The sequence below is a fragment of the Schistocerca piceifrons genome, chromosome X, assembly GCF_021461385.2.
Source record: "Schistocerca piceifrons isolate TAMUIC-IGC-003096 chromosome X, iqSchPice1.1, whole genome shotgun sequence".
Taxonomy (NCBI): domain Eukaryota; kingdom Metazoa; phylum Arthropoda; class Insecta; order Orthoptera; family Acrididae; genus Schistocerca; species Schistocerca piceifrons.
This window is the reverse complement of record NC_060149.1, coordinates 694,134,909-694,206,997: the sequence shown is the minus strand read 5'-3', so window position 1 is coordinate 694,206,997 and position 72,089 is coordinate 694,134,909. Positions and strand designations below refer to the sequence as shown.

At 41.8% G+C, this 72,089-nt stretch overlaps 1 non-coding gene across 1 annotated transcript; it reads left to right on the top strand.

Annotated features, from left to right (window-relative positions):
* The first annotated feature begins 38,624 nt into the window (after positions 1 to 38,624).
* On the top strand, positions 38,625 to 38,696 carry Trnae-cuc. Its single transcript has one exon. It is a non-coding gene; the product is annotated as a tRNA-Glu (tRNA).
* The last annotated feature ends 33,393 nt before the right edge of the window (positions 38,697 to 72,089 follow it).

Genomic DNA, 72,089 nt, shown 5'->3' with positions numbered 1-72,089 from the left:
CTACTCACAGGTAGTGTCGCCTTTCAAACTCTAGAATAACAAAGTCCGCAGCTTTAAAAGCGGACTGTGATAGTAGGGCCACACAACGTAACTCTATTAAAATCCCACCAGGCAGCTCACGGTATTCCAAAGATATCTAGCGGTAGTTCAGTTAAGTGTACTCGATGTGTAGCGGGTATAACATGAGGGCTTGCTAACTTGTGCCACAGTACTACCGTATAAAAATAAATTCAACGTTAAAACACATCGATAAAAATAAAATATCGAACCAGTGTACTGTAAATTCTAAATTTTTTAAAATCAACACGTTCTCACAAACTTGTGGCAAATATAATGTCAAGAAACCTAGCCAGTGTCATTTTATTCGTGCAGATCGCTTCCAAACGTTCCGAAGCACTCTTCTCGTTTGTGCTGTTAAAAATAACACCGGGCCGATCGAACACTCGCCGTCCTATATTTTCGTACAAGTTAATTTGTTTGCCAGCCATCTCGACGCAGGGACTATCAAAGATGCGCCGCCGGCCCGTGCTCCAAGCTCCACGCTCCGGTATACATTTGCTCAGTTATCCAGGCTTTTGTTTAACGGGGCACATTTGTAGTTTAAACAGAATCTCGTGAGGACTCCCGCGGCCTTCCGTAACCGATCCCTGTCCATTTAGTCCGCTTCTCCTCTTACATACGGAGACGGATTCCTGTTCGGCTAATTAGCTGCCCCGTGAAAGAAACCTGAATTTGTAATGGTGGCCACCGGTCAGGGCTGTTGACAGGAATGGTAGCTTCATTTCTGATTAGAATGTGATGGAGTGTACTCTGGAAACCATTCCGTGTGGACACAGTCCTCGACGACAAGGTAGTAACAGAACACCGAGCGGATATGTCTCATTCCCTCAAAATAAGAAAAAAAGGGACGAGGCAAGAAAGGGCCCTGGTGGATGTGAGCGCGTGTGTGTGTGGTTGGTGCAAACATTGGGGCAGGCTCCCCCCTCACTTAAATCTCTTTGCCTACTCCACGGTATTTGCTCTGCCCACCGGCCCTGAACATAGGAAGACGTCCGCAGCCTGGCTGGATGAAACCGAGATGTCACATACCTTACCCTGGACCACACTCACACAAAAGAGCCGTGCCCTCTCGCAGCGCTCTTTCCTTTGACAGCTGCGGGACTGCGCTGCATTTAAAAGTCGCCAGTCACTCCACACCAACTGCCCGTTTGATTGTGTGCGCTGCCGCGCTGCTGGACCTCGAATTGGCTAAAAATGTCACTGGCCACATCGGAAAGATGGCATCGGAGTCTGTCAGTTGCACCTGAACCTAAATAAATGGCACGTACTGCAGACAAATAAATGAAGAAATCCGTTACTGTTCTATTGCACAACTGGCGACAAACATTGGAAACAGTAACTACGGTAAAATGCCTAGAAGCAACCATCAGAAGCGATCTAAAGCGGACCGACCACATAAAACTATCTGAAGGATAATCGTATTTCCAGGCTCGTATACGTCGGAAGAGTCTGAAGAAAATTAAAATCTTCTACGAAAGAAGTGGCTTACACAGCATTTGTTTGACCGATTCTTGGATATTGCTTATTAGTCTGGGACCTTTTAACAGGTAGGATTAATAGAACAGAGAGAGAAGATCAAACGAAAGCGGAGCATTTCGTCTAGGGATTGTTTAGTCAAGACGAGAGCGCTGCGCAGATGGAAATTAAACAACAGTGGCAGACGCCACGAGAGAGGCGTTGTGCATCACACAGATGTTTACTTCCAGTCGCATCGTAATGGATAAATACAGGTCCTGTATGATTTTCGAGGGTATCTTTCACTACGCTTTACGTAAAATAGTGGAAAGTTCAGGTAATGATGATGGAGGTGGAGAGCCCTCCCCCACGTTCTCTCCAAAGTGGACCGCAAAGCCTCAATAGTATTGAGATCTGGTACCAGTGGCGACACGGGAAGATGTGAAAATGCATCCTCACAAAACCAGTTCCCTACGATGTGTGAACAGGACCCTTGTCGTCTCAGTACACAGCATCACCATTGAGGAAGTAACATTGTATCATAGGGCGGACCTGATCAGCAAAAATGTTCAGGTAATACTTGTCAGTAATACGATCTTGCGGAATAACTAAGGGGTCCAAGGAAAACCACAATATGGTTGCCCAAATCATCAAATAACCACCGCCATGTTTCATTCTTGGGACGTAAACTCTGCCAGAAGTTGGAAACAGAGTGAAACAAGACGCATCCGACCAAAATACTTTATTTCTTTGCTCCAAAATACAGGTTTCGTGCCTTCGGCACCAGGTTCTCATGTTATGAGTATTTGATACAAACATTGCAATAAATAGTAAATCAAATATAAATTTAGAAAGGGCTGCTAATCATATTTTTACTGACATTAATAAGTGGCTCATAGCCAATTCACTGTCATTAAACTTTGAAAGGACCCACTATATGCAGTTCAGAACTTTTAAGAGATTTCCTTCTGGTGTGTGTATAAAATATGATGACATGGAAATAGAAGAAGCTGAGAGTGCGAAATTCTTGGGATTACAACCTGATAATAAATTCAGTTGGGAGCAACATACTAACGAACTGCTAAAGCCCCTAAACAAATCTGTGTTTGCAATGCGAATGATGTCAGACATAGGAGATATAAATATAAAAAAACTGGCATATTTTGCTTATTTTCACTCCATTATGTCATATGGTATCATATTTTAGGGTAACTCCACAAATAGAGAAAAGATGTTTAGAATGCAGAAGCGTATAATAAGAGTAATGAGTAGTGTAAATCCAAGAACATCATGTCGAAACCTATTCAAAGAATTGGGCATATTAATCACAGCTTCTCAGTATATTTATTCCTCAATGAAGTTTGTGGGAAATAATACATCTCTTTTTCCAACTAACTGCTTAGTACACAGTATCAATACTAGGAATAAGAACAATATACATAAAGATTTAAAATCACTTACTCGTGCACAGAAAGGAGTCCAGTATTCAGCAACGCATATTTTCAGTATGTTACCAGCAACCATTAAGATTTTAGTTTCAGACAAGGCACAATTTATACATAATTTAAAAGAATTTTTGGTGGCCAACTCCTTCTATTCCATCCATGAGTTTCTCAACAAGTGCAGTAGACCATTTTAATGAAAATTTATTGTACTTTAATTTTTGACAATGTTTAGTTGTAACAGCCAAGTAACTACCTAACGCGTGAATGATGGATGTATGTAAAGCAGATGTAAGTTTTAAGTTTCTAAATAGTGGAAGTTTAATTTTAAATCTTGTGCATAATCTGACTGTTCTTAACTGAGAATCACTGAAATGAATAATTTACTTTAATTTTTGTCAATAATTGGTTGTAATAGACAAGAAACTAGCAAATATCTGAATGATGGATTTAATGAAAGCAGATGTAAGTATTAAACCTGTAAATATTAGAAGTTTAATTTTAATTCATGTACATAATTTTACTGTTTATTGACTGAGGATCATTAAAATTAATGAAACTCAAGTTTTTCTAATTACATTTTTGTAATGTGTTTATCTGACATGTTTCACACCCAGGAGGATTTCCTCTTTTATGGGTATATGGAATGAATAATTAATCTAATCTAATCTAATTACGAGTCGTTTTGGAATTCCAGCCCGCTCTGCACTTCCTGCACATGGAGCTCTGCTCTTGTTATTTTGTGTTGAGTGGTTCGCGAGTGCGACTTTCAGTTCTGCAGTGAATTTTCCAGCTGATGCCCTCTTATTTTTCATCACAATCCTATTCATTGACCGCCAGTCACGATCACGCAACACTCATTTTCGTTCGCGTTGTGACTTAACGGATCACGTTTTTTCCGCTTTCCCTGTACGCGGTATAGATCTTCAACTCGGTGCCTCTTGAAACACCAAGCACTTCGTCTCACATGGTTATGGAAGCACACACCAAACGAGCACCAACAATTTGCCGATGTTCGGATTCGCTTAGCTCCGACATACTGTACTCACATCTACACACAACACGGTTCCATCCACAACTGACATTTTCAAAGTATTGAGGACATTGCACAGGCACAGTTCGTGGCGAAATATAACACCGCAATCTGCAGGCTTGGCTAGCATCTGCACTTACGTTCGAGCATTTATTTCTCACGATGTTGCATATTTTTGTCCAGTCCCTGTATGTTTCGGGGAATGACCATAATGAGTACTTCAGAGGCTTTAGAGCGGGGATTGACCGACACTCATTGCTCCCAAGTGTCAGTCACGAAAGGAACAAGGAAGCGGAAAATGTTAGTGACAGCGGAAGTACACTCCGAAACACACCGTGTGGTAGATGGAGGAGTGTACATGCTGATATAGATATTCTCATAACAACCTTCGTTCAGATTCAAAGTCGGAATAAGACACATGTTACGTAAATTTTAATTCTTATCAGAATGTAGCTGATACTTCTCCTATATACCTTCTACGGTTGCACTGAAATGCTAAACATTTGCATATCGAAACGTGTAATACACCCCATGCCGGTTTGATGGTAAATGCCGCTCTCGTCGCCTAGCAATTTTAAAGGCCAGCAGTGTATTTTTAGTCTTGTTCGGCACTCAAAAGGCGTAGTATTGGAATACGACATACCCTGAACAGTTTTTCCCACTGCATTATATTCGATCAAACAAAGAATCTTCTGGTCTTCGGTTACCTGAGAGCACGGTGACTTGGTCTCATTGGATGCCACTTTGCGGTATAGATACGCAAGGCAAATCACCGTCCGCATAGTAACAAACTGCATTGTGACTCTTATTCAAACACCACATTCATAAGACTTCTCCCTCTGTGGTTATCATAGCTTGGGATCCTAAAAAACACAGTGAAGTGAAATAGATTTCGTTGTGCAAAGGGCCAATTTGCAGAAAAGTTAACAAACAAATATTTTGTTGATGTAGGAATTCACACACTTCTTCATAAATCCTGGAAGAGTTGCAAAATAATAGACTTCGTTATCACGTTTTGTACAATAAAAAGCTGAAAGTTCCGTACAAAGGATTACAACATTTGGCACACAAATATCTAGTTGTTGTGTAAAAGAGAATTTTTATTCTTGAGCAAATGTTGGCGGGGAATATGGGAGATGATGTATATTACTTAATAAATTACTGAGCGAGGTAGAGCAGTTGTGAAACACTTGACTCGCATTCTGTAGGACTGTAGTTAAAATCCATATCGAATCATCCACATTTAAATTTTTGCCCTAAATCGGATAAAGCAAAAGCCGCGTTGTTCCTTTCAAAACGGCACAGCCGATTTCCTTCACCATTTTTTTCTGAGTCTGGGCTTCGAAAATATATTTGGGAACACCAACGCGCGATGACGGCAGATGTACCTTTTTCTCGAGTATGTCTGGGTTTTAATGGACAGTTCCTTCGATAGTGCGTGGTTACCAGTAGGTTTCTATTCTTTGCTCAGAAGAGATTTTCTCATAATTATGACCCAAAACGTGTATCGTCTTGTCTATTAGCGTTGTCCCCTCCGGATTTTGTAAGACTGTACGTTAACCCGCCAGAAAATAGTTGAATTCAATACCCTACATTCAATGTTCTACATAGAACTGCTGCAAATATTTTTCTACGCACTGCTCAGAATTTCGAAAGTTTTACGAGAAGATCTTAAAGACACATAAAAGTCAAACATTTCTTGTTACTTCTCTTATCTTAATAAACTTTCCACTTGAGTAAACGGTCATTTCAAAGATAAAACACGTCAATCACTGTGTAAACGGTCTTAAATAATGCTTGCGCAGACCCCGTAAGAACACCGCACTTTCTATCTTCCAACCTAGTGATGCTTAGGTTCATAGTTTTGCTTGATGATACGAAATACACACAGTTTTGAAACAGTAGTCCAGAAAGTTATTGCTGCTGTAAATATTGTTAATCATCTTTGGAATCCCTGTATTTACAGCACTTAATCTTTCAGCTTGCCTAGCTCTCACACATATTATGAAAAGTACACACATCCTGTGCGAAATTTCTCACACTTTAACCTACTGAAAGAAAATAACCTAAATTCAGATCAGAATTACAGCATCTAAACGTTCTACATAGAACTGCTGCAAATATTTTTCTACGCACTGCTCAGAATTTCGAAAGTTTTACGAGAAGATGTTAAAGACACATAAAAGTCAAACATTTCTTGTTACTTCTCTTATCTTAATAAACTTTCCACTTGAGTAAACGGTCATTTCAAAGATAAAACACGTCAATCACTGTGTAAACGGTCTTAAACTAAGTTTGTTAAAGGAGTAAACCAGCAAAGATTTGTAAACCGATGACACCGTATAGTAATTCTGTTTGCAGACAACCTGAGAATCTGTCGTAATATTTTACGTTATTTGTTCGAATATGGTTGTGAACGAACGCATTGTTCAAGAAATAAACCGAAAGGAAAATTCTGAGGAAAAAGACGGAGATCTGATAACTGGAGAGCATAGTTTTTTCATAAATTCAATAGACTTTCAGTAATTGTAGCAATGCCTTCATCGAGCACTAACCACGAATGTCCATCATAACCAAAGGTTTCTGTTGAAGTCGCCATTTTGCTTGCTGCTATTTCTTCACTGCGATATCCGGAGTGGATCAACAGCAATGTCTGTTACTTTCAGTGACAGTTTCTAGTGTGGCGAAAAAAATGCGTACATAGACAACCTATGATGGTAAAATGAGGTGAGAGACCTATTGCATTTTACTTACGTGGTTTAACGTCAAATAACCAAAGTCAATCGGGAAAATATCGACGCAGAGTTAAATTTGTCTCAGAATTCGAAGCAGAGTCCCTCCGACAAACTCTTTGGACAAGACTGGAAGTTCCAGAGTTTAGTAGCGCAATGCACAAGTACTTTAGTCAGACAGTCAAGAGATATGGACAGTAGCACTAGGAAGTTCCAAGAGTTCGGATTACAAACTAGACCTGTTGCTGTACGTTAATTAAGCCGCTTTGGTATGTCGATCAGATAATACTAACAGTCGAAAATTGCAAAATAATAAAAATTGTCAAGTTATTCTTATGTTTAAGAAGCAAGGGCGCAAAATCAAGTAGAACATAAGACTTTTTAATTTTATCCATATTTTGCAGCTAAGACGTTTCATGTCGCAGATGAGAATCTGATGACCTTGAAGATTGATAATAGAGTAAGGAAGATGGGCTCATTAAGTAATATATCTATGGAATACTACATATACGAGAGTTTTTGGACAGTACACAGATGTCTTGATGCAGGTGCAATTTAAAATCTCAACAGAAGTAAATCTGCCACGAATCGTCAGTTCTAGATTTTCGTTATGGTTGTCGGACAAAGAAAATTTTCGTAATATGCCAGCACAGCAGACCAATACCGGATTCGACTGCGCAGCACAATCTGACTGCATCTACAAGACAATGATCTATAGACCTAACAGCAGAAACAGTAGCAGATTATTGACAGTGTCAGAGCACCAGGTCTCTATGTCTGACAACAGGCAATATGTGTTGCTATCACAAAAGTACGATGACAGGCCCTCTTATCATGAAGTCACTCTTCTAACATCATTTTTGTATATTGTCAGTATTCCTTACGATCTTGAAAGCCAAGTTATAAATCAAATTTTTGCTATAAAATTGTTTTAGAAAAATCATTTTTAGAGCATTAGCATCTAAAATTATTGCCATGCAAGTTCTATGTTGCTTGTGTCGGCAATACACGTGGCGGTACACATGGTTTTGAATATCATTTTTAAGCTTACCATTTTAATTTAGCTTTGCTGCAGCGCTGCTCCACTTCCGAGAGAAAATTTTTACTGTACCGAGGTAAGTGCAAGATTGTTCAGGGCCATAGTTATACAGTTACGCTATACACACAGAAAAATGTCATTTTATGCAGTTAATCAGTGATTACGTCAGAGAGCTTATATTCAATTCGGATGTTATTTACTTGTTATGCAAAGTATTTTTCTCTGAAGTGAAATATTCGTGCGTGAAATATTTTTTTTTTTTTTTTTTTTTTTGTATTCTGAGTTTTGTGTCGCAAGTTAGCTACGTATATTAGTAGTGGACTTTTACTGAAGTAGTTTGAATAATTTACGAGATTCAGACAAAATTTTGTAGTTCATTTCATGTTTAATTTTTATTGGTTTATTTGGGCGTGTTTTTGAGACGTTGAAAATTGTCCACTGTCACGTAAGGTAACACACCACTGTTCACTCGACTGTGACAATATAAGGCTTAAGTAGTCACATTTTTAAGTAATGTTATATACATATTTCATGTACAGCATGAGTCAACTACTTATTCTACTTAAACACTTCGTTATAATACGTGTCAGCACATAGTTTACCGAATGCTAACTAAGAAGTTTACAGAGAAAGAATTAAATAATTATAAATGCATGAAGATGGGAGTATTTAAATGGACCTGAATACTTGAAGTTTAACATTCAATATTTTCTGTTCTCCTAGAAGCATTTGTAAACGAAACCTGCTAAATAGTCTACATCTTTCTTTAAAATGCTTAATGAAGTGTGAGCCAAATGTATATCAGGTTTCCGTCTAGTCTTCATTGAATGAAGGTAGTTTGTCTCGTGAAACAGATACTGTTATCAGTGACGTATCCCATGATGGACTATATGTACAGGGACGGCTGGGCTGAGTTTGGATCTGAGACAAACTGACATGCAGCCTACATGAAGTTCGCAAACTAACATCGCATATCTGTCTGATCTTCAGTTTCTGGTCTAACAATATTCTTGGTGATTGCACAGAGTTGCCCCAATGTCCTTAGGTTAGTTAGGTTTAAGTAGTTCTAAGTTCTAGGGGACTGATGACCACAGATGTTAAGTCCCATAGTGCTCAGAGCCCTTTGAACCATTTGAACCTAAAGTCCAACTGAGAATCAGAGAGCAAATAATGTATAGTAAGCTGTACCATTGCTCTCTATAAATTCCTTCCTTAAAATCTTTTAAAAGCTCTTATAGTGTAGAAATTGGCCTATGTTTACTCCTTCACTCTTTTTATAAAGTAGTTTGTCTAACAACCATTACAGTCTGCTAGAAAATTGAACGCACATGAAAGAATCGTTGTACGGGTCACTATATTCAGAACTAATGTATGGTTCACTGACCTTCATAATTCTATTTGAAATTTCATCACATCCGTCGAAATCTTTATACTTTATACTTTAATTATGTAATAATCGATTCATTTTCGTCAATGCTTGTTTCCTGTGGCTGTAGGTAATCTATTCGTCTCAGAACGCCAGCATACAAGAGTTTTTCATATTTACTTGTAACAATAAATTTGATTTTAACTTGCAATCTGTTAACAAGAAGTGAGTATTAAATTTTTCGCTAAATTGTGGTGTATCACTGACAGTTTCATTCGGATTCAAGGCGTAGTCAATATAAGAATACAACGGCAAATGCACGACATTCACATTTAAAATATTGTGTTGTTAAGTTACAAGTTTTTTGTTAGGAATGAGGTCGACTGCCAGAATATATTCTATTACCACGTCGCAGATAACACGCCACGTTGCTACTAAACACATGTGGTGAGCTTTACCTAGTTTTGTAATCCTGTTGACATCAGTTTTACCAACTATGCTCTATTTACATGATCGGGCTTAACTTCGCGCATTCTTTCTATCAGCGCAAAATATCACATCTAGAATAAAAGCCAAAATTGATCTGATACGTGGAATAAGTGCAGGTATGTAAGATAATCAGGATTACGTTTTCCGAGTTTGCATTGATCTGACCTACTACAATTCCTTCTTTGCGCTACATAAACGCAAAAATTGCATATCATTCTTGCAAAACTACATATTCCAAATATACCTTCCTATCTGGAATGACATTTATAACTGTCGTGGAGAAATTTCCAAAGGTATTCATGTTACACTTGTTCTCAGCTGAACCAGCTTATGCAGAAAATTCCTCTGTTTAAAAATTGTAGAAACAAACAAATAACGTATCTGGTTTTCGTGACTCACAGTAGTGAGTATTTCTGTTTCAGTCAGCAGTTCCTGTTTTGCCCCCATGACCGGCAAAATAATATAAATACCTAGTGCCTGAGGAAATTGGGTTTCCTGTGTTCCATCTACAAAGCAAGACTCTTAGCCTCTTGCTCGTAGAAATTACCTTTCTTCTGCGAGCGTGCTCTTGAACTATCAGTAAATACATCACCCGCATATCCTTCGTGTTGAACTTAGTGGTATTTGTAGCACAGATAAGTAACTGTGCTTGCGGGAAGAAAGGCCAACGGAATTTAGTAAAAGAAACTCATAGGTGGCTTATTTATTTTTCTGTAAAAATCTGCAAACCGGAGATCATATTCCACTAGTCTCTTCACCGTGGCAGATTATCAGAAAACGCAACATATCTTTGTGCATCTTCCTCTTTTTCTTTTGTTGCGTCAGTATCAGTGTTCGTTTCTAGGTTCTCACGATTAAGATACCACAATGATTGAATATTTTACACCGTTGATATCAGTATTCGTCGGAAGACAAAAGACGGAACTTCGTTTTTTATAAGATTGTTGAATATCTTCACAATATTTTGATCGCATCTATTGGTTTTAGTTTATTACTGGAGTCGCCGACGAGTAACGAATTACACACAAATATTTCGAATCGATCCCGGATGAGAGATTGTTTACATAATGCCATTGAGAAACATGGAGAGTTCTTCCTAAGCATGTTGGCGAGGGAAGACGTGTTGTGAGAACTAGGAATTTTGAAGCTGCCGTGATAGAGAAGTATGTTAATGTAGCAACTTGTACTACAGAGGTTGTGGCTCATCACAGAAGTGGTGACGCGAAAAACACTCTACCACTCTGTCTACTTTAGGATCAAAGAGATTCCTAAAACTTAAAAAAAAACCTGGCCACGAATACATTATACATTGCGATTACTTAAGATTACTGTCATGGTAGTCAGCGCTCCTTCACATCTTTTATTTTAGTAACATATAACTTTCTTATTATTTTCTTTTCTAGCCATTTTTCCATTTTATCTCCTGTCTCTCTTTTCATAACTAAAAGTTATTTTTGTTATTAATTATTAGAGTTTCCCTTTCCTAACATTAGATGGAGAGTGGTGTTGATGAGTAAAGTGGTTGCAGTTAATCAAATATCATAGATCATAGATTTCTTAGAAAGTAAAGTAAAGTCATATGCCGCGAATGGCTGGGAGATCCCAAAGGGCATGTTCAGCTGCCTAATTGGAATGGTTTTTCCTCTGCTCCGCGCTTGCAGGCAACTGTCCTTCGTGAAGTATGAGAGTTTTCTGTATTTGTAGCCGTTGTGTGTAGTTGACTCTAATGATAATGGTGGTGGTGGTGGTGGTGGTGTGTGTGTGTGTGTGTGTGTGTGTGTGTGTGTGTGTGTAGTGTCGTGTTAGTGGTGAATATGATTACAGAAAGGAGGGGGTGAAACCTGGTGCCGGCACATAGCATACTCCACTCGAAGAGCACCAAAGGATATGTCAAGCTTAACGTCCCCACCCAACGGACAGATCACCAACAGTCTTTACTTCATGACAGACTACGGAAAGGTTCGGAATGCAACCCAGAACATTGGCACAAATGCTGGTGATCGGAGACTTCACGCCACCACTCTCCCTGTCCCCTCTGCCATAAAAGGCAAACGGAAAATTTTCAACAGTGTGCGGCGTATCCGGACGGTCACCAGTGCAAGTAGTGGCCACACACGACGGTGCTTTATTTCGTTGATGTGATAAAAACCGATGTATATGGCCGTTATTATTAGAACATATAAGTTTAAAGCGAAACACTCTGACGGAACGCTCGTTCGTAACATTAAAAATGAAAATGAATTTTGCAGATATTTTTTTCAAAGAAAAAGCAATGTAGAAAGTGTAATACATACAATTAACCTAGGAGATAGACCATTAATAGAAATAAATAAACTATGATGCGGTTGGCACGAAACATATAATAAGTCTAAGGAGGACAGTGTGAATAGCTATCGAATTTTTCTTTCAAACATGTTTTCAGTAAGACGCAGTCCGTATACAATTGTTGCTTTCCGTTCTCATTCCCTGCGGAAATTTCATATGCATAACTCATAGCAGTCTCGAAGGAATATATAATCGTTTAAAAAAACTACGAACCTCTGATTTCCACTTATCATTCAGTTATGTTTTACAGGTAAGTCTTAAATACCTTGTATGTTGGTTGGATTCTAGTCTAGGTGAACAGATTTGTGTATCAAAATTTACATCGTCTCCTCTAGTGCACTCTGGGACAAAAAGAACGACGCACCAAGAAAGAATCATCCGAATGGAAGGGAAATCAGCAGACTTGATTTACATGTACGACAAACAAATAATTACAATTTCAGGAAAACTGAATGATTTATTCAAGAGAAAGAGCTTCACAAATTGAGGAAGTCAACAACACGTTGATCCCCCTCTGGAAATTATGCAAGCTCAAAAATGGCTCAAATGGTTCTGAGCACTATGGGACTTAACATCTATGGTCATCAGTCCCCTAGAACTACTTAAACCTAACTAACCTAAGGACAGCACACAACACCCAGTCATCACGAGGCAGAGAAAATCCCTGACCCCGCCGAGAATCGAACCCGGGAACCCGGGCGCGGGAAGCGAGAACGCTACCGCACGACCACGAGCTGCGGACAATTATGCAAGCAGTTATTTGGCTTGGTACAGAGTGACAGAGTTGTTAGATGTCCTGAGGGATATCGTGCCAAATTCTGTCCAATTGACGCGTTAGATCATCAAAACCCCGAGCTGGTTGGAAGGCCATGCCCATAATGCTCCAAACATTCTCAGTTGCGCTGAGATCTGGCGACCTTGCTGGCCAAGATACAAGGTATGGTTTGGCAGGCACGAGAACAGGCAGTAGAAATTCTCGCCGTGAGCGGGCGCGCATTATCTTGCTGAAATGTAATCCCGGGATGACTTGCCGTGAAGGGCAACAAAACGGGGCGTAGACTATCGTTGACTGACCGCTGCGCTGTAAGGGTACCGCGGATGACAACCAAAGGAGACCTGCTATGAAAATAGCATCCCACACCATCACTCCTTGTTGTCAGGTTGGTTGGCTGGCGACACCCACCACTGGCTGGGGCGTCTCCAGAAACGTCTTCGGCCTGGAATGGCATTGACTGGAGTAGAACTGTCTTCAGTAATGAGTCCCGCTTCGGACTCAGCCCCATGACCAGCGAAGACGTGTCTAGTCACGACCCGGACAGCAGTGGGATACCAACCTGACTTTCGCCCACCATACGGTTCCACAAGATGGAATGATGGCCTGCGATGTCATTTCATTTCGTAGCAGGACTCCTTTGGTTGTCATCAGCGGCACCATAACAGCACAGCAATAGTTCGACAATATTCTACGCTCCGTTTTGTTGCTCTTAATGGTAATTCGTCCTGGGCTTAGATTGCAGCAAGATAATGCGTGCCCGCACACGAAGAGAGATTCCTCAGCTTTCTTTCGTGCTGCCCAAACCCTACGTTGGTTAGAATGGTCGCCAGATATCTCCCCAATGAGAACTTTTGGAGCATTATGGGCAGTATACTCCAATCATTTCGAGATTTTGACAAACTAACACACCAGTCGGACAGAATTTCTAACAATATCCCTCTGGAGGACATCCAAAATCTCTGTCACTCAATGCCAAGCCGAGCAACTTCTAGCATAAGGACCAGAGGTTGCCCGATGCGTTATTGACTTGCACAGTTTGTGAATCTCTTTCTGTTGTATAAATCATCAAATTTTTCTGAAATTGAAATCATTAGTTTGTATATGTACATCACATCTATCGATTTTCGCTGCATTCGTGTAATTTTTTCTTGATGACTGTTTTTTAGAACGTATTTATCTATTCTCTAATTAGCGTCACTGCGAATCCAGAGAAAGTGTTGCCCCTACTGTAGTGATCTCATTTGGAACACTCCATAAATAAGAGAAATGGTTGGGGTTTAACGTCAGCTGTTGACGAGTACATAATAAATCGTAAGTGATTGAGGAAAATATACATCTGGATTGTCTGGTGGAGATTCGAACCAAGATCCTCCAAAATTTGATGCCGATGTACTAACCACAGTCCCACCTGTTTTAAGATGCTCGATGAATTTTATTTATATTTTTTAGTTATCTTTTTTAAAAACCAGAAATGTCACATTTTGCTGACACTGATTTTATTCGACTGAGCTACTTTTTTTTAAATTTTTGTTTCTAAGGTCTATTTAGCTTCCATCCATTTTATCTTAGAGTGCATTTATTATAGTCGAACAACTTTTACTAAATTTCTAATTTTCTCTGTTTTACATTAAGGACATAAACGTTGAAAGTGAAGTGCAACTAACAAGTCGACAGAAAACTGTCTTTATCATCTTTATGAAATACAGTGCCTCTATGTAGCCTCACCATTCCCACTCCTTAAAACTTTAATATTTCAGTGTCTGTTTACAGACCAAGTAAATGAACCAAAACTACGCTGTGCCTGACACAGAGGACGACAGAGAAGAAAATAAATCGGGTAAGTGTATAACAATGTATTAAACATCTGGGATGTTTTGATGTCCTTAGGGAACAACTTATATTGAGCATACAAATGGTGTTACAAAGACTCGTTACAAAAAGCTGTCAATGAATTCTTTAGAAGAAAAGTAAGTTAGGACCTAACATCTAGCTTAAAGCGACGACATTCGAGACCAGTGACTAGTCCATTTGTTGAAGAAAGGATTACGATCCTCTCCGAAGAACCAACCTGAATTTTCGACTCACGTGGTTCGTGGAAACTTGGGGAAGCCTAAATCAGGGTGGTCGGACTGGGTAGTGAACTCGGCTCCTCTCGAATATGGGTGCAGTGTAATTACCCACTGTAGCAACTAGCTCCGCTTTGTTAATCACATTTCGCTATCATACATTGTGTTCAAGAGAACATATCGTAGAGAGAATAAGATATTTCGTTATCTGAAGAGACTCCCATATTCAGACCACACGAGTCTCCATTGCGGGTTAACGTATCGAGCCTAGGAAGTTAACTGTTCTTAGGACTTAGGTATTAGAAAATTGGAAGTATTGGGAGAAAATGTGTCCTGTTTACGAGTCTTTATTAGATAGGTCTGAAGTGAAACTTGACATCGAGAGGTAAAAACACAGGTACTAGAAATGTAATACAGAAAACCTGAAGTAAAAGTACGGCTAGATAGGGAGAAAGAGGTTCTTCTTTTATTCTGACTTTTGTGACAACCCTTTCAGAGGCCCCTAGTGATAGGCAATCGCTCAACTACAAACGGAATATTTTATTTACCTCCAATATTTTTTATTGCAGTCTATTGTCGAATTTATTTAGTTCAAATTTCGAACACCTTCAGATCTGTTAAAATAAATAAACCACGGGATATATTTTATTTTACACAACTGAAATGTATACTTCACAGATCTGACGACTGCGACAGGTCGATCGAAGAAGTACGTCAGAGTTTATCGATTTAAAAGTTGAGAACAACAACAGCAACAAAAATCGAAAAAACCCCTGCTACTAGTCGGTACACGCCCTTCTTTTAATTATGTACTGGCTCGGATTACATCATGTATGGATAGTATGTTATGTTGCCAGGTCTTTTGAACTCTGACCGAAAACGGTGCATTCTGCCGTGGATTATAAACTCGCTCATTAGCCAGTTGGAAGGAATAATGAACAGCGGTGAGTCACAGCCAAGCGGCGAGCAACGCTATCGGGGAAATTTCGGCTATCTTCTAACGACATTTCGTGTTTCCGACAGAGGTAAACAAAAGATTTCTACAAATTGTTTGCACTGAGGTGAGTAAATGGAAAGTGTGAATGTTGACATGTTTCGTCACCGTTTCCTCTGGAGATTCTGTAGGCCACGAGTGAGCGTGCGTCCAGGTACGAGAACGAGGCGACTCATCCAAATCGCCCAGTCGTCACCCGACGTCACACTCGCAGGGGAGTACCCGATGAAACGCACTGCTTTTCTATATGGCAGACAAAGACACTTTCTAACATTTCCTGTGATTAGCTTTTCTACATAGCACACCGAGCATATTTAAGTCTTCGTTTATAAGTCTCTCAGTGTCAGCTAGGCAAATTAAACGACCTGTCGACATCCAATAAGCTACCCAGCCACGAATTACGACCCTACGCCCCCCCCCCCCCCACTCTCCCCACGCCCTTCCTCTCACCATCCCAGTTCTACTTCCTGCGAAAGGCAAAGATCCCATGTTCGAACTCCGGCCTGGCACACAGTTTTACTCAGAAAGGAAGTTTCAAATCAGCGCATTTCTCCGCTGCAGAGTGAAAATTCAGTCTGGAAATCACAAGTAGGAGAACATAAACATAGCGTGTCTGTAAAATAGAAGGTATTTTCCACCAGTTATTTATTTACGAAATGTTTCCTTTTATTTGCTGATTACTTATATCTATAGTCCTGGCACAGTATTTTAGAAATGACACAACAGTCTAAATCGCGATCATAAATAAGTATGTACTTTTAATAACAGACTAGGCGGAAAATGGTGTCATTTAAAACATTTAATTTTATTGTGTAAATTTTAAAGTGGTCGTGGCGTCTTTCGCTTTTATTCACAATTACACTGCGGCTTTATGATTAGGAATGTGTAACAATATTTTATTCTGCAACCAACAGTTTATTTAATAACATGAATAATACATGGTTTTTCATTAAAACTTACGTCTAATAATTGCGGAAAAGAAGTCTTCTGCAATCAGAGCTGTTTACCTGTGAAACTGGGTACACAAAACTTTAAATATACAAAATACTCTTCTGCTGAAAATTATGTGGACAGATCGAGTAACTAAGGAAGAGATACCGAATCGAATTGTGGATAAAAGCCAGTTATGACACAATTTTATCAAAAGGACACTCATGAAGTGTCAGGGGATAATTAATTTTATTAGTGCAGGGAGAGTTGGAGGGAGAGTGGAAACTGCAGGAAGCGACAAATGTCTGTATAGTGAAGCTGGTTCATATGGATGTTGAGTGCAGTGTCTATATAGATATGAAGGTATGAAAAAAACTTGCACATGAGAGATTCGCGTGGAGAGTCGGATTTAACCACTCTTGGACACCTCTACAACATTTGTTAAATGCTTAAGAGTCTCGTAGTTATTAAATATTCCGATAGTGAGGAAGTACTGAGCGTTTCTTGAAGAATATCTTGAGGTAGCGTTCCTTCCGAAAATATTTTAGTTCTCCTTTGGAAGATATCCGTAAGGAAGAGTACCCACAACTTACTGCTAATTAAGCCCGCCTGGCTAGCCGCTTGGTCTAACCCGCTGCTTCCCGAACAGGAAGGCATGCCGGTCCCCGGTACGAATCCGCCCGGCGTATTACTGTCGAGGTCCGGTGTGCCGGCCAGTCTGTGGATGGTTTTTAAGGCGGTTTTCCATCTACTTCGGCGAATGCGGGCTGGTTCCCCTTATTCCGCCTCAGTTACATTGTGTCGGCGATTGCTGTGCAAACACCGTTTCCACGTACGCGTACACCATTATTATTCTATCACACAAACATTTGCCGGCCGAAGTGGCCGAGCGGTTAAAGGCGCTACAGTCTGGAACCGCACGACCGCTACGGCCGCAGGTTCGAATCCTGCCTCGGGCATGGATGTGTGTGATGTCCTTAGCTTAGTTAGGTTTAAGTAGTTCTAAGTTCTAGGTGACTTATGACCACAGCAGTTGAGTCCCATAGTGCTCAGAGCCATTTGAACCATTTGAACACAAACATTTGGGGTTACATTCGGGACGTTCCCGAAAGGGGGGGAGAGGTCCACTGGGGGCTGAACTGCACAATAACCCTGGGTTCGGTGTGGGGTGGTGGTGGGGTGGGTGGACTTCTGTGGCCTATTGTGGGGTTGTGAACCACTGAGAGTTACGGTAGGACGAAGCTTCTAGGTCCTCGGTTTAATACATACATACAGACTGCTAATTAAGTTTCTCCTTAGCTAATACAAATATGAATTATTATATTATGGAATTTCAGGTTCGCCTATTATGTAAACAAATGGGGATCAAACATGTTTCACCTTTGTGCTCTCATCAGTGAGTAATTTCATTCGATTATTATTTTCCTACATTGCCGAGCGGTGTACCACTCTCCCAATATCACTATATACAGGCTGTTATCTGTAAAGTTACTTTCGAAGCATTCGGCCTCATCTGCATGCTCGTCTGTGGGAAAAATTCACAACAGAAACGCAATACATATCTTTCAGAAAATCCACTCGGGAGTTACATTTTTTCGCTCCACAAAACTATGTATCGTGATTTTTTGTGCATTTCCACAACAGATGAGCTTACATATGAGGACGGAGGAATATTCCTCCAGCTTCAAGTATCTGACGGAGAACAGTTATAGTCACGTGGTATAGGATGTGATATTTATTTATTTGTTTGCCATCAAATGTAAGGTTTGTCATCCAGTGGCTATGACAATCCTCGCTAACTACTGCAGAAAACGAAAGGTTTTCGATAATTTCGTGATACAGTCTCTGTTGGTATATAACTTTCAAAATAATGTATTACTAACCTACTTATAGACAGGCACTATAAGTTGCTCACATAAAATTAAGGTAAAATTATTTCTAGTTTCTAATTGCAGTTAGTATTTTTAATGCGTCCTAGTGTTATTAGACTCAGATGCATATTTCCATAGCAGCCAAAGTTAAACTGCTCCATTTAACCGTATCGTCTGTCACTGCTTGCCTGACGCGCAAAAATTGCTAAACTACATTAGTTAATAATCTAACAGTCTCATAAAATTTGTCTCGCAATTTCATCTCTGCCTTTGTCCCCCATTTATGAAAGTAGCACTGCAACAGTAAATCACTTCTGTATCATGATCGTTAAAACAGGAAAACTTCTATCAAAATAATTTTACGTATCTTTACGTAACGTCTGAGTATCAGTGTAAGAAACGAGTAAACCTAGAGCAATCAAACTTGCACAGGCACTCCGTTCTCCACATTTCCTACCCGCTGCTTCCACGATTTGATGCATGATGCTCCCTAAAATTACCTTTCAACTTACGTAAACAATTTCCAGGACATAATATTGTTACATAAGTTAGTTTCTGTTGGTGTAAATGGGGTGTCAGAGTTCTGAAACACATTCTGTTTGCCGGCGGGAGTGATCGGGCGGTTCTAGGCGCTACAGTCTGGAACCGCGTGACCGCTATGGTCGCAGGTTCGAATCCTGCCTCGGGCATGGATGTGTGTGATGTCCTTAGGTTAGCTAGGTTTAAGTAATTCTAAGTTCTAGGGGACAGATGACCACAGCAGATAAGTCCCATAGTGCTAAGAGCCATTTGAACCATTCTGTTTATCCATATCCTTGACACGCCTCAAGACATTTCAATTAATCAGAAACACTTTTTAATAAACCAATGTAATATGGTCTTTTCTACGGTGGTCAAATTACATATCAGTAACTACCTAGACACGCCTCAAGAGATTTCAATTAATCACAAACATTTTTTATTAAACCATTGTAATAAGGTCTTTCTTACGGCGGTCAAATTACATATCGGTAACTGCTCTTACGGGACGGCACCCTATTCTATAATCTGTTCTATTCGTGTGGCATATACACTCACACAATCCTTCGAGGGCTGTTGTTGTGTTCTGTCGTCTGCTCCTCGTTTCTTTCAACTTCAGCTATAATTCCGTACCACCTTTTCGTATCCTGTCTTCTTTCCTCTAGCCTCTCTTCCTGCGACGTGCTCTGGTTCTGTCTCTTAAATCTCCATGTCTTCCTGACTGATATAATTCTTCAATGGTCGTTCAATATGTAATGGAACAAATTTCTTTTCTCAGCCAAATTCGTTTGAAAAAATTTTGCATTTACTGTGAAACATCGCGGAATGTATCCGCGACGGACCCAATAGTTTTATTAAGTTCCAAAAGGGGGCGGTGCTGTACGTAGCCTCGAAAGTGGCGTCTATAACGGATGTGTGTTTAAGATGAGAGATGTCATTGAGTTTCCTTTTCCAGTAAACAAGACAATCGTGGATATTCCTAGGTGCTTGCAGAATGTTTACGGAGACCTCGCAGTGAACGAAAGCTGGGTGAGTCTTTGGGGTGAGCCGTAAACCTGTCAGTTGTCTCGTCTGTCGCCCGGTGGCACACAGTTGTGCCTCCTGCAATGTTGGAACGTGCGGACACTCTTATTCGAGGTGATTGACGGATCACATTCATACGCAAGACCTCACACACGGCTGTGCACCCGAGAGGAGCTTACAAAACTTCATTACAGTGTTCAAATGGTTCAAATGGCTCTGAGCACTATGGGACTTAACATCTGTGGTCATCAGTCCCCTAGAACTTAGAACTACTTAGACCTAACTAACCTAAGGACATCACACACATCCATGCCCGAGGCAGGATTCGAACCTGCGACCGTAGCAGTCGCGCGGTTCCGGACTGAGCGCCTGAACCGCTAGACCACCGCGGCCGGCTTGCAGTGTTCTTTTACATCCACCCTACATGCCGCATGTCGCGCCTTCCGACTTGCATCTGTCTCACCCAACGAAGCATGCACTCTGTGGGAAGCAGTACGTATATGATGGGGAGGATCTTGATGTAGCAAAACGTTGACTCTGACGTCGACGAGTAGAGTGGTACCATAAGAGCATACAAGCCCTCCCAGTAAGGTGGCGTAAGACCGTCACACTGAACGTAGATTAAGTTGAAAAATAAGGTTTGTAGTCAAAAGAATGGGGAATAATATAGTGCACTGGAATCAGAAATAAAACCAATACGGTTTCAGAAAAAAGGTGTAGCATTACTTACTGGACATCCCTCGTAACTCGTGTGATGACACCTTCTGACTTCTCCAGTTTAACACATCAGACATTTTTGTATCCCTGATTATGTCTAGTATGCTTCATCCCTCAAAACTTCACCTTTCTTTCTCTGTTACACATCTGTGCATCGCACACTCCTTGATGGAAAGATCTGGCCATACAATTTTTCCACATTGACATACAGCACTGTTTCGTTTTTTTAATCCATTGTAGGCATGATGTTTACGGTCCGTGAGCGGATATAAAGTGGAACAACCTCCGAGTAAGCTTTCCTCGATCTCAGAAAATACTTCGTTAACACGTCTACTAATAGTGCCGATACAACAAGATTCTGTCACTCATCAAATAGTTTGTTATTTGTAATTTTCTGTCAGTATTGTCCCCACAGTGTCACGTACAACCTTTCTGCGCGGTCTCCGAAGCGAATAAATTGTCTTTCTACATCATACGATGTGGTCAGTGGGCTATAGCTCTAAAAATATCTATGCGGGTATATCCTGGCGTTCTACGGTAGGCCCCTGCAGATAATAGCAAACACCGCTCTGTGTCCATGGTAGTATCTTAGCTAGCGTTGCCATTCTCACTTTATAAGACCTATCACCACTTCCGTATGTCACTATGCCAGCGAGAACTTACTCGAGTTGCGTTCTGATTAGCTGAAAGACACCCTCGAATTATATGGCCCAAGGAATCCATTAGATTGTGATACAAGACTTTGTTGCAGAGGCGAATGTTGTTTACTACATTGAAAAACTTCCTTGAACAGCTAATGAATGTATAAACTCTCGAGTTTGTCAAACATCGTCAGGATCCACACGTATAAACACATTTACACTGTATCACAAAATATTTCCTTATATTTACACATCCACAGTGAATCTGAATTTTATTTTAAAGTAATATATGTCACATAACTCGTAACTGTTTTGACTTGTGCAGGTGAACTGTGTGTTTCACTATCTTCATGATATTCTGCTGACACATAGTAAGACACGGATCACAAGAACCAAAGTTTCGATGGAATTCAACATTTCTTCGGGGAATGAAACTATTGCGCAAGCCGTAGAAGACTGACAAATTCTCCTTGTACGAATCATGACTCTGAAGCCCACTCACTTGCTGTCACTTGACAGACGAGGAAACATAACTTCAGAGCTTATGCTGCGGAGGGGAAATAAAAAGGTCTATCAGATTATACGTTCTGCAGATGATGTCAAAGGAAGCTCAGAGAAATATTGCTATGTGTGGAGCGTGACGAATGACGCTCTGTTGCCGAACACGTCACGGCTGGTAAACAAATCCATCATAAGAGGGCAGAAGGAGCACAGGCAGCGGGCAGCGCACACGCCAGCCCGCGGGAACAATTACGGAAGAAACACCGGGAGCTGCTCCGTTCATATCAACTCTGTCTGAGAGACCGACGAATAAACGAAACAGGTAGTTTAGAAAAACATTACCAGCATATTTTCGGAAATTTTTAAACTAGAAAGAAGACGTTACTCTCTACAATGTGTACAAGAACAATTGTTACTCGTCTTTTCTAAGTAAATTTTATTTTTGCCATTGAGCAAATATGTTTTCTCATAGTTGTTTTAGACACCTTCAGTGGTGTATAAAGGTAATCGTTATTATAGCAATTACTTGCTTATAAATAAATATTTCGTTTTGAGTAGTTTGCATTGAGATATGTGATACACTCCTGGAAATTGAAATAAGAACACCGTGAATTCATTGTCCCAGGAAGGGGAAACTTTATTGACACATTCCTGGGGTCAGATACATCACATGATCACACTGACAGAACCACAGGCACATAGACACAGGCAACAGAGCATGCACAATGTCGGCACTAGTACAGTGTATATCCACCTTTCGCAGCAATGCAGGCTGCTATTCTCCCATGGAGACGATCGTAGAGATGCTGGATGTAGTCCTGTGGAACGGCTTGCCATGCCATTTCCACCTGGCGCCTCAGTTGGACCAGCGTTCGTGCTGGACGTGCAGACCGCGTGAGACGACGCTTCATCCAGTCCCAAACATGCTCAATGGGGGACAGATCCGGAGATCTTGCTTGCCAGGGTAGTTGACTTACACCTTCTAGAGCCCGTTGGGTGGCACGGGATACATGCGGACGTGCATTGTCCTGTTGGAACAGCAAGTTCCCTTGCCGGTCTAGGAATGGTAGAACGATGGGTTCGATGACGGTTTGGATGTACCGTGCACTATTCAGTGTCCCCTCGACGATCACCAGTGGTGTACGGCCAGTGTAGGAGATCGCTCCCCACACCATGATGCCGGGTGTTGGCCCTGTGTGCCTCGGTCGTATGCAGTCCTGATTGTGGTGCTCACCTGCACGGCGCCAAACACGCATACGACCATCATTGGCACCAAGGCAGAAGCGACTCTCATCGCTGAAGACGACACGTCTCCATTCGTCCCTCCATTCACGCCTGTCGCGACACCACTGGAGGCGGGCTGCACGATGTTGGGGCGTGAGCGGAAGACGGCCTAACGGTGTGCGGGACCGTAGCCCAGCTTCATGGAGACGGTTGCGAATGGTCCTCGCCGATACCCCAGGAGCAACAGTGTCCCTAATTTGCTGGGAAGTGGCGGTGCGGTCCCCTACGGCACTGCGTAGGATCCTACGGTCTTGGCGTGCATCCGTGCGTCGCTGCGGTCCGGTCCCAGGTCGACGGGCACGTGCACCTTCCGCCGACCACTGGCGACAACATCGATGTACTGTGGAGACCTCACGCCCCACGTGTTGAGCAATTCGGCGGTACGTCCACCCGGCCTCCCGCATGCCCACTATACGCCCTCGCTCAAAGTCCGTCAACTGCACATACGGTTCACGTCCACGCTGTCGCGGCATGCTACCAGTGTTAAAGACTGCGATGGAGCTCCGTATGCCACGGCAAACTGGCTGACACTGACGGCGGAGGTGCACAAATGCTGCGCAGCTAGCGCCATTCGACGGCCAACACCGCGGTTCCTGGTGTGTCCGCTGTGCCGTGCGTGTGATCATTGCTTGTACAGCCCTCTCGCAGTGTCCGGAGCAAGTATGGTGGGTCTGACACACCGGTGTCAATGTGTTCTTTTTTCCATTTCCAGGAGTGTAGTTCTCAGCAACACTTTCACGTTAACTTAACCTTGCAGACTGTATCTATAGGCTCTACCTGTAAACACTAAACTGGGAACAGCACACTCCATGTATCAAAATAATTAAAATTGCTATTCCAGTGGTGGAAATTCATAATTTATTGCTATGAAAGTATTGTTAATAATACAGTGAATAGCAACAGCAGTTTTCACATAATTACAATCAGAGCATAAAAACACTTCACGTGCGTTGCAAATAAATGTCTTATATTTCTCACATTTGGCTGTTGTCTTCCTATTTTTCTTCATGAAACAAACACAATGACGACCTGCCTCTGTTTTGGGATGGTTTGTAAGGTTTTAACTTGAGGTTCTTTTCACCAGATATCACTTCATAATCGACTACCACATCATTCTCAACAGGATCATTACATTGCACCATTGCATTTATCTTCATTTATTTTATTGCCTCCATATTCGTCGCCTCTTTTAGCTTCACTTTCATTTTCACTGTAAAGTACTCAAGATTTCATAGTTCGACAATTATTTTCTCTCCATTTTCAGCAAATGTGAATATTAATACAGAAAAATATCTGTTACATCTTGGGCCGGTACAGTTTGTAATTATTAATCCTTTCTCACTATTATTACTGTCATTACCATGACAGAAGAACACTTTTATATATCCTATAAAAAGAAGCACAATAACGGAAATGTGGAAAGAAAAACTTATAGTAAAACTATACAGGGTTACGTGGTGTTCCAGCAATGCTGTTGGTGAGAAACACAACCAGTTCAAACGAGTTTGCTGCTGGATTGGTCTCTACCAGCCCAAATATTAAATGGGATCTTGAGTAAAAGTCCTTCTGCCTCTTAGAAAAATTTACAAGAAAAGCGACTCGGGGAATATGGTACCCCCACCATAGAATTCGTGAGTTAATATTCTCTTAGCTATAAGTAGAGGATTTAAACTGAGTTCTAATTTTTATGTCTATTATGTTTTATGTGAGCCGCTTCCGTATCCGAATTTGCTAACACAGGCCTGTGGTTGTGTCGTCGATAGTACAAAATCCACCATATCTGATCAAAAGCATCTGGAGACCTATTAGCGGACATTAATGAGGAGTGTGTGCACGATTTGTCTATATAACGGCTATGACTCTGATGGGGCACTTTCAATGTCAAACCATTCTTGTTCAAGAACCGAAGCCAGAGAAGGTATTCATGTGGACGCTGTGTTTTGGGCCGAAGTCGACGCTATAACTCATCCAAAAGGTGTTCTGTTGGGTTTAGATCGGGACTAGAGGCACGACGATTCATTTTAGGATAGTTACTGCCCACAGACGATTGCCTCACACATTCTGCTTTTTGACAGGGTTCGTTGTGATGCTGATACAAACAATCATCGTCTCTAAACTATTAGTCTAGTGTACACAGTTTTATAAGACGTTTTTATATCCTTCCACGTTTAGTGTTTTCTTAAACACAATAACGGAAACATACCCTAGCTACGAGAAACAGTACCATACCGCAAAATCATCTGCTCCGTACTTAACTGTTCACTCTGCACATTATGGTTGGTAACATTCTCCAGGTCTTCGGCAAACCAAAGCCCTTCCATTGGAGAGCTACAGGATATAGCGTCGTTCATCACCCCATGCTACTAGTTTCGAGTTATCCACTGTCCAAAGACGTCGCTCTTTACAACATCTCAAGCGTCGCTTAATGTGTGGCTTATGAGAAGCTGCTCGACCATTGTACCCCATCATTTTTAAATCTCTATGCATAGTTAAAGTTTTAGCTGTACTGCTGGCAGCGCTTTGGAAGACACGAATGATTCCACCCGCTGATTTCATGCGTTCTTTTAAAAGTATCCTCCGCAACGCTCGACAATCCCTCCCTGTCTCTCAGTGCAAACCCGCGAGCTTGTATTTCGTTAAGTATCTTTCCGTTACAGCTACAGTAACAGATCGCTCCTCAAAAGCCTGTGTGGAATTACCAAGCTGCATAAGGGAGGTTAAAGAACGCGATAAGTTATGGGGACCATAAGTCCTGAATCCTCAGTGGGTCTCACCTAACTTTGCATTAATTCTCCCTATGGATAGATTAACTCTGACAAGGAGTAGTATATTTTCGTGATTTATTTCATAAAAGACGGCAAAAGTTAAAGGAATCTGGCATTCATTACAAACACGTCACTGAAATCAAGTAGTGCATGGGTGATTACAACTGATTATTATACCTAATTGTCGGCAAGGTTCTGCGGGTGAAGTGGGTAGTGAACTTCTTACCCCAGTTTTTGATCATCGTTATCCTATCATGGACTTGAACACTTAAGTATACACTGACTGCGAGGCGAAAGGCTGCCAGCCAGCCAGCTAATACTGGGGCAAGGCAATCGATCGGAGGTTACCAAATTCCACACGTTTGTGGGGTTAACGCACCTATACTGCCTACCATGTTGCTGCTGCTGCGATGAATTCTTACCATTGTCAGAAGGCGAGCTCCATCTCTCCCCAGCGTCTGGATGCAGGGGTGTAATGTCCTCTCCAGAGTATGCAACCAAAGCTCTCCACGCTTTGCAGTGTATGAAGCCTCAGTTCTCCTCTATCTCCAGTACATCGGCCCAAAATGTCAAAAACACAACTTCCCTCGCCCTGGGGACTGTTCTTCACGCATCCAAGGTTTTTCTACGTGTCTCTAAATTTACCACCAAAACTGGCCAATAGTATATTTCTGTGATGATCGCAATCCTCCCTCCTGAGGTTCTGTAAAACTATTCCTTATCTCTCACCTCATTCTAAAAATTGGGAATCAGAACCTATATGAGAGAGCATCCAACAATGACAGCTAGGGTTGTTCCCACTGCAGAATTTTCGCCACTGTGGGAAAACAAAAAGGAAAAAATTGTCCTACTTCTCTTGTGGTCAGCCTGGTAGGTTAACAGCCACATGATAATAATTGAAGCTAGGTTGTGTTTTGGTAAACTTTCGCAAGACGTTGTCTGTGGCTGGAGGCTGCGCTCGCAAAAAGCTCAGAGACGCCGATAGCGTTTCTACTAAGTCTCCCTCCCCACTTGGAAAGCTGTTTCACGTCACCCTGGGGGCACGTGCTATGGCCAGCAAGTCAAACTGGAGGGAAGAGGGGGGGAGAGAGTGGTGTGTTTTAAGTCACTATTGGAGTCTTGATATATTGTCACATTGCTCTGGAGGTCGGTGGCATGGCCCCTTGTTGGCGGCAGAAGGCTGTCCGCGACACGTAGCACAATAGCTCCATCCTTCCGTCCCCTGCCTGGGCGCAAGTGTACTCTCCCATCTGGAAGGAAGTTGCTTCCTGCATCTTTAGTGCCACCCCACACTACGGTCTCTCGAGCACCCGCTCTCGTCCAGCTTAATACACAATTACTGCATCATGCAGGAGGTAAAATCCTAATGTAAAAAGAAAAGAGTTAGTAGTGCCATTCAAATTACTATCATACCTTTCGTTTGAATTCCAAGAGCGATTATCGAGTCAAATTGACATTAACACGCTAATTCGTCGCTTCATCTAATACTTGAATGAGACGTGGCTAGTCGGAATGAGTAGACAAGTCTCAGTAGTTTCTTCGCGTTTATGTTTCACAGTCGCATCACCAACAGTCGATTTCTCTGATAGATTTGTTACTCGGATGACATCCAATAACTAGTTCAGGTTCGAAGTCGCAGAGCTCACGCACGAATGCATACTGCTGTTACTGCTTCTCTGGTGACAATGCAATACTTCCTGCACCCTCGCCTCCTTTTATGCTGGCAGCTCCGGCTGTAGTGACATCTGCTGGTCAAGCTCGCAGTGCAGTTTGGTGTCTGGATGCATTTGACCAGATAGTGTATTTTTAGACCATATTTTCTAATCAGATCAACAAAAAAGTTATTGCAGTGGATTTGTCTCACACAAATACGCTGCATGAAACAAAAAGTCGCTGGCTGGCGACGTGTGGACCATTGGTTAGATTCTCGTCTCCTAAATTTATACATGTTTTAACGGTTCTGATTTCTAAAAACCTGCTGGAACCTACTTGTTTGTCGAATATTATAATTTAACAGAACTTTCTCTGTGTAAGAGGGCATACTATCCGCTGAGAAAATCAGTTCAGCTTCAGGTGTACTTGGTATGTGCTCAATGAACGTGCTGTCTGCGTGTAACGTTGCTTGTCGCGGCCGTGGCCGGATTCAACTCACTTTTGACGCCTTGTGATGAGCGAAATGGTTTAAATGGCTCTGAGCACTGTGGGACTTAACTTCTGAGGTCATCAGTCCCCTAGAACTTAGGAATACTTGAATCTAACTAACCTAAGGATATTACACACATCCATGCCCGAGGCAGGATTCGAATCTGCGACCGTAGCGGTCTCGCGGTTACAGACTGTAGCGCCTAGAACCGCTCGGCCGCACCGGCCAGCGTGATGAGCGAGACCAATAATACGACACGCTGCTCCAGAGACTTTCTCAGAAAAGTTTTTTGGCGTGCCTGGATGATCTCGATGCACTGCCATACATATAATATCATGCTAAGTAAGAGGTTCTAGTCTCGTTTTGACCAGCGAGACAGGGTTAAAATAGCCCATTTTCGCATCCCACTAATTAGTGCCATAAAGTAATCGAAATATTTTCAAAGACACCCAAATACGTCCGCTGGATTGGAAAATGAGCACTACAAAAAGTGATACACCCTCTCTATCTGTTTAGAGTATCTGCTCAACTCACAAAACACAGTAACAATCTAAACTTAAAAGAGAGGAGAACAAACACAGAAACTTCATCAAGCAGCCGTTTTGTTATCAAACTACCTATAGCTAGCAGCGTTTCCACAGTCTAATATGAGACTTTACTCCACCTAACAGATACTCACCCATTAAGTTGCTCCCTTTCTAACAAATCCAGAAAACAACTTTATAGGTCACCTCAGCCCCGCCCCACAGGGCCAGCGACTTCCAACGTACCATCGCCAGGGCTGCCAGCTGACTTAAAATTTCACGAGGTCTGAAACTGTTCTAAGAAATTACGACGGGCGTTCGATAAGTAAGGCAACATATATTTTTTTCTCAGCCAATTACGGTTGAAAAACTGCAGAATTTCTTGTGGGACATCGTGAAATATTCCCACTCCAGCCGTTATAGTTTCATCAAGGTCAGATTGGTGACGGTGCTATACATACCTTGGCATCTATAACGGACGTGCGTTCCATGGTGAGAGCTGTAAGTGAATTTCCTTCGGCGGTAAACAAGACAGTCGCAGATATTCACAAATACTTGCAGAATGTTTATGGAGACATGGAAGTGAACAAAAGCACGGTGAGTCGTTGGGTAATATGGCGTAAACCTATCCGCTCTCAGGCGTGCGAGATGGCCACATACCACTGTGACTTCTGGAATGTTGCAACGAGGTGACTGACGGATCACAATCAAACACCTCGCTGCCCTACTGGCGTCACACAAGTTTGCGTGCCCGAGAGGAGCTCACAGAACTTCATTGACTGTTCTTCCTCACTACAGTCCGATTTTTATGTGTTTAGCGTAATTAAGGATGCACACCACGGGAAGCAGTACATCCACATCTACATGGGAACTCTGCAAATCACATTTAAGTGCTTGGCAGAGGGTTCATCGAACCACCTTCACAATTCTCTATTATTCCAACCTCGTATAGCGTGCGAAAAGAACGAACACCTAAACCCTTCCGTACGTGCTCTGATTTCCCTTATTTTAGCGTGGTGGTCGTTGCTCTCTATATAGCTCGGTGTCAACAAAATATTTTCGCATTTGGAGGAGAAAGCTGGTGATTGGAATTTTGTGAGAAGATTCCGTCTCAACGGAAGACTCCTTTCTTTTTAATGATGTACAGCCCAAATCCTGTATCATTTCTGTGATACTCTCTCCCATATTTCGCCATAATACAAAACGTGTTGCCCTTCTTTGAACTTTTTCGATGTACCCCGTCAGTCCTATCTGGTAAGGATCCCACACCGCGCAGCAGTGTTCTAAAAGAGGACGGACAAGCATAGTGTGGGCAGTCTCCTTAGTAGATCTGTTAGATTTTCTAAGTGTCCTGCCAATAAAACAACATTTTCTATGTGTTCCTTCTAATTTAAGTTGTTCGTAATTGTAATTCCTAGGTATTTAGTACAATTTACGGCCTTTATATTTGACTGATTTTTCCCGTAACTGAAGTTTAACGGATTCCTTTCAGCATTCATGTGGACGACCTCACACTTTTCGCTATTTAGGGTCAACTGCCAATTTTCGCACCATTCTGATATCTTTTCTAAATCGTTTTGCAATTTGTTTTGATCTTCTGATGACTTTATTAGTCGATAAACGACAGTTGCTGATGGGAAGATTATTCATCCAGCAAGATGTGGGCTCCGACGTCGACCAGTTGAGAGCTAACATGCGGTCATACCGACTGCGCAACACAATTAAAGGGTCACTTTTCGAAACCTCGTAATTCCTTCCCACTGCCGGCCAGTGTGGCCGTGCGGTTCTAGGCGCTTCAGTCTGGAACCGCGTGACTGCTACGCTCGCAGGTTCGAATCCTGCCTCGGGCATGGATGTGTGTGATGTCCTTAGGTTAGTTAGGTTTAAGTAGTTCAAAGTTCTAGGGGACTGATGACCACAGATGTTAAGTCCCATAGTGCTCAGAGCCATTTGAACCATTCTTCCCACTGCAACGCAGAAGTTTCAAATTTGACAAACATTTGCCTATAACCTACCCCAATAATGGTGCAAAAGCATGGTGCCTTGCGATGTCACCTTCGTCCTCGGCGACTCTTCAAAGAGCAAGGTGTCGACACACGAGAAAAATAGACCAGAGAGTTAATTTGAGGTGTGAAGTGGATTAGAAAGATCAGATTGCCTTCAAATGTCAAACAATTCTGACTATCGCCACCATGGACGCGTACCACAATGAGTGGTCGACGCACCCCTTCTTCCCACATTCCACCTCTTCTTTCGACTCGACAGAGGTCAGGACCGCGACACTCAGCGTTGAAATCACGCGTTTTTCTTACTGGTGACAGAGGGAAACATTTTAGACACGGCGTTGCTCAGTATCGACATGAGTAGGTCTCAGAGAGTGGTGCAGAAGGCCGACAATTAAACCACCCCTTGTCGTGGGGCGCTGATTCCCACACGTTTCGGGGACGAAAACGACATTTTGCAGTGCGATGAGAAATAGGAAGATGTTTTGGACACCCTTTGACACTTCTGACAAACCCCAGACGACTCAACTCCAAAAAATGGTTCAAATGGCTCTGTGCACTATGGGACTTAACTTCTAAAGTCATCAGTCCCCTACAACTAAGAACTACTTAAACCTAACTAGCCTAAAGACATCACACACATCCATGCCAGAGGCAGGATTCGAACCTGCGAGCGTAGCGGTCACGCGGTTCCAGACTGTAGCGCCTGGAACCGCTCGTCCACCCAGACCGGCAATTCAACTGCTCTCTAGGGACATGTTCTCACCCATTTGGAGTCTAGTGCAACCACAATTTTTGCTCTGGTGTACTGGCTATAACCACTTGCGAACTTTCAAAATCATTCGACGTACTTTGAATGTTATCCGATGCAGGAAAGGATGTTTACGCTTGTCCATCCCACCTGTTTCGTGTGTTGTGGTGTGATCAAGGGGGATACTACATTTACACATATGTGAATAAAATGGCAAACGGCTGTTCTGTGATCCCAAGTTCAGTAAAACCGTCGGTGACATTCACAAAACTTTGTTGAGCAGTTTAAAAATGCACCTGTACAGACACACAGTCATTGATTCGTAGGTTCTGGTGTGACATGTCACCTTTTTGACGCCCCTGAGCTGAGTAGCGCTACGTGGCTGAACTAGCACCTGCTGGTCCCGTGCGAAATCTAAGAGGCGTCGAAAGGAATGCCCATCACACCGGCGTCTACGAATCAATCACTGTGTCTCTGTAAAGTTACATTTTTAAAGTGCTCAACAAATCTGCGTAGGAGCAAAAACTGCGGTCGCGCTATACTCCAAAGGAGTGGGATCACGTTGAACGGGACTGCCGGCCCACGTTGCGCTTAGAGGAGGGTTTATCATCTGGGTGGTGACAGCAGTGTCAAAGGCTGTCCAGAACGTCTAACTGTTCCTCATTGCACTACCAACTGTGGCGGAATCAACGCCCCAAAGGAAGGGATGGTTCTATTGCGGCCCTTTATTCCAGCCACTGAGGCCTGTTCGTGTGGAAGCTGAGTGGCGGTGACTCTTAAAATCTTTCCTCGGCCACCCATAAGAAAAAAGCGTGATTTCACAGCTGGGCGTCGAAAGAGCGGGTGAAAGGTGTGCAAGAAGGAATGTGAAAATCTTACCATCGTCTGATACGCCCACAGTGGCGCTGGGCAGAACTGTGGTGAAATTTGGTGTTAATGTGACACCGTTAACTCACCTTACAACCCACATGAAATTCTAAGCTTAGGCCTTTTTCTCCCATGTGCCAACACCTTGCTGTTTGCACCGTCGCCGAGGACGAGGATGACGTTATAGGGCGCCGCGCTTTTGCCCCGTTACCGAAGGAGGTTGTAGGCACTTTTGAGCCAAATTTCAAACTTTTGTTTCGCAATGGTGGATAGGTACGGGGTATTGGAAAACTGACACATTAATAGTGTTGTGCAGTGTAGTCGGGTGGAGACGCCGGGTGGGGATGACTTCAGACTTCGCACTTATACATAAGCCTGAAATACACAATCACGAAAACATAGACAGTAATCACAGAATAATGCAACAACCCCACAGTCGAAACACATTACGTGGTTGCCTTCGCTGCGGGGACAGCTGAATATAGCGCCGTTGTGCCCCTCTTCCATCTCATTCAGTGAATCTATGTAAGAGGTGCACAACGGAGAACACTTCATCAAATAACTACAAATACCGCTATGTTAACATTAGATAACCAAACACTCGTAAAATGTACGATTATATTTGGTACCGATCGCGATTCACGCCAATTTGTTATTATCAGTATGGCATGTAAAACACGACATTTTTTACCTATTTTGTATGTGAGATACAACTAGCGACCTCATAATTGTTACTCAGTACTCCACGAACTAAAAATCATGACTGCTTTTGAATAAAAAATGCAGTAGTAAAATATACGATGGTTTGGTAACAATGTAACATCTTCCCCCTTTAAAGATACAGGGTACTTATAAATGGTGGAAAAATCTAATTTTTTATGACTATTAAATTCTATAGGCTTTCCTGACTTCATTGATAAATACATTATAGGGTTTCAAATGAAAAATAACCTATATATACCAAATTCTAAAATTACGATCATGTATGCCAACACGCTCCCTTTGTTTCTGTTACAGAAACCAGTATTACTTCGAAAAGAACTATGAACCTTTTGTTTTCAGCGATTATGCGTATGATACATTGTATACGTTGGTAACAGTGCAGGTTTCTAGTGTCTGTAAGTGATTATCTTGGCTAGTATTTACTTTTTTTTCGCCGAAGCTGTTTGTTATGTGTTACTGAATGTTTGTTGCCCAAGCGCTACATATATTTGTGGAAGTACATATCCATTAGTCTGCAATAAATACGAACTATGCCACGCGTTAAGATATTCAATAAAAGGAAATTCCGTGGTAACCAGTTCACAAACAAAGCAAGCCACACTGTTGAAAATAAACTATGTATCAGTCCTTCAGGAAAGAAACTCCCACATAGCACGCCTCCTGGTGATCCAAATTTTTGTGTTAACAATGACGCTGTTTGTAGTGGATTTCTTGTTGTTGATGTGGGTATCTTATCTTCTTTGATAAAGGAAGTGGCGAAATGTAAACAATGTGATGGTGTAGGCTGTCTGGAAATAACTGAACAACAAAGTAGCAGGAAGGGTTTAGCGTCAAAATTAGTTGTTCTGTGCAAATCCTGCAACAAATCTACTTCAAAAATGACTTCGAACACTGTGCATAATTCATATGATGTGAATTTGAAGTTAGTGTATGTGATGCGTGGAATAGGAAAAGACAAAAAAAAATAAGACTGCTCAAACGCTTTGTGGTTTGATGCACCTTCCTCCTCCACCCAGAAGGTTCAACAAATACATAAATATAATTTTAGGTGCCTTGACAGTTGTGTCTAAAGCATCTATGAAACGTGCAGGCCGGCCGCGGTGGTCTAGCGGTTCTAGGCGCTCAGTCCGGAACCGCGCGACTGCTACGGTCGCAGGTTCGAATCCTGCCTCGGGCATGGATGTGTGTGAGGTCCTTAGGTTAGTTAGGTTTAAGTAGTTCTAAGTTCTAGGGGACTGATGACCACAGATGTTAAGTCTCATAGTGCTCAGAGCCATTTGAACCATTTTTTGAAACGTGCAGTAGTTGAAACTATAAGTATTAGTGGAACCAGTGACACTGCTGTTGCACTTGATGGGACATGGCAACGTCGAGGACATCGTTCCTTGAATGGTGATGTAAATGCTACTTCTCTGGAGAATGGAAAAGTTGTTGATGTTGAATGTTTAACTAAGCACTGCCATACCTGCCATGGTAACACTGAAGGACATATTGAACATCAGTGTTCTAGGAATTGATGGTTACAGTGGAGGTGTGGAGTGTGATGGAGATCTAAGAATATTTCAGAGGTCGGTGCCCGTTTATAACGTTAGATATACGAAGTACCTAGGCGATGGGGATTCTAACGCTTTCAATAAAATTAATGAGTTCAACGTTTATGGCGATACCTTGGTGACAAAACTGGAATATTGTGGACATGTTCAAAAGAGGATGGGTGCTGGATTGAGAAAGCTAAGAAGAGAAATGAAAAGAAAGTTGCTATCTGATGGAAAATTTCTATCTGGCCGAGGCAGATTGACAGAAACTGAAATAGACTTTCTTCAGAGTTATTATGGACTGGCCATTAGACGAACTACACCTCTCAATGATGTTACAGCAATGAGAAAAGCAGAATGGGCTACCAACTTTCATAAGTTGTCCACAGATGACCACCCTCTTCACGGAATTTGCCCTAAAGTTACCAAAAAACAAAAGAAAGTGGTCAAATATACCATCATAAGCATTCATTTCCTGAGCCTGTTATGAATAAAATAAAACCAATTTTTAGAGACCTGAGTGACCCTGTTTTGCTTAGTAAATGTCTTCATGGGGCACTCAGAATACAAATGAAAGTTTCAACCATTGCATATGGGAAAGATTACCCAAGAATGTTTTTGTAGGACTAAATACACTAAAAGTTGGTGTAATAGATGCAGTGATATGTTTCAATGATGGAGTGATAGGAAGTTTGGAAGTCATGAGAAATTTAGGCATAAAATGTGGATTTAATACGGATGATGCTTGCGTGTGACAGACAACGGGTGCATGAAGCTGAAATATTCGCTCTTCAACTTACCAAAGAAGCAAGAAATGCTAAAAGGAATGCCAACAGGAAGCTTGAAGATGAAGAAATGCTATAGGATGAAGACTATGCTTCAGGATTGTTCTGAGGCACTGTTTAATTGGACTCACATCTTCATTCGCAATTTCCCGCAAGTAGTATTTTTCAGAATTCAGGTACAAATCTTTCCCAAAGTTTATAAAGCATTGCACTAATTTTTTTCTGTAACTTGCAATAGTCCAGATTTATGTAGTAGGCCTAAGCTTTATTGCAGAATCAACTAAATCATAGAAAAAAATCACATTGTATTAGGAAAAAGTTATAAAAATTAAAATGAAAGATGTGATATTTTTTTATCCTTGTAATATACAAATAGGTGGAATTAAACAGGTCTAGTACCTCAGCCATTATACCATGCATATCTGGTAGAAACTTGGTCTCCTTCAAATGTATAACATTGGATTAAATGGTACCTCAATTAGAGGAAGCATTATGGGAAAAAATTGCATCAATTCCTTTGTAAGTTTTTAATAGCCCTAAGCAGTTTCAAAAATATTCAAAATACTCCAGATTTGTTTAGAACGTGTGCTGCATTACCTGTTATCAACAAAAAGTCTGTAAGACATATACATTATAAAGAGTGCGTGATAGAAATAGGTGTGACTTTTACATAATTTTGAGCCGAAAAAGTACCCTGTATCCCTAAAGTTCTCGGGTCAAGGTACAACTAACACTTCCGGAAAAAGAAACCCGAGATAAAATCAAGCAACATTGAATGCAAGCTTGAGGGCGAAGAGGTAAGTAGGCATTACTGTTGACAACAGCAAGAACCCTGACTGAATTTAGCAAGTTTGCTGGCAGACAATGCACACAGCGCTTACCATCTACATTTGCGCTATTGTGGGGATAATTTCATTGTAATATGGATATAAAGATAAATAGGGTTAACAGATCAACCACAATTACTCTGTAACTAGCTAACGGAGACCGGTGGTCCCTGGTACCAAAATACTCAGAATACAGCCCTGAACATCATACAAACTTTTCTCGGTGAAGTTAAAGTTCACGCTGTACGTTAGGATGGCTGTTTTTTAGTTTTCCTTTATGCTACTTTGCAGTTTCGTTCTATTGCACAAAAAGAAAGTAGTATGTAAGTTGTTCTCAGTATAAAAAGGAAGGTGTGCTCCTGGTTCTTACGTTTAAAAAAATCGTATAAAATATTACTTCTTATCTCAAAAAATATTATTCTGAGGTACCTGATTAATCAATACATTTAAAAGTAACAACTCAGTTATTAATGTTTCTATGTTAATTTTATTAACAGTCTATAAAACTACATTTTGCAGTGTTTGTGAAACAAATATCAGGAGAAAATCATATTTTCCTTTAAACATTCCTTTCACTGATAAATTAGATTTGTATTTCCTTAAAACTAGTTGCAGAACTCGGATACAGCCTGAAGTACATACCGCTTCTACTTGTCGTTTTTATGAATTTTTTACAGTAGTCCTCAGTTACCTTGAACTTCTCAAGCACTTCTCACTGACCACCTGGCCTAAAAAATATGCTTGTCATAGGACTGAAAAACCCCATTCAGCAAGAATTTCGTTGACAACTTTTGCGTCTTTTCTACCAGAGAAAATTAAACAACCAAAATATGAGTAAAATTAACAGCATTCCATGAATTGGTAATTTTTCTTTCGTTTTCTTTTGGCTTATAAACCTCGGTGTACCTGACCATTGTTTTCGTTACCTCCGCTTTTTATATAAACCCTCTAATTCTGGTTCAAAATGGTTCAAATGGCTCTGAGCGCTATGGGACTTAACATCTGAGGTCATCAGTCCCCCAGAACTTAGAACTACTTAAACCTAACTAACCTAAGGACATCATACACATCCTTGCCCGAGGCAGGATTCGAACCTGCGACCGTAGCGGTCAGGCGGTTCCAGACTGTAGCGCCTAGCACCGCTTTTTTTTTTTCATTTTGTTCGTTGCAGATCGTTGTGAATGGCCGTTGCGGACATCCGTTCAAGTTCGTTTGTTGATCATTCCACTCAGTTTTTTTATTACAAAGGCCAAGCGGCTCTCTGACCGAACACGCAGAGCTACCGTGCTGGCTGTAGAACCGCTCGGCCACCCCGGCCGGCCTAATTCTGGTATTTAGATATTTAGTTCATGTTCTTTTTAGCAATAAATAATAACTTTCGGTAGAAATAGTGTGACACTTTGATGCACACTTAATTTGTACATACGAAAACTGTAAAAGAAAGCCATTTGTATTTGTCTGAGAAATGTCAGTTTGGTTCAAATTATTTCATTCGAGTAATACCCGAGCAAACCCATTAATTCCCGCAAACGAACAGAAGACAAAAGATTTTTTGTCTGTTACGACCGCTACCTTCCGTCGAATGTGAAAGAGTACTGAAGTGACACAGGTTGAATGATTATGAAGAATCGCTCTGCTCGTTGAGCCAGTTCTATACCTGTTTTAATGTCACTGACCCCTCATGTCTCCCGATAACAGTGATCTGAGAAATGAAAATGCATTCAGTTCGGAAAAGTGAAGTAAACAACCCGACGACATTATACAATGAATAAATTTCTCATGCAGACGTAATGTTGTTAGAAGCTGATGATTTCCAGATGCTCAAAGCTCATTATCCTACTGTCCCTCGAGAAACTACAGTTACTATGCACTATGTCCATTCTGTCAGGTAATAAAGAATCCATTTGCATTGCTTAGACGACATTACACAATATCATTGGTAGTTGTAACCCTCCCCCCCCCCCCAACATTTTTATGATTATTACTTCTTTTTAACAGTTTCCTCCGACTGTCAGGCCGCGTCTGCTAACTTTCGCGATGTTGCTACAGCCTTGAGTTGCTACAGTGGAACAATTATATACATGAATTGATAGCAAACTAACACATAACACTATTAATGACTTAATGGAACTATAACTAATGTAAGAATAACTTCAATAGTTTTCATTTTGTAAAAGGTTAATCGTGTTCTAACACCTGACCAAACTACTGCAAAGGTTCTCGTGATTTTCCGAAGTGTCTTGTGGATCGGGTTATGGTATTATATCCTTACCGGATAGATTTGACGGAGGACATCGAAAGAGTTCCAAGAAGTACACTTCTTTTTCTTTTATCGCGATATTTTAGAGAGAGTGTGAAAGATACGATAGGCGAAATGGGGTGGCAATCAATAAAACAAAGGCCTTTTTTTGTTGCGGCTAGGACTATTCTCGAAAGTCCGCCTCTGTAGCGTAGCGGTAGCGTTTCCACCTCTCACGCAGAGGGCCCGGGTTCGATTCCCGGCAGGGGACTGGGTGTTGTGTGTCCTTCATCACCGTTTTTACCATCATTGACCCGCAAGTCGCCGAAGGGGCGTCAAATAAAAAGGACTTGCAATACAGCGGCCGAACTCCCCCGCATGGGGCCTCCCGCCCAACAATGCCATACGCTCATTTCATTTCATTTTTTATTCACGAAAGTTCAACCACCAACATTCTTCTCTGAATGCGAAAGTACGAGGGTGGTTTGAAAAGTTCTCGGAATCACCACAAGAGGTCAGCGCTAGTGCAACGAGTTGTTCACGTGATATTCATTGGACTGTTGCCTGTAAATATGAACCCCGTTAGTGCTCTTGGAAGAGAGCTGTGGCGGTGACTAGGCTCTGTTGTTATTTCCTCGTAGTTATTTGCGAAAACGGAAAAAATCGAGGTTCGAGCAGTGACTAAGTACTTTGTGAAAGAAAGGTATGAAAGCAAAGGACATTCATGCCGATTCCCAGAATACACCAAGGGCCTCTGCTCCTCCGTATTCACCTGTTGCCAAGTGGACAAATGAATTTATATTTGGTCGGGAGAGCTTAGATGATACTCCGCGAAGTGATCGGCCAAGATGTGTCACTACTCAGGAATTCACTGTAAAAGTGCGCAAAATGGTCATGCAGGGTCACCTACTCAAAGTGCGTGAAATTTCTCACGCTTGCCAGATGTCATCTGAAAGGGTATATTAGAAATGAAAACATCATCTGCAAGATGGGTGCCGACATCAAGACAATGCGTGCCAACACACATGTGCTGTCGCCATGGCAAAATTATACGGACTAAGGTATGAATTGTTGCCACACCCGACTTATTCACATGATATGGCTTCTTCAGACTTCCATCTCTTCCCAAAACTGAAAATGTTTCGTGGTGGACGAGGATTCACTTCAAATGCAGAATTGATAGCCAGAGTTGACAACCATTTTACAGGCCTGGGCAAAACTCATTTTCGAGATGGGATCAAGGCACTGGAACATCGTTGGATCAAGTACATTAATCGACAAGGAGACTACATTGAAAAATAAAAAAGTTTCAGTGATGTAAGTACTTCTTTTTTCTTCTCCGTTCCGAGAACTTTTCAAACTACCCTCGTATGTTTTCAACTCCCAGATACACATGGAGAAATGACCATAATAATAAAATAAGAGAAATCCGAGCTCTTACGGAAAGACTTAGGTCTCAGTTTGTCCCTCTTGCTATTAGAGGATGGAAAGATTGAGTACTAGTCTGAAAGTGCTTCGATGAACCAAGTACACTACTGGCCATTAAAATTGCTACATCAAAAAGAAATGCAGATGATAAACGGGTACTCATTGGACAGACATATTATACTAATTATACTAAATCTGACATGTGATTACATTTTCACGCAGTTTTGGTGTATAGATCTTGAAAAATCAGTACCCAGAACAACCACCTCTGCTCGTAATAACGGCCTTGATACGCTTTGGCATTGAGTCAAACAGAGCTTGGATGGCGTCTACAGGTACAGCTAGCTGCCCATGCAGCTTCAACACCATACCACGCCGGGTGATACGCCAGTATGGCGATGACGAATACACGCTTCCAATGTGCGTTCACCGCGATGTCGACAAACATGGATGCGACCATCATGATGCTATAAACAGAACCTGGATTCATCCGAAAAAATCACGTTTTGCCATTCGTGCACCCAGGTTCGTCGTTGAGTACACCATCGCAGGCGCTCCTGTCTGTGATGCAGCGTCAAGGGTAACCGCAGCCATGGTCTACGAGCTGATAGTCCATGCTGCTGCAAACGTCATAGAACTGTTCGTGCAGATGGTTGTCTCGCAAACGTCCCCATCTGTTGACTCAGGAATCGAGACGTGGCTGCAAGATCCGTTACAACCACGCGGATAAGATGCCTGTCATCTCGACTGCTAGTGATACGAGGCCGTTGGGATCCAGCACGGCGTTCCGTATTACCCTCCTGAACCCACCGACTCAATATTCTGCTAACAGTCATTGGATCTCGACCAACGCGAGCAGCAATGTCGCGATACGATAAACCGCAATGGCGATAGGCTACAATCCGACCTTTACCAAAGCCGGGAACGTGATGGTACGCATTTCTCCTCCTTACACGAGGCATCACAACAACGTTTCACCAGTCTTCGTGGTGTAGCGATTTTAATGGCCAGTAGTGTAATTAAGTGTGAACAGCAGACAAATAATGTAAATGTTGATTTAGTAATGAGAATGTCGTCCAAACACCTTTCACTAACACCTCATTGCTAACTTGATCTATGTTTTAGATAATTTTTTGTTGTCTGCTAAAAAGTGGCGACACTTTATTTAAATGTAAACCAAGACGATTCAAGGAGGCACAGTCTCGACACGTTTTGGAGTGACAATTACCGAATCTTTTCAAAAAATGGTTCAAATGGCTCTGAGCACTATGCGACTTAACTTCTGAGGTCATCAGTCGCCTAGAACTTAGAACTAATTAAACCTAACTAACCTAAGGAGAACCGCGGGACTGCTACGGTCGCAGGTTCGAATCCTGCCTCGGGCATGGATGTGTGTGATGTCCTTAGGTTAGTTAGGTTTAAGTAGTTCTCAGTTCTAGGGGACTTATGACCTAAGATGTTGAGTCCCATAGTGCTCAGAGCCATTTGAACCATTTTTTAACCTAAGGACGTCACACACATCCATGCCCGAGGCAGGATTCGAACCTGCGACCGAAGCGGTCGCTTGGCTCCAGACTATAGCGCCTAGAACCGCACGGCCACTGTGGCCGGCCGAATCTTTTCGCAATTATTTATTAGCAAATGTCAGTCACTAACTGTTTCAAGATTTGTTCCAGATATTAAAGCTAATTAACTGTAAAAATATCAACATTGCGACCATTATCTGTAGGTAAGCAAGTGTAGCAAATGTCCCATGAGTTGTGGCTTTTCCAATAAACGTAGGTTGGAATGTGCATACTTTATTATCTATGAGTACTTGTTCAGTAGAGAAGATGTTTCACATTAGCGAAGATGAGCAAATGCTCATAGCGCTAAAGGTATACACTTTAAAGGCCATGTTGACTGAAGGTTCTTTTCTTGCTTTTGTCAGTACTATCACCTCTAAAAACATGGAAAGCAAAGAGTTTACAGTTTGTTTCAAAGTATCAAAAATGAAGAGGAGATGGCTCTTGAGGTATACATTTTATAAACCATGTTTACTAGACCAGTTTGCTTCAGTTGACCGTTCCTATCGAATCCCTGAATATTGACCACTCGTCCAAAGACAACTTGTAGGAAGTTATAAAGACACTGTCACTAGAATCCTTTTTACAAAACTAATGTATTATTCAAAATATTTAGAAACTACACCTATGACTGGTCGTTCCGTTACAGTGCTACATAATTGAGAACTTTGTTGTCGCTCTAATGCTGTACAGGAATATGAACAGTAATCAACCGACCCATTGCATTATCTTCACGTCTGTTACAACAAATATAGTTCCAGTTCGTCATATGTTTTTTCCAAAATCATCATGGTTGCTGAACTTCTGGAACGAGCATCACTGACTCCTTTAGCCTCAACAACCTCGCAAGCGAGACAATAATATTAAAAAGAGGACTTACTACTACAACCGAATACATTTAAACCCTTCTTTCAACACTGGGCTACACAATGAACTGCACATTACCAACTCTCGTAACGTGTGTCAAAAAACAAAAAAGAGAGAGAGAGAGAAAATGGCTCTGAGAACTATGGGACTTAACATCTGAGGACATCAGTCCCCTAGACTTAGAACTACTTAAACCTAACTAACCTAAGGACATCACACACATCCATGTCCGAAGCAGGATTCGAACCTGCGACCGTAGTAGCAGCGCGGTCCCGGACCGAAGCGCCTAGAACCGCTCGGCCACAACGGCCGGCTAACGTGTGTCAGCCTGCGATTTTATTTAACTAACATCTCGCGACGATTGATTCACAAGAGTTCTCCTAAAACTAGGCGCCAGTGCAAGAAATGGTGCTAACGTAAAGGTCGATGTCCTTTCCATCCTTTAGTGGTATAAGACTACGTTGAGAAGTAATATTATGATTTGTCATGTAAGGATCCGTTATTTACGTTTATATTTTCAAGTTTTGACAATGTTACCTAAATTTAGTTTATAATAATAAAATACTAGTTTGAGAAAGTAGACATTTGTCAGTATTAGCTACATAGTTATTGTGTAGGAAGCCTTTATACTGGACGTTATCGAAATGATAGTACAGTGCAAGAAATGTGAACTAATACACATATTATTGTGTTGTTTCGTTAAAAAATATCTTGTGAGGAACGGTGTCAAAAGCTGCGTGTAAACCTAGGAATATGGTATCAGTTTGAGACACACGCGGCATCAGTTTTCCATATAAGACAAGAAAGGCAGGCGCAATCAGCGGACAGCGTGGGCAGAGCAGGTCGGCGGGGCCAGCAAGTGAGGAGCATCCCCTCCCCCATTGTTCATGGGCCCAGCAGTGTGAATCATACGGCGTCACTTGCCGCCCGCTCGTTGTGTAAGTCCCTCCCGCTGCGACGCGTTCGGCTTCATCATCTAAAGCCCCCACTAAATCTTTGACACAAGTTCATTATTAACCGCTGTTACAAAATGACGCCGTGTGTTCACGCTGGCATCGATAGGCGGCAGAAAACAAACCTGTCGACCGGTCGAGTAGGCTGAACACGTCTCGCGCCTGGGACGACCTGTGTCCGACAGCGGGCTACACCCACAGCTTTGTAATTGCGGTGTTATTGTACAGAATCTTATGTTAGATGATGGCACACTGCCAAGCGGAGACAGATGTAGCCCTCTTATTTTGACTATGACATGTGGGCAACCAACACGACGTTGCTGCTGTCTACAGAAAAGTATCGTCATTGTACGATCGTAAGGAACCGCAGAAAGACTTGGACAACATTTCCATTTCCTGTAATGGATGCCAGCTCTCTTTAAATATGCATAAATGCAAGATAATGCCCATAACAAAGAGAAAGAACCCTATATTATCTGATTACAACATTGTGAGGACACAGATATCGACCCCATACTTGAAACATCGAATCTATTTTACTACAGCCCAGCGGCATCTCTGATAGGGATGCCCCATCGATCTAGAAGAGAGAGATTGGCGTCTGGAGATCATCTGCAGAAAAGGAGTGAGTTAGTCGAGCCTCAACAAGCCTGCAGGGAGGGTCCCGGGAACTCATGCTACTCGCATCGCTCGTAAAAAAAGTGATTTAGTGTTGAGATATTGCGGAGTATTGGCAGTACTGCTTGTAGTGCAGATCCCGAGAGTATAAAAGTTAAATATTATATGGAAATAATACTGATTGTGTCACAAGTGTTAAAACGCGAGTAGCACGCGTATGTGTAAGCCAAGTGACAATTCAGACTTCAAATTTAAATTTCGTATCATTGTTACATAATTAAAAAGGGATAGTAGAGTAATGAGTCGGCAATGGTTAATTCATACAAGGGCGTGATAGCTGAGTGACTGCAATCACAGTGTGAATGCAATCTTAACCAGTAGGGACATGTTACTTGAATTTAAATTTTAATAAAATATCTGAATCGGCCAAAAATGTTCACATGTTAAAATTTCTGCCTAATTAATATAATATTTTGGAAGGAACTAAATGATAGAACAGAGAGACAGAAATATAGGGCATGTGTCGTAGTCTCACGGCCAGAGCTTTAGTTATCGGCGCACTTACCTAGGGAGTAACTTCGCCCTCCATTACTGGTAACTTGGTAATTTACATCATATTTAGCACGTCGTATAGTGTAAATATTTAGGGATAATCGTAAGAACCGAAATCAAATGAAACGATCAAGCAAAATCATTATTACAGAAGGAGAATGGAAGACAGAATTGTGGGAAAGGTTTTAGAAAACGCGATATATCTGCAAAGGAAATCACATACAAGACATTATTACGATTATTTCTAGAGTATTTGTCAAGTGTTAGCAGCACTTATGAAACAGGCATGACAACAAACAGTGAAAAAAATTGAGAAACGCGCCGCTGGGGAAGTAAAATGTCAGTCCAGCCAATACGAAAGTGTAACAGAAGCTTTAGGACATCTCAAGTGGATATCCTTGGAAAGAAGATGATGCAGTTGTCGCGAGATCCTGTTAGGGACTCTGTATTCGAAGAAGTCTGGGCAATCATCATGCTGCCCCCATTCTATGTCTCACGTAGGGATCATGAGAATAAATTGAGACGGATTATGGCGTGTACGCAGGCATATAGACAGTCATTTCTCCCTTGTTACATGCACGAAAAGGAATACAAAGAAAGGTCGATAATATTGGTACGAAGTACCTCCCACTATGCACCGTAGGCTGGCTTGTGATCAGTAGCTGTAGCTGTAAATGTAGAAGTAGACATGATGTGTCAATCGAGATCCGAAATCCTGGCAACAATAAAAACTGAAAATTAACTACGAAACCAGGAACCAACAAGCAAGGAACAAAACATAATACACAAATTAACTCGCATCAACAAAGTATATTATGGAATGCCTCTCTCATAAATCAAAATGCAACCCACTGGCTGGAGATGGGCAAACGGGATGAAATTAGATAAATAACTGAGTGAGGAAAACAAAATGTCAACCATCTAAGGAACTGGCAGGTGAATACTGGGCAGAGAGAGTGAAAGTTAGTGATGGGGTACGCAGCATATGAACATTTTTCGCCATTGTTCAGGACAAGGTAGAAGAGAATTGGACGAAACCAGGAGAGGAAAGCATCTAAAAGATCATTCACGGAGCACGAAGTTGAAAGTCTACGGCAGCAATAAAAGACGGAATCTTACCAATAGGACATAGTGAGAAGAGGAGGGCAGAATCAGGTAATCAGAGGTCCTACTCACGTCTGCTCTAGCTCTGTCCTCCTAAACGACAGAATGCGTAGCACCAGCTTGGTAGAACTCTTTACACCCCAGGAAACTGACCTTAATAAGACATGCATCGTACGACCAACTCCAGCTGACAAAACCGTTCCCTTGTAGGCGTAGTATACAAGACGTTACACAAAAATCAGCGGCAGGAATGACAGGAAAATGGGAACAGACATTCACTGTTTGTAAGTGAACCACAACGTCCCTGACTGAAGTCAAGAAACAGTTTACTCCGAAGAACTGAATCAATTGCATCATCACCTTGTGCTCGCCGAATAGAACAGGCGGAATAAGACACTGCAGGACATACCCATAACCTAAGGGAAAGCCTGGTGCTGGTTTCTAAATATTTTAGCAGACACGGAAGACCTTCAATACACAGTTACTCGGTGCAAACAGAAATTGCCACAGTGGTGATACGCTACTAGAGATGCAACAGATGTGCAGCACCTCTCGATCTGTCGATCTGTCCGACGCTACCCGCATCTCGGATGGCCTAGTTTCAGCAAATGTCCGAGGAATGAATAGTTAAATTATGGGCCTCAAAATCCATATTATGTGCAGAAATGTATGCTGTAAATATATGTATGTTGTAAATATATTGCAGCTACCTCGTGAATAATCGAATTACACACAGTCTAGGGTAGGAAAATAGTAAAAATTCAAGAGCAGTTGAGGATGAAGCATATCGATCTCAGGTGTGGGATGGATCGTTTCCTCATTGAGTGTAGTTCCTACTCTATGCAGTTATTTTGTGAGACTATCAGCCAGGGAACTGGGTGCGACTGCGAGGAAATACAATCCCTAAAACATATACCACACCGGACAAAATATTAACCACCTTTCTAAAATAAAACATTGGTTGCTTTGGGGAGTTTTAGGCGATGTACAAATGGAAGCAGGCGGTCACTGACCCTGCGTCACGGACCAAGTCATAGCGGTGAAATGGTGTGTGTCTGCCACGCAGATGGAAGGCATCAGCGCGGGAAGATGGATCGACGTAAAGGCGTGATGCAATGACAGAAAGTAGCTGTCGTTTCTAGACGTTCTCATGACACCACTGTGAATGAAATTCCCCGATTGAATGGTGTAGCAAAGTGGACTCCGATTGAGTGGTGTAGCAACGTGGACTGTCCAACGCGTCAACAAGAAACAATGTGCCACTCGAAGCTGAACAGTGGTTGTAAAACGCTCCCAATTGACAGCGACTGGAGACAAGTTTCATGCCTTGCCAGTGTCAGTCATTTTCTACCCTAACAGGTATTACTGCTGCCAATGAATGTAGGTCCATCTCATGTGGACTGTAGCTGACTGGAATTGTCCAGTACTGTCCCACGAGTCGCGATTTTACCTCTTTTCAAACGATGCAAAGCGTTGAGTGCACCGGCAGTGCGATCAGGTGTTTGACCCGCAGTGTTCGTAGGGTGTAGTTTGGGCTCGAGGCGGTTCTATGAAGTTTTGGGGTTGTTTTTTGCACCATGACTAGGACCTACCCATCCAGCTTACTGATAACATGAATCTGGATGTTCATTACAACATTCTCGGTGATCAAGTAATGCGCTTTCTTTTACATTTTCATGGTGCGTACACTGTGGATTCTCCAATCATCCAAAATGACAAACAAGGCTGTACGCACACGTTGTTTGTTCCAATAACCCCCAGCCACCGTATTAAAACGCGACAGGCCTGCTAAGTCACCAGGTCCTAATCGGGACAGTGGGTGAAACGTAGCAACATTCCCGCAATTAGTTAGATCTGTGGCTCTAACCATCAATGAGTTGCTGCAGTTGGATATGGCGTAGCTGAAGAAACTCATTGACTCTTTTCTCGCCGAACTCAAGCCATTATAAAATCTGGAGGCGGTGTTACATCGTATAAGCGGGATTCCTCCTGGGGGTTACTATATGTTTGTCTGGTGTTCTTAGTACTATACCGTAAGCGACACAGGCGAGTACAAGACGAACATTACGCAATGAAATCCAGATCGGTGCTACAGGAGTTCAGTGTTCCATTGTGATGGATCCATTTCGGCTAGACTCTGATCTTCAGACAATGTCCATTTACCATCAGTGGTCGCTGTCACTCCGTATTCTGTTGCAGCGTGGTGTAGATTTAATGTTATAACCGGTTTTGTGGTCTGCTGCTGTTAACTGGCCTTTCTAGTAATATTCATAATTTTAATGAAACATCTAGTTATAAAAATTACGCGAAAGGACGATTAACAGCAGTAAACCAAAAAACAGATTATAACATAAGAGTCTTAAATCTACACCATGCTGTAACAGAATACTGATGAAACATGGACTTGGCCTGAAGATGGCAATGTAGCCGATATGTATCCATCACAATAAAACGCTAAACTCCTATAGCGGCAATTTGGATTTCGTTACATAATGTCTCTAAGAGATATCTTCAAAGGTGCTGGTCCATTGGATTGTAAAACAAAAGGAACTGTTGTCACTGGACAACATAGTACTCTACTGGCGCTACGGAAAATGAACTACAATAAATGAGACAGCAGACCATATCTCCAGAGACCTACACAGGAAGTACTGGACAATTAGGCCATGCAGGCCGCGGTAAATATAGCGACGAAACACACAGACAGGAACATGCGAACAGTGAGTGCAACACCACATAATGGAGAGAAACTGAAACGGTTTACAGCACGCAAACTGCAGTACTTACGTCACTTAGTGCTTTGTAATACATAAGTTAATAGCAGAGTACTATTGACGACAACATACTGTAGCATATATTATCACAACAAAGCGAACCATGAAAGCCAGAACCACACACAGGAAACAGACACCATACCAGACACACAACTAACTCACACTCAACACGTGAAAAAACGCCACACACACACACACACACACACGTATTTAGTGTAACATAGACCATCTTGTCAGGCTACTGCAGCCATAAGGACATGCAAAAAGGGAACACAGCAACAAAAAGAATATATCGTCCCCGGCTATTATTCTCTAACGAACACACAGGAAGTATGAACAATACAGCGTTCGTCTAAAAGTAATCTACTTATAAGGACACACAATCTAGTAGAGAATTCGGTACACTGAACCAAAAAACAGCAGATGGCAGCAAAAGCTTGATACGTTCGTCGCGTGACGCGGCGACTCTAGGTATTCAGGGCCACTGTGAATCGCCCCACGAAGTGTACTCATACGGTGACTGGACAGAAAGATGAAGTCTCGTTCAAAACGTTGTGGGTCTCAAGCTCTCCTTCCATATTTCTCCTACCTTTCTACTTTAAATATTCTTCATAATGCATTTTTTATACTAAAATGTCCTTTCCCTTTTACTGGTACTAATTTTTCTGTTGTAATCCATGCTGCAGAGATAGAACCTTGTAATGAGCTCTTGGACATAATGGTCCTCCTCCACGACAAAAAGACACGGGAAATGGCACAGAGACCACATGGTGTACATGACAGCTATACGGCGATTCATACGATATCCGTAGCAGTGGAAACAAATAAAATAAATTCCACAACGGAAAATTTCTGTGTGTTCGTATCGTTCCCAATGCACGTTGTCCCAGCTATGTCGACTGGCTGATATACCTGAAAAACACAAATGCAAGTCTTCAGCGTTAAGAGAAAGTGTATAGTGGAGGCATGAATTAAAAAACGCCTTCAGTCACAACTTTTCGTGTTTTAAATAATACACGATGCATTTTGGGCTCTGTGGGTTCATCATCAGGTGCAATTTGTCTTAATACGTATTTATTCCTTCTCTTGAATGAGGTGAAATGCATATTCCTGTCACGAATGGGTTTAATGTTAGATTATGAAGTTCGTAAGTCGAACGCGGAAAATATGTGCAAAATAGTGGAAAAGATGAGCAGTGTAAACTTACCACATAATCCAAGGAAACCGTTTTTAACGTTTTAGCACCAGGAAAAAATCTTTTCTCCGTGGTTTTAGTATTTGTCACTTCATTCAAGAGGTACATTTGCACACACATGTTTTTAAACACTTCACAGACGTTTTTGTACATGATGTTGTCAAAGATGAATTTATTCGTAGTGTTAAAAATATAACTATCAAACAATTGAAATATGCATGAAATGACTTTAGGACAGGTCTTTAAAATTACTGAAATAGCTATTGCTTGCGAAATCTGTTCGTTCATTCAACACAGATTCTGGTTTTTGGATTTTGCGGAGGTGTATTTCCAACTGTTCTAACAGATGTAGGGTCTTACCTTTGGCTTTGTTATGTAGTACTACGAAGTTGTTTTCTAGACTGTTATGACATGTTTCGTTTCCAAAATATGTTGTGTAATGACTGATTTTTCGAAATGGTTGAGCCTGAAAGCATTTACGTGTTCTTGAAAACGGGTTTTGAAGTTTCTGCCTGTTTTCCCTACGTAGAAGGCATGATACTTTGTACACTCCGCTGTTGTTGTATGTTTGCGTATTTGATTTTACGTTATGGACTAGTAAGTTTCCTAACTTATTATTAGTTGAGAATGCAACTGTAATATTTGTTTTTCTGAAAAGGTTAGGGATTTTGTTTTGTGATATGGGGCCCCTGTATGGAACACTGGTGAATATTTTCTCTTCTGTCACAATGTGTCCACTAGTTGTCTTACTTTGTCTGCTTAAATTGTCAATTGTTTTGGCTTTATAGTCATTGCATATGGCAATGCTCCTTATTGCATCTATCTCATTTTTGACAGCCAAACATTCAGTTTTACAAATCAGAGCAGTTGGAGCGGACTCCGAAGAAAATGACAACGCAATAGTGTAGGTGTTGACATCTTTACATCCATTATCCAGATGTATGAGTCGAGAGGAGAGGAAGAAGTGTGAAAAGATTCCCTCTCCAGAAATTGAATCCTACAACTTGATAGTAAATCTGTGATGTTTGGTTTATGATGATTGGTTTTTGGAGTGTTCAACTGCCCGATCATCAACGCCCGTACATAGGCCCAAATTTTATTAAATCCAATCTAGTCACTGTCACGAATGATGATGATGATGATGATGATGATGATAAAATCATGAGGACAACACATACACCCAGTTCCCGGGCAGAGAAAACCCCCAACCCGGCCGGGAATCGAACCAGGGACCCCGTGATCCCAAGGCAGCAACGCTACCCACTAGAACACGAGCTGCGGACGAAATAAATCTGTGATGCTGCGTAGCCAAATTTTGCTACGAGGATCACCATCAACCACCGAAAGTCGAGACACGAAGTGGACTTCTGAATATTCATTACTTCTGTAGTAATTTCTGGCTAGAGAACTGGTCAAATGTTATGTCATTAATAACTCGGAACCCTAGTATTCCGAATACATGTTTATCTGGGCTTCTTTCTTATTTCCGTGTGATACATCTGTCCCCAAAGACTATAAAACCATTTCTGATCTGTACATGATACCTAAAACCTTATCAGTTTAGTAAATATCAAGAAATCAGTTCAGACGTGCAAAACGTTCACGTATTGATATTAGCAGACACCGAATGAAATTATTTTGATTTTGGCAGATATCGATGTATTATAAATTTTAAAACCTTAACCATAATGGCAGATAAAATGTACGTCACTGAGACGTTACATTAGCACGATTAGAGCGTTGACACCTGCTGCGTAGTGTAATTAACAGAACAGCTAAAATGACTCACAATGAATTTGGTCATTTTGGCGACTATTTTGGACAAAAGCATCTGTATTTTTATTACATTAATTTGTAGTCTCTTTCATTAACACTTCACACTATTAAGAATTATTAGCTTCACTCGCCAACGTTGGAATTACAAAGCCCGTTATGATTAAATCTAATGAACAGCGCACTAATACCTTGAACGGCGTTCCCGTCAGGGACCGTATGTGGCACGTGCCATTTCTATGATGAGATCTGGTTGAACATTAATAATTCACTGACTCATACTGTGATTTACGTAGTATATAGAACAGTTTTTTTCTTATTCCCCTAGACAATTGATCGTTAATATATTTGTTGTGAGATCTGAGTATGATGCCTACGTTATTCACTTTGGAAAAGAAGATTTAGTGAAATCTTTGTCCGTTGGATTTTCAGGCTGTAATCGAGCCAGTTTATGACTTCTCGTAGATTACTTGTATCACTCGGAAAAACTAGGAGAAAAACGAGAAACTTGACATATGCTATTAAACTATTCTACTGCTTAAGCAAACAGTTACGTTATTAATACAAAGGAATTATTAATACAAACGATTTTCAGTAAAGAATCGAAAGACAAATATTTTGTCACGCACCAAGTAAGCTTTGTGGACTGCACCAGCTTCCTATTGTAACCCGCGACCTTTTTCGTCTCATTATTTACCTAAGCTGCTTTTATGGTAGCAGTCTTCATAAATCGCTGGGTTGTTCATTCAAATGGAAAACTGGAGCTAACTCCGGAATCCGATAGAACCTCTTAGGTGTTTCTACCAACTGAATTTACAATTAACTCTTTTGTATCCCAGTAGGCACAATGTTGTCACGTAAAATATGCGTGGCAGTTTCTCCTTCCTTCCGCCGTTAATATCAGGCTTTCAGTCAGAGACTATGTTATTCATCAAAGCAAGGTTAGTTTGAGGCAGCAAACGAGGGAGCTACGAAACAATTCGTGCAGTTACGCTTACACGAAATATTTCTCCGTTGCTTCTTGGTAACTCTTAAGAGAAGGGCATAAATATTATTTAGAAAGTTCGTATCTTTTATGTACGTTGTACGCTCCACTAGCAACAAAGTGAAAGAGGGTTATAGGAGATGCGTAAATAAACCGATGAACTCCGTATTAGGGATGCTTCAGCATGTATGTTTCAATAATTTAGTGATAGGGACACAGTTAACATTTGTCTGAGGCATGAATTTTGTACAATTCTTAATTCTTGCATCACTTCTTCCCTTTTACATGTCAGGTAGCACAGAAGCGATTACAAAACCTGCATATAGTCCTCAACTAAATTGTTCTTTTGATCTACCGATCGCTGTTACATATAACTGCGTCTCTTGACTCATGTCTTCCGTGTGTAATTTTTTCAATATTAGTATAATAGGGTGATTGGTAGGGACAATATTACACTAGAGTAGTTTAAAGATGCAACACCAACTAGAACAGAAAGCTCCCCAACTAGAACGGAAGGCTCTTAAAATACATTTTTCGACAAATGAATAGCTTTCTTCTTCAACTGGTATTCGAGAATCTGCCTACCACCAAGAAGCTGACGCAGGATATGACAGACAAAAATTACGTGGTTTATAATCACAGACTCGTAACTTTTGTCTCTCATATCCTCTGTTAGCTGCCTGACGATAAGAACTGCACATGATTCTCTGACTCTGTGACAGCGAAGATCGAAGTACTATAATCATAGCCTCCAAATTTTGTTGTACAGAACCAAAGAATGTCTCGATGTATTGCTGAAGTATCTTGATAAACGAAATTAACGTGCGATAGAACGAAACATCTCCAGTGGTTACTGGCGGACCGTAAATTCTGGAAGCCTTTTGATGGTTTTACATATTGTCTTTTAGTGAACGAAACTTGATAAAAAATACCGAGGATCTGACCGGGTTTCTGTCTACATACAAGACTCTCTAGAAGATAGGTCTTGACACGTGGTTCATAAAGAGACGAAATCGACAGATGTTAAAATAATTTTAGAAGTAACCCTAGTGAGTGTTTTAGAGCTGTTACTGGATAAATGAGCTAGAGGATAACGTCTGCAACTCCATGGAGCTGTTCGCACACACGGTGATGCTGTATACAAGAAGGTTGCCACGCCAGAAGACTGTATCGAAATGCAGAAAAACCTACGGACTATCAATGATTCGTGCAAAGACTGTCAGTTTACCAGGAACGTAAATTAATGTAACATACTGCGAACAGACAGACGAAGACACGCATTACTGTTAGATTAGGCTAATGGCGATAAATCAATGGATACAGTAACAACCGCAGGATATCTAGGAGCAACCGTCTGAAGTTAGATAACCATATAAAAATAATTTTGGAGAAATATGATGCCAGGATGACATTCATTGCGAGAATCTCAAGGAAATGTAATTCATCCATGAAATAAGTGGTTTATTGCACAATTATAAGACCGATTCTTGAGTATTGCTCTTAAGTCTGGGACTCTTACCAGACTGGATTACTAGAAGACATATAGAGATGATCCAGTGAAGAGCGTCGCTATTCATCATGGGATCTTTTAGTAAGGGCGAGAGTGTTACGGAATCATTCAACAAATTCCAGTGACAGACGAGGTAAGAGAGGCGTTGTACATCACGGGGAGGTTTACCGTTGATATCCGGAGACAGAACGTTCCAAGAAGAGTCGATCAATATGTTTCATTCCTGCACATATGACTCATGAAATGACCACGACGAGAAACAAGAGAAATTAGAAAACTGATAGACAGTTGTTTTGCCCATGCACCATTCGCGAATGGAACGAGGAAAATGAGATGATAGTGGCACCAGAAGTGCCCTCCACCACACTCCATAAGATGCCTTGAAGAGTATCCAAGTCTATGTCGATGTAACGAACAAGCTGTTCACCAACCTTTTCCAGAGATGCTGGAACGGCGATGTGTCACTCAAGCGTGTGTTTTCGAAGAAATGTGACCTGACGTCGTCCTGTTCAACAGTAGTATGTGGAGCTTCCAGAATGAGGTGCAGTATCTCAGGCTCAAAAATCTGCTTAATGAAGCTATTGCAGCTCATACTCCCCACAATTCATAGGAGTCGAGATTGCATATTGCAAGAGCTTCCGACATCATTTGTCTACTATGCCGTTCTACAATGCAGACTTCTAAATTACAGTCACCACGCTAGTATCTGACATGTATGCAGCAGTTACTGCAGAATAAATCGAGAACACTGCAGTTTATAAGTCCGCACGCCAGGGACTGCGTGTCCTTGGCATCTTCAATCGTTGTTCGATTCTGGATAACGAAAGCTGATGTAAAAGATGTGCTTCTTACCAGCCTAGTCGCAGTATGGGGCATCTAAGCGTCCATGCAGTCAGTTCGACCCCAGTTGTACCACCTGTTACGGCTATGTCTCGATATGAAAACTTCTGTGCTTCTGCAACCAAGGTAGCCGAAGCACCTGGTGTTCCAAGAGGCACCGCATATAATATATATGCCGCATTCAGGAGAATCATCTGCTAATTCACACCGCGCACGAAAGCGTGTGTTGAGTGATCGTGACTGACAGCCACTGAAGAGGATTGTGACGAAACGTAAGAGGAAGACAGCTGCAAAAGTGCCTGCAGATATGAACGTCTCACTTTCGAACACTGTCAGCATCAAAACGACTCGAAGGAAGCCCCATAAGTAAGGAGTTGCAGGGCAAGTTGAAATTTTAAAACCGCACATCAGTGGTGCAAATGTCCGTGACAGGCAAACGTGGTGCCGAAGCCATAAAACGCAGACTATGGAGAAACGGAAGAATGTCGTTTTGGCCGGATGAGTCTTGTTTCACACTTCTGGCCGAGTTTGCGTGCCTTCCCGAACTGGGTTCGATTCTTGGCTGGGGCCGGAGATTTTCTCCGCTCAGGGACTGGGTGTTGTGTTGTCCTCATCATCATATCATCCCCAACTCTGACGCGCAATATGGCGTCGAATGCAGTAATTACTTGCTCTCGGCGGTCGAACTTCCCCGAATGGGGGACTCCCGGCCCACAATGCCGCACGCTCATTTCCATTTCAGTGCATTTTCTAAGTCTTCTTCCTACAAAAAGAAGTGTTTGATTTGCCTTACCTACAACACTATCGCCGGCCGATGTGGCCATGCGGTTCTAGGCGCTTCAGTCCGGAACCGAGCGACCGCTACCGGCGCAGGTTCGAATCCTGCCTCGGGCATGGATGTGTGTCAAGTCCTTAGGTTAGTTAGGTTTAAGTAGTTCTAAGTTCTGGGGGACTGATGACCTCAGATGTTAAGTCCCATTGTGCTCAGATCCATTTTTGAACAACACTATCTATGTGACCGTTCCAAATTATGTTGTTCATAATTGTAATTCCTGGACACTTATTTTACGGACTGTAAGACGCATTTTTTCTTCGTAAAATTACGTCCTAAATTCAGGTACGTCTTATACTCTAAATTAATATAAAATGTCCAATGTTTGATTTAAAATTCCCGCCAGTCTTAAAAATTGCCGTATATTCGATGCCACGGAAAACCTATATCTGGCAACATTGGATTCAAGTGGAGCACCGATACGACGAACTTGAATTGTGGGGATTCACAAGCTTGCTAACACTGTCTCCCCATCGCCTCACCATCACAAACCCAGGATACCGTCTAGCCTATGATGCGTCATTTCACTCTGCAATGCCAGTGAACTTGAATTGAAAGTGATTTGCGTTGTCGGTAACAGTACAATATTACTGTTAGTAGCTAGTTTCGTAATGAAAAAAAAAGACTTTCACATGATGCAGCTTATAAATTGAAAGTAATAGCATATGCAGTAGAACATGGAAACAGAGCATCTCAACGGCATTTCGGCCCTCCACCAACAGAAAAAAAAACTTTCGTGATTGGCGGGCTTGTAAAGAAGAACTGAAAAAAATGAGGAAGACTAAATGTGCATATAGAGGACTGAATGCATAATGGCCGAAACTAGAAGATGACATTTTGAAATGGATTCAAGGGCACCGTCAAAATGGCAGTGGAATTAATACAAAAATGATTCAAATTCACGTTCGTAAGCTAGCTCTCCAGTGGAATTTAAAAGACTTTAAGGATGGAGTTGGTTGGTGCTACATGTTTATGAAGCGTCATAGACTTATCATGCGACCAAAAACTAAAATATCTCAGAAGATATCATAAGAGTACGAAGAGAAAATATTATCTTTCCATCGCTTTACTGTTCAACATCAAAAGAAAAACTTTGTGGAAGTAAACCAAATAGCAAATATGGACCAAACTCCTCTGACATTTAATGTGCTGAGTAACAGAACAGTTGCCATGGGATGGAAGGTGCTAAAGCTGTAGATATACAAATGGACATGAAAATATACACTACACTGTTGTCCTTTCATGTCGTGCTGAAGGTACTAGACTTCATCCAACGATCATTCCCAAGTGCAAAACAATGCCATAACCTTCATGTTGTGCTGAAGGTACTAGACTTCATCCAACGATCATTCCCAAGTGCAAAACAATGCCAAAACCTTCATGTTGTGCTGAAGGTACTAGACATCATCCAACGATCATTCTCAAGCGCAAAACAATGCCAAAACCTTCTGAAATACCGCCAGGTATTATTTTTCAATTACATGACGAGGGCTGGATGGACGAGGCTGATATGAAATTACAGATTAACAGAGTGTGGGAGAGAAAGAAAGTTCTCTTCTTGTGCTATCTACATCTACATCTACATTTATACTCCGCAAGCCACCCAACGGTGTGTGGCGGAGGGCACTTTACGTGCCACTGTCATTACCTCCCTTTTCTGTTCCAGTCGCGTATGGTTCGCGGGAAGAACGACTGTCTGAAAGCCTCCGTGCGCGCTCGAATCTCTCTAATTTTACATTAGTGATCTCTTCGGGAGGTATAAGTAGGGGGAAGCATTATATTCGATACCTCATTCAGAAACGCACCCTCTCGAAACCTGGCGAGCAAGCTACACCGCGATGCAGAGCGCCTCTCTTGCAGAGTCTGCCACTTGAGTTTGCTAAACATCTCCGTAACGCTAACACGGTTACCAAATAACCCTGTGACGAAACGCGCCGCTCTTCTTTGGATCTTCTCTATCTCCTCCGTCAACCTGATCTGGTACGGATCCCACACTGATGAGCAATACTCAAGTATAGGTCGAACGAGCATAGTAGTCATTCGAAAAAACCTGTGAAATGGAAAGTGAAATAGAGAAGTACAGAGCTTGCGGGGAGGATTTACTTGACCTCCTCGCGACTACCCTGCGTGGTCTTAGGCGTCTTTTCATGGTCCGCGCGGTTCCCCCCGTCGGAGGTTCGACTACTCCCTCGGGCATAGGTGTGTGTGTTGTCCTTAGCGTAAGTTAGTTTAAGTTAGATCAAGTAATGTGTAAGCTTAGGGACCGATGACCTCAGCATTTTGGTCCCATAAGACCTTACCGCAAATTAATTAATTAACTTACTTCACAATTGCAACCTTTTGACCTCTCGATAAATAAACCATTGAAAGTGTATAGAAGAGAGGACAGCAACAAATGGGCGATGTATGAAGCCCATCATGAATTCACGCCGGAGTGAGCTTTAAAACGATATCCTATCAAACAAGTGTGTCAGTTGATAAAACAGTCGTAGTCTAGACAGAGAGAATACATCTTTGTCAAACATTTCAAGAAGTGTGGCATAAAAAACGCTCTGGACGGCAGTGGAGACTATCTTATATATGAGAAGGACAACGTTGAGGAGGAGCAGAAGAAGAAGAAGAAGAAAGTTCAGAAGACGATTTTAAGGATTTTAAGGATCAGTGCGGTTTCATAAACTAAAAATTTTTAGTAGGTTTTGCAATCTAATAATAAAAATGATAAAAATGTTACGTTTTTAAAAAACTGTGTAAAAATTAAGGTGCGGCTTATAATACTTAGAGTCTTATAACCCGTAAAATATGGTACTTAGTTGAATTGGAAGGCTTTAAATTTGTGTGATTTATCGTACAAGCGAAATAAAATGGATTTCCTTTGATAGTGAGGTCGAAGATCTCACTTTTATTGAGAGACAGTTCCCGCTTTTCGCACCATACTGATATCTTGTCTAAATCGTTTTGTAATTAGTTTTGATCATCTGATGAGTGTACTAGATGGCAAATGACAGAATAGTCTGCGAAAAAACTTAAGAGAACTGCTCAGATTGTCTCCTCAATCGTTTATATACAGTGTAACACCACTTGTAGCCTTGAAACTCGCCTCATTTCGGCGGTGAAGAGAGCACATAAGTTTCGTCCGATATGCCACATTCAGCTGTAGCCTCTCATTAATGATTAGATCCCGCAGAGTTACTATATTACGGAGATGTTGATATTACGTATCGCCCAGTGTTCTAAACAGTCTAGAATATTTTTATGCGATTAAGATCAGCCGATTTAGCAGGCTACTTGAGATGCGATAGTGTGTGTGAGTGTTCATAAAACCAGGAAGATATTCCCGCAGATCTTTGAACTACGATGTTGTCATCTTGGAAGATGGAAGCGTGCACAGCTTACTCATCATGAAGATATAGAAGAAAGGGTAATATTTTGTCACCAAGAATGTTGAAATATACATCCTGGATCATGTGCATGGTGACGTGAATGACTAGGTCCACCTCATGGTACAACAAACACCCCCAAAACATCGAAGGCCCACCTCCGTCATGGACTACAGTGTGATTATAATTACACTTCAACTTTCAGATCGCTGTAGACATAACACCAATGGTCAGAATGACGTCAAATGCAACTGGATATTATTGGAGAAGGGGGAAAACGTATGGCAGAAGTTAAAAAATAGTTACTAAATGTACCAATAGATGGCGCTGTAAGCATCATAATTTAATACTGGTCGACTACAAATGACAAATGAATCATACAGCATTGCATAAGGTGTACATTTGACGTTATACAAACTGTACTACTCAGTGTACATAGGTGTACAGATGTGATACTGTTAGTTACGTAAGGCCATCCACCATGGCAAGGTTTTTAACAGTCTTGAAGCCAAAAACCGCATAAAAAGCATCAATCAAATCAGTTCTTAAGTGTCCTGAGGTCAAAAACCGCATAAAAAGCATCAATCAAAGTCAAATCGGATTGTTAATTTCCATGTAACTGGCGCAAAACATGTTGAGTATGCTGTTCACCGTTTAATGCAACAAGTTGAAATCGAGAAACAGCATGTTCCACAACTGATCGAAGTGTTTCCGGGGTCACGTTCAGAATGTGTTGCGCAGTGCGTGCCTTCAATGAAGCTACACTATGTGATCAAAAGTATCCGGACACCCACAAAAATATACGTTTTTCATATTAGGTGCATTGTGCTGCCACCTACCGCCAGGCACTCCATATCAGTGATCTCAGTATCATTAGACATGGTGAGAAAGCAGAATGGGGCTCTCCGTGAAACTCACGGACTTCGAACGTCGTCAGATGACTGTCTACGCGAGATTTCAGAAACCCCTAAACATCCCTAGGTCCACTTTTCCCGGTGTGATAATGAAGTGGAAACGTGAAGGGACACGTACATCACAAAAACGTACAGACCGACCTCGTATGTTGACTGACAGAGACTGCCGACAGTTGAAGAGGGTTGTAATGTGTAATAGGCAGACATCTATCCAGATCATCACACAGGAATTCCAGACTGCATCAGGATTCACGTCAAGTACTATAAAAGTTAGGCGGGAGGTGGGAAAACGGGATAAGCCACACATCACGCCAGTAAAAGCCAAACGAGGCCTCGCTTCGTGTAAGGAGCGTAAACATTGGACGATTGAACAGTAGAAAAACGTTGTGTGGTGTGACGAAACACGGTACACAAAGTGGCGATTCGATGGCAGGGGCTGGGTATGGTGAATGCCCGGTGAACGTCATCTGCCATCGTGTGTAGTGCCGACAGTAAAAATGGAGGTGCCTGCACCCCTTGTTGTTTTGCGTAGCACTATCACAGCACAGGCCTACATTGAGGTTTTAAGCACCTTTTTGCTTCCCACAGTTGAAGAGCAATTCGGGGGTGGCGATTGTATCTCTCAACACGATCGAGCAGCTGTTCACATTGCACGGCCTGTGGCAGAATGGTTACACGACAATAACATCCCTGTAATGGGCTGGCCTGCACAGAGTCCTGACCTGAATCCTACAGAACACCTTTGGGATGTTTTGGAACGCCGACTTCGTACCAGGCCTCACCGACCGACGTCGATACCTGTCCTCAGTGCAGCACTCCGTGAAGAGTGGCCTGCCATTTCCCAAGAAACCTTCCAGCACCTAATCGATCGTATGCCTGCGAGAGTGGAAGCTGTCATCAAGGCTAAGGGTAGGCCAACACCATACTGAGTTCCAGCATTACCGACGGAGAGCGCCACGAACTTGTAAGTAATTTCAGCCAGGTTTCCGGACACTTTTGATCACTTAATGTAATTTTGCAATCGGAACACTGAACACAACATCTTTCAGATAGCCCCACAGCCAGAAGTCACACGGGTGAAGATCACGTGATCGGGACGGGACAGCTAGGCTGTAGGGAAATGTAGGTTGATAATTCTAGCATTTAAGAAGTGGCGCTTCGACAGTTGTTTAACTAGATTTTAAATGTGCTGAGGTGCGCCATCTTGCATAAAAATGATCCCATGCACACACCCATGCTGTTGGAGAGCTGGAATGACGTGGTTGCGTAAAAGACACTCATAGCGCTTACCACTGACGGTACAGGTAACAGGACCGGAAGCACCTGTCTCTTCGAAAAAATATGGCCGTATGATAAATGATGCCGTAAACCCGCAAAATACGATGACCTTTTCAGGATGAAGTGGTACTGGTTGATTTGCGTGTGGATTTTCCGTTGCCCACATACGACAATTCTGTGTATTGACGTATCCTTTCAGATGGAACTGGGCTTAGTCTGTCCACAAAATCTTCCACGGGCAATCATTGCCCATTTCCATGCGAGCAGCCGGCCGGTGTAGCCGAACGGTTCTAGGCGCTTCCGTCTGGAACCGAGCGACCGCTACCCCCGCAGGTTCGGATCCTGCCTCGGGCATGGATGTGTGTGATGTCCTTAGGTTAGTTAGGTTTAAATGGTTCTAAGTTCTAGGGGACTGATGACCTCAGATGTTAAGTCCCATAGTGCTCAGAGCCATTTGAACCAGCCATGCGAGCAAGAAATTCTAAAGCAAAGGTCTCTCTTGCTGGCAGGTCAACAGGCAGCAACTCGTGCACAAGGGTAATTTTGAATGGATAGAAAAGAAGGTTGTTTCGTAGGATTTTACTCATGGTGCTCACGGTTATGTACAATGTTCAGGCAATTCTCCGTGTACTACACATTTGCACACCACCAGTCGTCTCCTCCTGCATTTCTGTGGCCACTGCTTTCACTGACGTCGAATTCGTTTCCTCCCTCTACCAAGTTGCACACCAAAAGAATCCGTCTTTTCCAACTTCCGAATCATTTCCATAGCAGTCATAGGACCAACGACTTTTTTCAAACCCTTCAGTGTCCGGAACGTCTGCAGAGCGACGTGTGTACAGTCATCATTCTTGTACTTCAGCTTTACAAGCATTGCTCGATCCTGCATTGAGACAGTGATGGCGAACGTCGCAGACCCGAAAGGAGGAGAAGCCGTGTACCCCGTGTGTTTATATCAATTTCAGTGTGTCATGCGCATGACAGGTGTTTTCATTTACGTATTCTGACACATACAGCGCCATCTGTTGGTCAATTTTCACACAGTTTTTTTTTTCTTTTTTCATACATGATAATATTCCGTTGCAATGTGACGTCAGTCTGACCAGTGGCGTTATTTCTACAGCGTTTTGGAAGTTTAACTTTAGTTATAATCACTCTGTACATCTCCACACACTGTAGGTTAAATGCTTCATTAGGTTGACGGTTCGGTTGACGTTTCCCATTATTTGAAAGGAGGCAAATTTGCGACTAATCGGACCTCATTACAGGACTTGAGTCAGCCACTGCCTAGTTTACTTGTTTCTTGATCGAGTGAAGACGTGCAGATTTATGCGCCATTGCGAACAATGGTTTTATGCGAGGTACCCGACACCAAATGTCCATCGGATGGAGTAGCCTTCACAAAATTCGGTTGGAATCTGGTTCCAGTGAACCTGCTGTCACTGAAAACAGCAATTCCTGTCGGATATCAAATCGAATGTAATTGAGAAGGAACGCACGCCTCAAGTCCCTGACGGTTAGTATATCTTAGTGACAACTGCGCGTTTTTCCCAGCACAGTCCCGTTTTCTTTTCTTTTTATTTAAATCTCCCATTCTCCCGATAGTTTTTTGGGATGCTCAAATGTCCTGCTCTTTTTTGGTTTTGTTTGGCTACAGGATTTTACGCTACCGATTGTTTGATATGAAATTTACTTCGCATTGCGCATGTATGCTAGGGAACGCCCACTGTACAACTTGCTCTACAATCTTCGTTTATTTACTGTTGATGTTGCATCAAGCCAAAATGAAAATTTAAATTTAAGAGCAGCAGACAAAGTTAGTTTATTTTTATCACTGGCAGTGGAGAAACTCTAGAATATATGTTGTGGCAGTAAAATGTGTTATTGGGCATGGTTGAAGGTATGACTTTGTGAATCACGTTAAGATGAAGAAACACCGGATGAGTGTTAAATAAAAAAGTGCCCTTCCTCACAAAATATATAAAAGTGAAGGGTACGGTGACAGTGCAGGAGAGAAATTGTAAAAGGTCATTTGGGATCATCTGAATGCATGATGCAAAGGCAAATTAAATTTTGTCAATATAGTTTGTATTCCGTATGTTTTTCTCTAAATTGACCCAATTTTTTCTTAACTTCATAAATTTTACCGTTTTGTAATAAAAATTAAATGCAAACCTTAGTTACGTCACCATGTAAATACATGTTACTGCACTGATTCCACACAACCAACTGTCACGTACATGCCACTATACTGTCAACACTTAAAACGTTGGTAAACGGTCACGTATAGAACAATGCACACAGAAAGTAATATGATGTTTTTCTCTATAGCTCTCTTCTCCGCTTCTAATCCTCTTATGTTGAACTATGTTTACAATGCTTCTTATTGTTAAATTAGATCTTTTGAGAACTCACTTACCTTTTTAAAATTTCCAATTTTATCTACGTTTAGATTCGAGGGCAATTCGCTAAGTCCGATCGGTCACGAAACGGAAATCTTTGTTTTATGTGCAACAGTTAGCTACACCTTGTTCTGACCACATTCCCCTCCATATCGGCATCCAGTGACGCCTATGGGCTAAGGATGACACAGCGGCTGGTCGGTACCGTTAGGCCTTCATGGCCTGTTCGAGAGGAGTTTAGGTTTAGTTACACCTTACAGTTGCTTCTCTACATAGTTGCCACTCCGACGTAGACATTTGTCGTAGCATTGTACCGATTTTCCAATACACTCGTCATAAAAGAAAATGTCAGAAGAACCTATTTCCAGATTGTATGGTGGGCGATCAAAGACTCCCCATCCAAAACTCTGAAGGGGCGTCCTCTTTGCCGCTACAATGTGCTGACAAGAATTGTCTTGAAGAAGGAAACACATGACCGTTACGTCATGTGGGCTGCATGAAACCGGGCGAAATCGCACCGCATCCACCCATACCTCACGGGAGACATTTTCAAGACATCTTTACGCGCACACCGGCCGCTCAGGAATGAAAAGTGCGAGGTGAATCGATCGACGGGCATACCAGAGACACTGGCCAACACTTCTGCGCAAAGCTTCACCGTGGCTTTCAATTCGCGCCAGATCGGACGTTTTCGTAACAGCCCTCGGAGTATATAGGGTGCCCCTTTTATCGTGACCATCCCAAATGACTAATGGTCCAGAAAACTTTTTTAAAAAAAGTGCGTGAAGGAGTGTAGTTTAGCTACCAGGGGGAATTTAACCAGCGTGTTTGCAGTTCTTGTGACTTTGTTCGTTATGAACATATCAACAGCAATACGCTTTTGTAAATATCACTCAGTATTTTTCATTCGGTAGTGCATTTCCTCTCTCATAGACTTGGCGAAAAACGTATCACAGCGTGCCGTTCACGTAGGTATGATGTTATTAAAAATGTAACACAAAACTGACTTTGAACCTTCTATACTAGTACACATGCTATTACTGTGAAGTGACATAACTCGGCCACTTGTTGGAGTTGACAGGAAACCTAATAAAAACGGAAGTCTGCCTAGAAATGAACGTGAACAGTTTTAACATGTAATTAGCTGAGAAACCTGGCGTTACTCGATACTTATTTGTAGCTATTCCTGAAACTTCATACGTGTGGAATTTATTTTTTACTTGTAAATCTTCTTTGTGTTCAGCGTTTGAAGTAGCATGGTTGGGGATATGAACGAAGAGATTCTTTATTTCACTAACACGGGTGAGTGCCATAAAGAGCAACTGACACTAAGTTTCACCCTTGCAACACACAGCGTCTGACTTTGTGCTTTCTCTCTGCTCATGGCACAATACAAGCTCACCAGGAATTCCACTCATTTAAAGGGAAACCGTAAATTGCAAGGAGTAATTGGGATTTGGGGTATGAAAACCCAATCGACTGCCCAATGCCATTCAAATATTTCGCTTCTATAATGTTACGTTGGAGAGAGGTAACTTTAAACCCCTTTGAGTGAGGGGTTCTGAGGAACGAGATGATTCATGACGCTCTCGATCAGAGCTACGTCGCAACTTGGTTTTGGAAGGGGTTTTCGAAGAGCGAATTAAAGCCTGACGTTCTTGAGCCATAGCAAGCCTCCCCTCACAGTCCTCACTGGATTCTTGACACTTCATAGTCCTCATCCCTTTAGCCGTTCAGATGTTTCCTAGCAATGAATATAAATAAAACCTATCGAAAGAAGCAAAGCAATGTCGTCAAGTTTTCAGTACACAAAGTGAAATCAGTAAACTCATACACCCTAGCCAAGAAAACTCAATGTTAGTTTGTACTCGTGAAGATAAGACTAAAGCGCTTAATTCTGTCACTGACGTAAACGTCTGAAAATACTTGTATCACTGAGATAAAAAAAAACTTTCCTCGGAAAGAAATCTATCGAATGAAGCAAAGCAATGTTGTTAAATTTTTAATACACGAAGCGAAATCAGTAAATTGGAATATAACAGCCAAATAAATTCGGTATTAGTTTGTATTCGTTAAGATAGCGGCACTTAATTCCGTCTATGACGTACTCTTCGGAACATATGTCTGTCACTGAGTTAAAAAAAATTTACCAGTGCCATCTACTGGTTGTTTGAAGTACTACGAAACTAACACTACCATGTATTCGTTCTGTGACGTACTACGCCTGGATGATTAAACATCGGAACTGCTAAGCAGAGCAGACGATTTTAGGTAACATTTTAAATTATGATATCTTTCTTTCGCATTCGATTTTGATGAATGAACCCTATATGTTGTTCCAAGCTACGCTCAAGTTATATGTGAAAACCCTATGAAAATTCGTGTTGTCGTTTCAGAGGTAAGCATGTTAAAACAGACTGATACGACGGTTCTTGATAAAACTTTAAATTAACATGTTTTCCCTTTGTGATCCGATTTTAATGAGATGCAGCTCGTATGTTGCCCCAATCTACAATCAAATTATCTGTGAAAACCACATGAAAATTAGTCTAGTAGTTTTCGAGATTAGCCTGTCCAACCAGGCAAACCGATAGACACGTTGGTTTTATAGTTTTATTATTAGTTATTGTAATAACCTAGTTGGCGTTAAGTTACGGTTATATGCCTGCTTAAAAAGTGAAATAGTCTGAATTGCTAGTTTAACTTAACATACAAATTTAAATACTAAATTTATTAATAAATATGAAGATTACAACGAAATGTCAATTTCAATTTATCCGTTAACAGTAGTAAACAATTTTCGTTATAATGTTGAGATCACGGCCCATATGTTCGTTATTTATTGAATCTCAATCAACGTGGCTTTTGCTAAAATTAGAAAAGGAAATGAAAAACACTGCAATGCGTTTTCACAAATACAGTGACTGGGGTTATGACAATTGTCTGGTATAGCATAGATCTTTGCCTCGCTTAAATAGGTATAAATGATTTTAATGGGGATTTATCGTTGGTTCCCTGCAATTTAAATGGGATAGTACAACACTGTATTAAGTATGTCAGAAGCTGCTTCTAGGGTCAGAATGCTAGTATACACTGGATGTACTTGAGTTCTTACATTATTGTGTAGACTGAACTGGCCTGTTACGTACTAGTCTTTACAGTATAGCAGAGCGTAAAGTAGATAAGGAAGTTATGAGTGTTCGTTGTTTTCGCGCAGAGCATTCCAAACTGCCGCACTTCATTAAGGTGGAGCAAAGATACAGGGAAATTCTTATTCTTCATCTAATCATCATCAGCGTCATATCCCAGCATCAGTTCCCCGGATGTGGTGTTCACACATCTTCTTCTCTTGGAGACCTTGTCACTGAAATTTTCTCTCCTTTACGTGTGATTTCTCGTTATCTATACAGAGCTCCCTGGGCCTTCCGTGTGGTCCTTCTTGGACATTTATTTGAAAATATTTTATGGCTGGTCTTTTCTCGTCAATTCTCACAGTGTATCGATACCACTACGGTCTTTATTACATTACTTGTTTGAACTTCAACGCCGGTTATATTCCTGTTCACCTGATTGCTGATCTTTTCCTTTCCGGCAGTCTGGTTCTCAGTTCTTATGAATCTCATTTCGGACGCTTGAATCCTGCTGTCGTCCTTCTTCACTGTAGTACAAGTCTCTCGAATTACATACTTTGGTGATAGAGATCTTCCAGAAAGTCCCACCTCTACATTGTCGGAAAAAATCACAAAAACGATGAATGAGTTGTGCGACAAAAACGAAAGTTGGTAGGTGTGTTGCTATACCTGAAAGATAATGTCTATTTATATACAACGCCAACCGCAGAAGACTGGCGCTAGCAGCGCCACTATGAGGATGCGTGCAGATCACATTTGCTTCAAATACACTCTGTTACGGTCGTGAGCTTTAGTTACCTTTGAGACTGGAAGTGGTGATTTGATGTTGGTCAAGAATGCCTTTAAGGCGACACAGGCACCATTTTCAATCAGCACCCGAGTTTGAACATGGTCGTGGAGTAGGAACATGAAAAGCTGGATGTTCCTTCTGCGATACTGCAGAAAATCAGCAGGAATATAGACACTGAACATTATTGATAGCAGCGGTTTCACGACATTGTATGGTCGCAACAAGATCGGTCTCCGGTTGGTCACGTGGCACTACTGAGAGGAAAGATCAAAGTGTTCCATGTATGGATCTGGCGCATCGTGTTGCTACTGCAGCAGCAATTGGAGCAACAGTTGGCACCACACACTACGAACTCTTAAAAATCGGTTACTTCAAGGACAGCTCCGAGCCAGGCGCCCTGTAGCATGAATTCCACTGACACCAAACCATTGCCATTTACGACTTCAGTGGTGTCAAGCGAGATCTCGTTGGAGGGCAGGGTGGAGGTCGGTTGTTTTTTCTGATAAATACTGATTCTGCCACACTGCCAATGATGTAACCAACTGTTCTGTGTGCTAGACACACTGAAGCTACACCTGAAGTTTTGGTCTCGGGTACGATTTCGTATGACAGCAGGAGAGCTCTCGTCGTCATACCCGCACCCGGACAGCAGAGTTTTTCGTCAGCCTGGTGATTCAACTTGTTGTGTTGCCATTCATGCAGCATTTGGTTCAAAATGGTTAAAATGGCTCTGAGCACTATGGGACTTAACTTCTGAGGTCATCAGTCCCCTAGAACGTAGAACTACTTAAACCTAACTAACCTAAGGACATCACACACATCCATGCCCGAGGCAGGATTCGAACCTGCGACCGTAGCGGTCGCGCGGTTCCAGACTGTAGCGCCTAGAACCGCTTGGCCACTCCGGCCGGCTGAACAGCATTTCTGGGAGTGTTTTCCAACAGGACAACTGTCGCCCACATACCGCTGTTGTAACCCAACCTGCTCTGCAGAGTATCGACATATTGACTTGGCTTGCTCAAACACATATGGGCCATCATCGAACGACAACTCCAGCGTCATCCACAAAAAGCATTAAACAACCCTCTACTGACCGACCACTGCAACAGGCATGGAACTCCCAACGCACATCCTGACATCTGACACTTGTACGACACAATGAATGCACGTTTGTATTCAACATTCTGGCGGCTACATTGGTTATTTACGTACCAGAATTTGAAATTCGCAATGTATTATCTCGCGCTTAAGCTGTGGTCTCCTGGTCCACTTAAATATGTTACATGGACAAATGTATTCCCAAAATTTCATTATTATACTGTAATTATATTTTCGTGTGCCGATTTTTCTCTGTCAATGTAGTATTCAGAGACACTATCACAGGGTTTTTCAGTCTACAAAAACGCATTGACAATATTCTTTCCATGTTCCCAGTACTTACCTGTCAACATTCTTACTGCAAAAACGAGAACCATAGTACTGGATTCTTCTGAACCCATTTTGGCCCTCACGGAGTAGAGTTTCCACTAACTTCCGAATTCTCATTTCTGTTATTTCCCAGTAGCTTTAGTGTATGTATAGTGTTATGCCACTGTAATTTCCACATTTTCTTCCATTGCCCTTCTTGAATAGCATGATTATGATTCCTTTCTCCCAGTCTTCCGGTGTTCTGTTTTCTTCCCAGATTAAAGGGAGTACTCTATACAGCCAATTCAACTGCGTAATTCCGGTTTCCTTTATTATATCTGAGCTTAGACAATCCTAACCTGGAGACTTCTCATTTCATATGTTCTTTACCGCAGTGTCAAGTTCGAGGCAGGTTAGTGGGTATTTCTCATTTTGTGTGTCATGTACTGCATGGTGAATTGTGGTTTTGTACTCCCAATTTCCGTTTAGCAACATATCGAAATGTCTCTTCATTTGATGTCTAATTACTTTCTCTGTTCTTCTTAAGCTCCCGTCTCCTGTTTCTAAGGCAAGGAAATTTACATATTCATTTCTTCCATTACTTATTGCTTTATATTTTCTTTGCAGTCTGCATCTAGTCCTTGTAGTGAAGTCACTGCAGCAATTCTGATTTTCTTCATGTGATTCTCAGAGTTTTTTTTTCGGTTTTCCTTGTGACAGATGGCCAACTTTTATTACTTTTCATGCATCACCTGTTTTATGTGTCCCGACATCTAAGTTCTTTTAGAATATTTCTCTCATTTACTGCTATCTTAACTTGTACATTCCACCATCGAGTTTCCTTCTGTTTTGGTGTGGTACTCGTTCTTCCACAGATATCCTGGGCTTTTTCCACATGTGTTTCTTTGAGTAGTGGCCATTCCTTCTTCGCCTCGAAAAAAAAAAGGTTCAAATGGCTCTTAGCACTATGAGACTTAACATCTGTGGTCATCAGTCCGCTAGAACTTAGAACTACTTAAACCTAACTATCCTAAGGACATCACACACATCCATGCCCGAGAAAGGATTCGAACCTGCGACCGTAGCGGTCACGCGGTTCCAGACTGAAGCGCCTAGAACCGCACGGCCACACCGGCCGGCTCTTCACCTCGTTTTTCGTTTTTGATAATCTGTTTTTATACCGAAAGATAGAATTCAGAAACAATACTCGCCGAACTAAATAGATGTTCAGCTAATTACTTAGGTCAGACTGGCTCTCGATGCTCTCACACATCCCTTTGCCAGACTTATGACATCAACAGCCACCGCTAAGGAATTTAACATTCCCAAGATGTCGATGACTGTACCCAGCGAACTGTAAGATCCAAGCTCAAATCCAAAAGGTCCGGTTGGGAAGACGACCTAATCTTGCTGTGCCAACTTCTCCTCTACACTGATATGCCAAAACATTACGACCACAGCCGACCGCGACCTTAACGCCGCCTGGTGGCGTTGCGGGCACGTGACGCAGTATGTAAACTGAGCAGACACGGACGGGGGATCAGCCTAGGGAAATATTGGCTGGAAATGAGGAAATCCACTGAGATAAGTGACTCTGACAAAGGGCAGGTTATTGTTAAGCAGAGCCTGTGAACGAGTATCTCGAAAAAGGCGATGATGGTCCAATTTTCACCTGCTGCTGTCGTATCTGCGGAAAGAGGCAGAAGGAAAGTGAACTACCACTAGACACTAAACGGTTGGACGTCCATGACTCTTCACGGAACGTGGGGTTCGGAAGCTTGTCTACATTGTAAAGTAGAATAGACGGTGACCAATGGCACCTCTGCCGAAAGAGCACAGTCCTGGTGCACGCATAAGTGTTCCGGAGTACACCGTTCATCGTAAATTGTTGAACACGGAGCCCCGTAGCAGACCAGCCCTACCTGATCACATGTTGACCCAACGACATCACTAATTACGACTGCAGAGAGCACGAGACCATCGAGATTCGATCATTGATGGAAACGTGTCTGCTCTTCGGGTGAATCACATTTTTTCTGCAATAGGTCGATGCTCGTCACCACAAGCGCCGTCATCGAGGTGAATGGCGGCTCGAAACGTGCAGAGCGCCATGGGCGCTGGCTGGTGGGAGCAGTATTATACTATGAAAGGCATTTTCCTGCGCTTACGTGGGACCTATGGTAGTAATCGAAGAGACGCTGACAGGTGTGAAGCAACTGCACCCCTTCATGCTTGATGTCTTTCCCGACGGTGATGCCATCTTTCATCAGTGTAATTGTCCGTGTCACGGAGTCAGAACCATGGTACAGTGGTTTAACGAGCGCTAAAATGAATTCTCGTTGATGTCTCGGCGACCAAATTTGTGAGATGTAAATCCTAATGGAACCCATCTGGATCGGTATTTGGTGCCATACCATGTACGTAAATCAGTGGCCCGTAGTTTACGCAAATTACATGACCTGTACTTTGTGTACATATCTCCACTAACCTACCAACAAACTGTCGGATCACTGATACGCAGAATCAGTTATGTATCTCGTTCCAAAGACGGACAAACGGGCTACGAAGCAATTGATCGTAATGTTTTGGATTATCATTGTAGATGGAACATGCAAAAAGGGATGTTAAATTCATCACGGAGTACGAAACACGCAATAATTCCAAGTATGGCTACATAGAGTCTTGAATTATCAAATGATGAAAACCGTTGATATTAACTATAGGATTAATAAATAAGTAACTTACTTGCGTATGACGTGTATCTAAAGAGACTTTAAATGACTCTTTTAGCGCTTTTGGTGTTTTAATGTCTTCCTGTTGTACAACAATTAGTCTTAAGATCAGAACTGTCAGTTAAGTTTAAAAATCACGCTTCCACTACAAACTACACTTTCGTTTCCGAGTACCTTTCTCTAAATTAATGCTCGAGGATTTGTCAGTGCTTACTTATGTTTCATTGCAACTCGTATGGAAAAAATTATATTTTTTATATTATCACTTGTTTTTTCTCAGATCTTTTCGTTCCTGCCCTTTCTTTCACTTGCCACTTTTGTGTGTTCACTGTTTCTACTTTTTATCGTAAATCACGCATTGTTCTGTGTGTGTGTGTGTGTGTGTGTGTGTGTGTGTGTGTGTGTGAGACAGAGAGAGAGGGAAGAGGGGGGGGGGGGGAGAGACGTATAAATTAATGAGGATTGCTGTAGCACTGATTTCTTTTTCAAAAGACCAATACATTTCTTACATTGCCCATATCACTAGACTAAATGATATATTTAGAGGCATCTATAGGCCTCATTCGCCGAGAAGTTTAAATTAAAAATTGAGATGGCTTCGTATGCTTAGGTCGCTTGGACGCTCACGGCTGTAAGAG